Here is a 72,089-nt window from a genome sequence, read left to right as displayed (position 1 = left end):
AATTATATAGTAATATTTTGGCCCAAAAACAGGTTTAGATTTAGTTTTGGGATTTGAAAATTTTGTTTCCGAAATCTGCCAAAACATGGATAAAATATACTATAAATAAACATGTTTTGCCAAAAAAGAAATGAGGAAAAACTTGGCAAAATCTATGGCCAAACGGAAGCTAAGAATATCTCAAAAGTAATCATATTCAAAAAATTATGAATAATATGAATATATTTATATTATCTGTCGGTTAACCCATTTTTTATTTATATTAAATATGGATCGGATAGGATAATTTATAGTCTGTTTGCCACCCCTAATTGACCGTGAATCAAGTAAGGGCACATTTGCTCCCAATTATTAATGGAGTGCAATTTTAGACCTTTTTCCTTAATTTAAATCAATAGCTCAGAAAACACGTGTTGCTATAGATTTTCATACTAAGATCCAACTGGTTATCTTTTAATAAGCAAAAAGAGTCAACTAACTTTGAAAATGGGAGAACACGTATGGACATTGATTTTTTCAATAAAGCTAAAACAATAATTAAAGTGAGAAGAAAACCCAAAAATTATCTTATACTCCTAATTAGAACCCAAAGTACAAATTCCAATTTCTTATAAGCCGGAGCAAGGCAACGCCAATACTTGTTAGTTAATCAGACAATAATTGCAATACAAAATGAGAAACAAATCGAATGCAAACAAGAAGAGAGTCATTGTACCCCCATATCTTTTTCATTGGTTTTTGTTTCCACTGGAAAACCATTTTAATATGTTATAAAATACCATATCTTGGCACCTAAAATCACTAACACGCGCACACATATATGTTATATATTATTGCACTGCCGCAGCATTCACAGAAGAATGCATACATTACTCCGTCTATGGTTTTATCACTCTTTACAAAAATTTGTTTTAGTTTTATGACTCTGTCTTTTTTTTTTACACATAAGAGATTTACTTTTATACGTAAGAGATCTGTATTTTACACATAAAAAATCTAAAAAGGTCATTTTCTTAATTTTAAAATTGTAAAGAGATACGAGGTACAAATAATCTCAATTAAGAAACTATAACTAAAATCGATATATAAAGAAGGGACTTGGTAAGGTGATGTGACACCTTCCAATTACCATCAATTTTATTTATCTCTTCTCTCAATTTTTGGTACTTTTTAATCATTTTCGTAAATTTTTTACTCCACAGTTTCTAACTGATTTGAGGCACCACCTCTTCGTTATCTTTAGTAAGATTGTAACGGCTCATAATTTTTGTAATAGTGCATAATCTCAGTTAATATCAACTCTATCCTTCAATCTGCTACTTACTCTTTGAAAGTTGAAACATCAGTTTTGCTTTAAATAATTGATCCGGTCACGAAATCCCTTCTCTTCCTAGTTCCTACAAAACTAATGGAAAAAATAAGAAAGAAAAGGAGTACAAAGCAGATCCTATTTATATTCTGGTAGTGTTTGTTCTTTTTTTCTCTTTTTATTTTGTTGTTTGAATTTTCTATAGTCTCCCTCAGAATATGCTTATAATTTCCTTTTAATGCACGATATGCTTTATTTTTTCCATACGTTTGACTGATTTGCATTCCTTCAAAGAGGTCAGAAAAGGAAGAACGTTTCAATATGATCTACAAGGTAGTTTGGTGCACTGACGAATCCAGGATTTGAACCTTGTGAGTTTCCATTTCCTAACGATCTGAAATAATATACGATAATAACTGATCGAGACAAAAGATTTCAGCAAGTTTTTTAATTTGGCTAGCTTCTTTTAATTTAACTTTATTTGCAGTGTTTTGTAAGAAGAAAAGAGAAACAACACTGCATGTTGTTTTGTGAGAAAACCAAAGGTGAAGTTAAAAAACTGTCAAAAATGGATTTGAACCCTCGTCAACAACCAACAGCAGTTTTTAGTACTCAGTTCCTAGCTAAAATTACTTATACATTTAATGTATTTCTCAATACAAATACAGGACCCGGACAAAAATTACTGAATTCTCGGAAATTCATACCCAATACTATAGATCCGCCCCGATTTGGTGTACCTAAAATAAGTTTGTCTTACTCAAAACAAATTGGGTGCTTTCTACTTCCTAATCAGGCTTTGAATTTAGAAGTACGCCTGTGATGTTAGTAGATAAGTAACTAATTAGTTCCCGCTTGATATGAGGGTTGGAGTAGAGAGTAACTTTACCAAACCATTGGAGTGAATTACTCTTGCAATAACTTTATTCTACTTATAATAGTTTGAGTTATCTCTATATCAATGACTATAAATGAAGCAAAAAGAATAACTACACTAAGGTACTATATATAAAACAAATACTACTCTCTTTTTTATGTTATTTTCTTGGATGCAAAAAGATCATTTTCACTTTTCGTTGGAGCTGAAACTAGTGTCAATCAATGTTCGAAAGCTGGTGATAGTAGAGGATTAATATTTTTACTTTTTCCATTTTATATAGTTATGAGCTTTGTAGGTGAATATGAATTCAGGAATTGGTGATATAGAGAATTATGCAATTAATCAGAGCAAAATTTTTATTTATCTCTTATATCACGACCAAATTTACTAAAACCTCATATCTTAACTTGACTATATATTTTCTTTGTAATCGTGCAAAGTGCCGATAAATTAACTAGTTATATATAATTAAAGTGATTTTTGTTTTGTTTTAAATTCTAATCATTGTCGGTGTTTTGAGCCAATATAATGTTTCACCTATTAAATACATTAGGATGAGTTTTCACACATTGAACATTTTTGGTGAGTATAATATAGTTATTTGTTGCCGATAGAAAATATTTTTAGCAACAGAAAAAGAAAAGAAAGTAAATGAGTGGAAGAAAGGAACTTTTATTAGACAAAAAAGCTTAAGCTTAAAATTTGACATCTATCTACATGGATTCCACCAACAATTTCCCTCAAAATTAGAGAATATAAAAATAAAATAAAATAAAAATATTTCTTTAATCCTCTTCATTTTCACCGTTCTCCTCAGCTTGGACTCTGCTACTACCGATAGGATTATGTAAATTAGCAGTAGTGGGTAATACCTTCCTGGACGACGTCGTATCAACAAAGGTAGCTGAGCTCATCTCCATTTGACAAACCCTAACCGCCCCAAACAACTTCTCCGGCAACTCCTCCTCCGTCTGCGACTCCACACAAAACCCCATGTCGATCGTCACCGACGTTACGTACCCTAACGCCAAGTGCAAAATCGCGTTCGCAATCGCCGAGCTTCCGATATCCACGTCGATTTCTAAGTAGTTAGGGCCTTTATGATAGTAGCAATTCAACGCTTTTCCGAGTATACAAGCCGAGTAATTGCCGACCGCAGCTTTCACGATCCACGGTCCTTTCACGATCCGGTTCACTATTTTGAACCGGCTGTTACGGTACGCGTCATCGCCGTTGACGAACCGGTAGAGGAGCGAACCCGGTTCGAGCGGCTCATCGTCGTTTGTGGAGAAGTAGAAGACCGCACTGTGGTGATCACGCCCTGGGACTTGGAGATTCACGGCGAGTATGAAGGTTTTGAGAGACTTGCCTTGGGAGTGACATTTCCTCAGCGCGTGCATTACGCGGTTGTCTTGTCGAGCGAGGACGTGGTCGAGCTTGGAGTTGGATCGGAGCCAATCGACGCCGGCAGGCTGTAGGAGCCACGCGCCGGACGGTACTTTCGCTTTCTTCGTTAAGTAGTTTGCACCTCGCAGGTTGAATAGGTCTCCCGGCGGTGATGCCCACCCGTTTTTTCCGGTGTCCAAATCCACATGCTTCAGTGATCCGCCGGCTATGGATTCTTCCCTCCAGTCACCGACGCCGCCGCCAATGGCGGAGGTAGAGACATGCACGGCAGAGCTCTGCTGGTGGAGATTTTGCTTCTGTTTTTGCTTAGTGGAGCACATTTTCCGGTACCGCTACTGTTGCGTATTGCGATTGGAGTGTAGTAGTAGCAGTAAAACTCCGATGAGAAAGGGCAATTGACTTATTTTGGGTGCATATATTGGAAGGTCGCAGAACACATCTGCCCTTGAGTTTCCAAGAAACTACGATAAAGCCACTTTTTTTATTTTTTAATGGGATTGACAGCTTAGGAAAAGGAAATAGCAAACGTTAAACAGTTGTCTATATATTTTCTTCTTTCAGCAAAACTTTGTTTCTATATTGGAATATATTAATGAGAGGTCCCTCTTCTATATGGCGGCCGGACCAGTGGAAAGCAAACTCTGCATGTCAAGTAAACCGGCCGAGCTAAGAGATGGGACCATTGTCCACCAGTCCGAGTTGATGCAGGCTGACGCTGAATGTGATGGTTCACGGGCCGAGTTATTTTAGAACGGAATATTTGCACAAGTAGCCAGTGGGATTACTTCATGTCGTTTGAATTTTATTCCTGTTTGAGGAAGTTTTGCAAAAATAATGTTAGTATCATTTGCATTTTCCTTATATTGTTAAATTGTTCATCAACTTTAGTTAATGTGCAAAACTTCACTTATTCAAAAATTTGCTACACGTAACAGAAATTTGGTACTATCTTTGTATACGGGTGAAACCGGGGCTAACACATACCCCGATTTCCCAGTGGGTAAGACAAAGCAAGGATATGACTACGTGGGATCGGAATCGAAGCTGGAAACTTCTTGTACCGAGGCCCGAATGGAGTGCTCGCCACCGAGCCTGATAAGACAACGTTCCCCGAATCTAGAACGAGCTCCGAGACCTCGGAAAGCATGGCAACGGTTGCACGAAACTAGCGGAGGGCTGTGATATCCGCATCCCACCGGATATCACGATGTAGATCTCGCCCGATGTCGGTAACGGATCGGTAATTGACGAAAAAAGAGGATTTTTACCTTTTTAGAATTGTACTAGGGATGAAACTCTCCTACTATATAAAGGGAAAGCTTTTTTATTCAGTAGGACACATTGTAACACGAAAACCAAGGCAACAAAAATTTATTTTTCTACTCTCTAGCTATTGAAAAGTTCTTATTTTACTGTTGTTCTTTACACACAATTGGCTTCGAATTGAGGGTCCGGTCGAGGGTAGAATCACTGTCCTACTTTAATCTGAACCCGGCCTTAACACCACAATTGGTTTGATTATTCCTTTGTCTTTAACTCGTTTATCTAACATTCTTGATTATTTGTGTTGAATCTATCCACATATTCTTAAAACCGCGTATAAATTCAATTATTTTCCCTTTTTAAGGGTAAATAGTTTGGCACCCACCGTGGGGCTAAGGATAATAGTGGTGGTTTGATACAAATCTCCATAACACGCTCTATTTTACACTTGTTCTATAAGGTCTCAATTTCAGGTCAGCTTAAAAATGGCAAATTCTCAATCTGCTCACTTGAACGTTGAGGTTGAGTCTGGCCATTATGGCGAAAACAACAATCTGGTGCCTAGCAACGAGGTGCCCCCTGCTGATCCCAACGGAGTCCCAGTGGCAAACCCAGTCGATGCTAAATCACAGGTGGCCATCGACGCCAACCGATCTCGAGAACAGCGTTCGCGGAGGAGCCCGACCAACGGCTCAATGAGCGCCCGAAGGCAAAGGCGACGGGGTTAGCCTACGGTTAATCTTCGAAATGTTGTAGGCTCAACAAGCGGCGATAGCACAAATTAAAGTGGAATCAAGTGAAAAGAAAATTGAGGCAAACGACAAGAAGGTGAAGACATATAATTCCGGGGTCGATCAAATTTCGGGAATACTCCCGATATTGAAAGGACCTGATTCCAAGAAATTTGTCCAAAAGCCTTTCCCTCCAAGCGCGACACCAAAGCTAATCCCGAAGCGATTTCGTATGCCCGATATTCTAAAATATAATGGAACCATGGATCCGAATGAGCATGTGACTTCCTACACATGCGCCATCAAAGGCAACGACTTTAAAGATGATGAAATTGAGTCGGTGCTACTAAAAAAGTTGGGGGAAATTCTGTCAAAGGAAGCAATGATATGGTATTACAACTTACCCCCAAATTCCATTGACTCGTTCTCTATGCTCGCAGATGCTTTTGTGAAGGCTCATATCGGGGCCATCAAGGTCGGAACCAGAAAATCGGACCTTTTCAAGGTTAAGCAAAGAGATAACGAGATGCTCAGGGAGTTTGTGTCAAGGTTTCAAATGGAACAAATGGACTTGCCTCCGGTTGCGGATGATTTGGCCGTTCAAGCATTCACTCAAGGACTTAACCCCCGAAGCTCCTTGGCTTTGCAGCAGCTAAAATAAAATTTGGTAGAGTACCCAGCGGTAACTTGGGCCGACATCCACAACAGGTACCAGTAAAAAATCAAAGTCGAGGACGGCCAACTCGGATCCCCTTCTGGGTCTGTTTATCCCATCAGAACCGACGACAGGTCTAAAAGAGTCATCGATCATGAATCAAGGCCAATCCAAGAATGGTATCAACCATACAGCACAGATCGAAGGAGAAACGGGTCCGGGCGTAACTCTACAAGGAACGAAAAGAGAAGTGATCGAGGGCCCAATAGCCGAGGTCTGATGAGCAAAAATAATTTTGACAGGCCGCTCGGGGAAGGGAAGCACCAAGATTAGCAGAGTATAACTTCAATGTTGATACAGCCAGCATCGTATCGGCCATTGGGGGCATCAAGGAAACCAAGTGGCCTTGATCATTGTAGTCCGACCCTTATCAGAGAGATCCTAACTTGATGTATAAGTATCATGGCACTCATGGCCACAGGACCAAGGACTGCCAATAATTGAGAGGGGAAGTTGCCCGGTTGTTTAATAACGGGCACCTCCGAGAATTTCTGAGTGATCGAGCTAAAAACCACTTCAAGAACAGGGACTCCAACAAACAGACCGAACAAGAAGAACCTCAGCACATCATCAACATGATCGTTGGAGGGGTCGACGTCCCCCAAGGTCCAATAATAAAGCGCTCTAAAGTATCCATCATGAGGGAAAAGCGCACACAGGATTACGTCCCGGAGGGAACCATTTCGATCAGCGACGAGGATGCCAAGGGCATTGTACAACCTCATAATGATGCACTGGTAATATCTGTACTTATCAATAAATCTCGAGTTAAATGTATGTTAATTGATCCAGGCAGCTCGGCCAACATCATCAGATCGGGGGTCGTAGAGCAGTTGGGGTTACAAGACCAAATAGTGTCGGCGGTCCGGGTATTGAACCGATTTAACATGGCATGCAAAACTACTAAAGGAGAAATAACCCTGCCACGGAAGACCACCGGGACGATCCAAGAGAAACAATTCTACGTGATCGAAGGGGACATGAGGTACAACGCCCTATTCGTAAGGCCATCTACGGAGATCAGCCGCAAAGGAAATGTTCGCAGTCGACGAGGTGATCCTGGTGCCCGTGGTCTCGACATCAAAGAACACGGAGCCGACCAGGAAGGGAGAAATTAAATAGCAATCATCGATACCGGTCCTGACCAAACCAGAAGAGCGAGGAGTAGACGAGGAGGATGATTACGGAATTCCTAGATCGTTCATAGCTCCTGATGATTCTAATGCCACTAATTCGATGATCGAGGTGCTGGGGCAAGTCATATTGACCGAACACTTACCCGATCGAAAGGTATACTTGGGCACGAGGTTAACCTTCGAGCTCAGGAAAAAACTCATTGAATTTCTTTTAGCTAACATAAATCATTTCACTTGGTCCAATCTTGACATGACAGGGATCCCGCTGGAGGTAACCACTCATAAGCTGAGTTTAGACCCGAAGTTCCATCCAGTTAAGTAGAAAAGGAGACCGCAGTCTGAGGTCAAACATACATTCATCAAGGATGAGGTATCTAAACTCTTTAAAATAGGGTCCATTTGGGAAGTTAAATACCCGGACTGGTTAGCTAACGCAGTGGTAGTACCTAAAAAGGGAAATAAGCTAAGAATGTGTATGGATTATAAAGATCTAAACAAGGCATGCCCTAAGGATTCTTTTCCTTTGCCTAACATCGATCGGATGATCGATGATAAGTGGGGATATTGACTACTTAGTAGCACCTTTTAGCTTTTGTTTTAGTCCGAAAGTATTAAATTGTGTTCCCGAAACTAATGAAATTGTGCAAATTGCAGGAATGCTGGAAGTTTGGTCTCCCATGATGAAATCCGACTCAAAAAGGAGTGTTCTGAAGCACAAGACAATAAAGGGCACATAAGCAAAGATGTGCGGTCCGTATAAGAAATTTTGCGGCCGCAGAAGAAATTGCGGACCGCAAAATTCCATTTGCGGTCGCAACCCAAGCAGTAGAACCCAACAGGCTTTTCAGCAATGTACGGACCGCACATGAATTGTGCGGCCGCAAAACTGGGCTTTCACTAACCAAGATTTAAAGTTAAGAGAATATGCAAGAAGACCAAGTCATGAAGCCTTTGTGAAGTGCGGACCGCACAAGAAATGTGTGGCCGCAGAAGTTGCCTTGCAGCCGCAGTCCAGAAATGTGCGGCCGCAGAATCCTCCTTCCTGCCAAATGAAGAAATCTGCGAACCGCACATAGAATTATGCGATCGCAGAACCTCCCGAGGGGCATTTTTGTCCGTAATTTTTGGCCCTGTATAAATAGACAAGTTTTACATAATTAGGTCAAGTTTGAACATTAAAAGTTGCTCTAGCCGTTTCTTTTTACTACTTTAGGAAGTTTTACACTATTTTGGTGTTTAAACATTAGATTTCATCATTTTAATATTTCATTATGGGTTTAATTAGCTTTTCTTCTTTATTTTCTTCTAATCCCATTATGAGTAGCTAGATTTTACTAGGGTTGTGACCCAACCCTAGTGTGTAAACCTTATGGGTGATTAATTTTATGCTTGTTTATGATTAGGTGCTGATTATTTAGCTTAATTCATGCTTCAATTTTAGAATTAATGATTGCAAACATTGATTCATACCTATTTGACTTAGTATTTACTTGAGAAAGAGAAACCTAGTCTAGGATAACATGGCTAACAAGGAATTAGGTTAATTGAGAGATTGATAATCCTAATTAAAGGGTTCAAACTAGAGATAGTAAGAACCCGACTTGCGCTCATATCAACTATTTTATTTGATAACCATTTGGACTTGAGAAAGCCAAATTGGGCAAAATCACTCTTTGACCGAGAGGTATTGAGTGGGTAACGTAGAGTTGAGAGCTATAATACACCCCAATCAACAAAATAAGTATTAACGTACGTATCCCATTAGGCAAATACCTAGGTTTATGGTCATAGCCCTAGGACTTTAAACTATTTGGAAAAATATCAAAAACATTCATCTCTAGTTTATTTACCTTAGCTTGCAATCATTAGAGTTATAGTAGAAGTAGAAATCAAAACTCTATTGTGGAAGTGCAATTTAGGTAGTCCATTCACTTGCTGCAAATATATACTCCTAACACTTATAACTCCTAGTGGATTTGACCCCGACTCATAGTTGGGTAAATATTATTGAATACTACCGTATCATATCTCTTATTGAGGTATGTTGTGAACGTCATCAATCGACGCGACGGCCGGGCACGATATACTCAGTTTTCTCGATGCCTATTCTGAGTACAACCAAATTCGAATGGGCCCGGGCGATCAAGAAAAGACTTCCTTTATCACTAAATTCGACACCTATTTTTAAAACGTAATGTCATTTGGATTAAAGAACGCCGGTGCCACCTATCAATGCCTAGTAAATCAGATGTTCGAAGAACGGATAGGAAAATCAATGGAAATTTATACTGACGATATGTTAGTCAAGTCTGTGCGAGCAGAGGACCATTTGAAACATTTGTAGGAAATATTTGACATATTGAAGAAATACAATATGAAGCTGAACCCAGAAAAATGCGCATTCGGGGTCAAATCCGGAAAATTCCTCGGAATCATGGTATCCAACCGAGGGTTCGAGATCAATCTCGACAAAATCAAAGCTATAGAAGACATCACCGTGGTGAAAAACGTCAAGGTCGTTCAGAGGCTGGCCCGGCGTATAGCCGCCCTGGGCCGGTTTATATCGAGGTACTCGGACAAAAGCCATCGGTTCTTCTCACTATTAAAGAAGAAGAATAACTTTTTCTGGACCTCGAAATGCCAACAAGCTTTGGAAGAACTCAAATGGTATATTTCGAGTCCGCCCCTGCTCCACACTCCGAAGGCGGATGAACAGTTGTACCTTTACTTGGCGGTTTTCGAGGTGGCGGTAAGTGGAGTCTTAGTCCAGGAAGAGGAAGGTACGCAATTTTCTATTTACTATATCAATAGAACTCTAGGCGAGGCCGAAACAAGGTAGTCTCACCTAGAAAGATTGGTGCTCGCTTTGCTAAGCGCCTCCAGAAAATTAAAACTCTACTTTCAATGCCACCTCATATGTGTCATAACCTCTTAACCACTGAGGAACATCATGCATAAACCCGAGCTCTCAGGTCGGTTGTCTAAATGGGCCGTCGAAATCAACGGGTACGATATCGAGTATTGACCCCGAACCACCATAAGTTTCAATTTTGGCGGACTTTGTGGCTGACTTTACACCGGCCTTAGTGCCCAAAGTTGAAAAAGAATTATTTCTAACCTCGGGGACTGTATCGGGAATTTGGACCCTTTTTACAGATGGTGCCTCGAATGCAAAGGGGTCCGGGCTCGGCATCGTGCAAAAACCACCTACGGAAAATATAGTTAGACAGTCTATTGGAACTGTGAAATTGACTAACAATGAGGCCGAATATGAGGCCATGATTGCAGGTCTCGAATTGGCTAAATGCCTTGGGGCCAAGGTGATCGAAGCTAAGTGCGATTCCCTCCTCATGGTAAATCAAGTCAATGGGACGTTCGAAGTAAAGAGGAACGAATGCGAAGGTATTTAGACAAATTACAGGTAACGCTGCATCAATTCAAGGAATGGACCCTACAGCACATGCCCCAAGATCAGAACAGCGAGGCCGATGCTCTAGCTAACTTGGGGTCATCGGTTGATGATGATGAATTCAGTTCGGGAATAGTAGTACAACTCATGAAGTCGGTGATAGAAGAAGGCCACGCCAAAGTAAACTTAATGAGTTTAACCTGGGATTGGAGGAACAAGTATATAGACTACTTGAAGACTGGAAATTGCCCTCGGATCCCAAAGAATCGAGAGCCCTACGTACCAAGGCTGCCAGATTTAGCTTGGTCAAAGGGACATTGTTCAGGAGAACGTTCGACGGCCCGTTAGCCAGATGCTTGGCGTCGGGATATACCGAGTACACCGTGAGAGAAGTTCATAAATGAACTTGGGGAATCATTCAAGGGAAAAATCTTTGGTCCGAAAATTAATCAGGGCCGACTACTATTGGAACAAAATGGGTACGAAAATGTGACGACTGCCAGAGACACGCACCGATGATCCATTAATCGGGAGAGCTACTCCACTCGGTCCTGTCCCCGTGGCTGTTTATGAAGTGGGGAATGGACATCGTCATTCCCCTACCATGGGCACCCGATAAAGCTCAATTCATACTATTTATGAACTGAATATTTTTCCAAATGGGTCGAGGCATAAGCATTCGAAAAGGTCCTAGAGAAAGAAGTCACTGACTTTATTTGGGACCACATAATATGTCAATTTAGGATACCGGCCGAGGTCGTTTGCGATAATGGGAAATAATTCATCGAGAGTAAGGTAAATAAAATTTTCGAAGATCATAAGATTAAGAAGATACTATCAACACCTTACTACCCTAGTGGGAACGGACATGCAGAATCAACAAACAAGACCATACTTCAAAACCTAAAAAAGAGGTTAACCAATGCCAAAGTGAAAGTCCTGTGGGCATATCGTACGACCTCGAAGTCTAGTACCGGGGCCACTCCATTTTCGTTAGTCTACGGGGCCGAAGCCTTAATACCAGTCAAAATGGGAGAACCGGGCCTCAGGTTCCAATATGCGACAGCAGAATCAAACGACGAGGCCATGATCATGAGCCTAGAACTATTGGATGAAAGGCGGGAGGCCGCCCTAGTCCATTTGGCTGCCTAGAAACAGCGAATAGAAAGATACTACAACCGAAGTGTCAGCCTCCTACACTTCAAGATAGAGGACTTGGTGTTGAGGAAAGTAACATTACACACCCGGAACCCAAATGAGGGGAAGTTGGGCCGAATTAGGAAGGACCATATCGAGTCGTCGGAATTACCAGCAAAGGCTCATACAAACTCGAAGCAGGAAACGGTGTGCAACTACCAAACAACTAGTATGTGACACACTTAAAGCGGTACTACTGCTACGGTACGAATCAACTATTCTTTGATCATGTTATGAATCGAACTAACATTTGCAGGCAACGACCAAGGATGGATGTGGCTATTATGTCTGAAAGCATGCGTTGCACTTCTTTTCCCTTGAACCAGCTTTGTCCCAAAAATGGATTTTTTGGCAAGGTTTTTAACGAGGCAACAGTAAAACGTGCTAACTTAGATTCGAAGACCGGTCTCAAACCGGAGTCAATGATAGTTTACTTCATATCAACAATATCCGATCCCTCTCAAGATCGACCTCGAATACTAAGGGCCATTACCCTTAGATTAAAGTTTTTAGCAAGGAAAAAAGAAAAATCTTGTATGTTTGAAGCTAAGGCTTGGTGGCTAGGATTCGTTGTAAGGGCCAAACGGCCGTATGAACCGTATTCACATAGTCCACACTAGCATAATAAACATTTTATGCGCTTTCGATCATGTACTTTACACACTGAGAAATGAAAGAAAGTCTCGCCTTGCTATTACACATTTTCTCGCTTCTTCAATTCCGGATCATCACAACCCACAGGCAACCCCTACTCCTGGACTATCGAGCCCATAAGATGCCCTTACTCGGGGACTATCGAGACTAAGGGTTGCCCCTACTCGGGGACTGTTTCTCAAAGAAAGTTCGGACAACTCGGGTTACAAAATCCCGGAGGCACCAAACCTATTAGGCGGTGCCCAAATACAAAAGGCTACGACCACCCCAAAAGTGGCTCGGAGACGTCCGAAGCTTGTAATCAGAAAGTAAGGCCTTTATAAAAACTCGAAACCTGCTATAAGGTTACCCTCAGCAAAAACATCGTCTAAAATCACTTAAGCATCTCCGAAAAATGAACGCCTCGTAACTATATTTGATTCTATGCTAAGGCATCAAAACATTACATGAATAGAAATTATAAAAAGATGCTAGAAAATTAAATACATGATATAGCCAGAAAGGAAAAATTTCATAAATATTCCAAAGTATATTTACAATGGCCCAATAAAAACGGCATCAAAATAAACAAAACAAGAAAAATATATACATGAGATAAAAACTAAGAAAGTACTAAGGTATCTACGTCGGGTCTTCACCGGGGCCCAACTCGTTGCTAGAACTGTTGGAGCCCTCGAATCCCTCGGAGCCCTTGAAACCTGCGGAGCCTTCGGCACCTTCAGGATCGTAGAGCTCATTTGCCTCAGCCTCGGCCTCGAGCCTTTTTGCTTCCTCGATCTCAGCTGATAGATCAAAACCTCGGGCATGGTTTCTTCAAGGGTCTATCTCCAGGATAGTCGCTTCACATATTCAACCTTTGTCCTTTAGGCGGGTCTCGACTGCCTCCATATCGACCTTGTATTGGGCCACCATTTCTTTGGCGTCGGCGGAGGTTGTGACCAATTTGGAATTCATTGTCTCATATTCTCTACCGAGGGCATCTCACTCTGCGACAACAGAGCTCAATTGTACTCGGAGATCATCATTCAGTTGAAACCATTTGTCAGCTTTTTCCTTCGCCACCCGGAGTTGGTTCTCAACCGATGCCATCTCCACCTTTGTGGTTTCCTTCTCCAAAGCCAGCAAGGGCCATTCTGCCTTTCCACCCTTCGGCCATGGCCGGACCTTCGTTCATCTCGGCTCGAAGCTGGTCGATCAGGTCGATCTTCTGTTCAACCTGTGAGGTTGTGTTGTTAGTCACCACGACTAACTACTAGTTTTTAGCTTCAAATATCTTTATCATTTCAACCAGGTCGGCATGTTCCCGCTTTAGGGTCAAAGCTTCCTTCTGAGCCCTGTCCAGCTCGGCCTGGAGGTCTTTGACGGCTCCTTCCTATTGCTCATTGAGAAGCATGTACATGTCCTTCTTTTGGACCTGCTCCTTGAGTTCAAACTCGAGCTGATGATTTCTAAACGGTGCCGAAGGAAGCTCTTATAGTGAAGCACCGAGGCCTACAAAAGAGGAAAATAGTAAGAGATATCAAAACTTAAGTGGAATTCACGAGGGAGTGTAAAAGTTTCGATGTCTTACCCGGTTCAGTGCATGTTGCGCCTCATTGAAAAGACTTGACGCGCCCACCTCGTTCATCTTTGCCTAGTCCCCCTCGATCACCAGGCATCAGAGGTAGCTGGCTATGCCCACTGGAGCGGATAGAACCCGAGCATCCTCCAGGACTATAAGAATGATTGTTGTCTTGCGGTCGGGGTCCACGCTCGATGCGGGAAACTGCTTTACAAGTTTTGGGCTCGAGCTCGGCCCGCCAGCTCCGGAGGGAACGTCCTTCTTTAGGATCTCCATGTCGCCCATCACAGAAAACGCTTTCAATATGGACATGTCCATATCGTCGAAGGAGTGGAGAGGGTCCTCTGCACCATGAACTCCTTCGCTTGACTTTTCCTTGCCCGCTTGGGCTTCTTCAAGAATGGACCCGGTATAAGAGGGTGTCTCAATGATATCAATTACACCAGTCGCCTCCTTCAATACAGGAACGGTTTCTTGGGAGGTCACAACATTTGCCTCCACTTCGGCCTCGCAAATCGGAAGAGGATCGGCCTCGTGGCCCCTTTCCTCAGTCGTCGCATGCTTCCCGGCAAGGGTCGATCCATAGGTAACAAAGATGTCGTGTTCTTCGGACTCATCCCTAAGCTGGAGTAGAAAGTCAGGGTTCGGTACCCTGGACCTAGTATTCTTCTTGGGCTTACGAGCCCGGGAAGCTGCCCTTTTTTTGTCTTCGCCTCAAGATCCGGGGAGCCCGAGGACTTTCTTTTCCTCTTCTTCTCCCCCGGCTGTTCCGTAACAGAGGGATCAATGAATAAGGACACATCCTCGTCCCCTTCCTGCAGCCTATGTTCAGTGGTCTTAGGAAAACCTTCGAATGAAAGGGAAAAAAGTCAACATTATGTAAGTTTGGGGTGTAATAATAACTATTTAGGGGAGATCCTTACCATGAGAATGGGCCTCCCATCTGCCCTTCGAAAGTTTGTGCCACGCACGCTCGAAGTATGACATCTGCTTGCAGATTCCTTCAATCCACTCCTTGAGTTGGGGGACCGCATTGGAAACTTGGGCAATAACTGTACGACCATAAATACGGGTGATGATAAAAGAAATAAAGAAAAATTGATATTTAAGGAAAGACTACACTTACGAGATGCATTCCACTTCTCGAGGAATGGAAGGAACTCGGGATGGATCAGATCTTCAGGTTTTACCCGAACAAAATGCCCATGCCATCCTCGATCTCGATCATCATTGATGCTCGAAAAAGAAGCCTTGCTGGCATGGCGAACAAGCTTGATTAGTCTCCCTCAGAAAATTTGAGGACTGTACAGACGGAGTAGGTGGTCAAGGGTAAACCGAGGAGATTCAGTGTTGTTCACAACATGGGGTAGGAGGATCACGATCCTCCAAAGGGTCGAGTGGATTTGCCCGAGGCACACCTCGTACCTCTTACAAAAGGCTAGAACTACTGGGTGTACCGGGCCCAGCATGAAGGGGTAAGTGTAAATACTTAAATACCCCTCCATATGGGTAGTAATATCGTCCTTAGGCCTAGGGACAACCACATCCTTGCCTTCCCATTTACAGTCCTCTTGGACTATGGGAAGGGTATCTTCAGTAATGGAGCATATGTATCTACATGCTCCTTCACCCAGTCTTGTTATGCGGAGGCCTTCTCGACCTTGAGGTCATCCCCGATTGAACAACCCCCGAGTATAAAGATTTTCATGGGGGGATCTAGGGCCGCCTCGGGAGCATCCACCTCGGCATCTATGGCCGAGTGGGAAGATGAAGAGGCAGCTTGCTGAGAATATGATTTGCAAGTTTAGCCATTGTAATCTGGGAAGATATGAAGATTTGGAGAAAAAGTATGAAGATTTGAAGGAAAAGTATGAAGGTTTGAAGAAAAGGGTTTGAAGGTTTGAAGGTGGGATGAAGATCTGGGTTAGAAATGTAAGAACAAATATGAAGATTTGAAGATCAGAGATGAAGATATAAAGGTTTGGAAGAAGTTGAAAGCCGCTAGAAAATTCGAAGGTAAAAGTTAGGATCGGAAAGCGAAAAAAGTACAAAAGGTCGAAGCTTTTATAAGGAAAAATGTAATCAATACGCGACGTTTCACATTCGAAGGCAACCAGTGGGGGATCGACACGTGTCCAAAGTCAGAACGAAGTGACTGATGGGACGTTTCAACTTATTCGTCATCTCAATTGTAACGTACGAAGAAAGGAACCGGGGTTCATCTATCATTTCCCATCGCTTCAGCAAACCTACTCTCTGAGAAACGAGAGGACTATCTGTATACAGGTGAAACCGGGGTTAACGCATACTCCGATTTTCCTGGTGGGTCAGACGAAGCAAGGATATGACTACATGGGATCGAAATCGAAGTTGGGAACTTTTGTACTGAGACCCGAATGGAGTGCTCATCACCAGGCCTGATAAGACAACGTTCCCCGAACCTAGAACGAGCTCCGAGACCTCGGAAAGCATGGCAACGGTTGCATGCAACTAACGGAGGTTCGTGATATCCTCATCCCACCCGATATCACAGCGTAGATCTCGCCCGATGTCGGTAGCGAATCGGTGATTGACAAGAAAGGAGGATCTTTACCTTTTTTAGAATTGTACTAGCAATGAAACTCTCTTACTATATAAAGGGAAAGCTTTTTTATTCAATAGGACACATTGTAACACGAAAATCAAGGCAACACATTTATTTTTCCGCTCTCTTGCTATTGAGAAGTTCTTATTTTACTGTTGTTCTTTACACGGAATTGGTTTCGAATTGAGGATCCAGTCGAGGGCAGAATTACTGTCCAGCTTTAATTCGAGCTCGGCCTTAACGCCATAATTAGTTTGATTATTCCTTTGTCTTTAACTCGTTTATCTAACATTCTTCATTATTTGTGTTGAATCTATCCATATATCCTTAAAACCGCGCATAAATTCAATTGTTATCCATTTTAAGGGTAAACAATCTTCATTCTAATTCTCTTGTTAAATTGTTCACAAGTTTTGCCATCCAACAAAATTTGCTTTTTTATTCAAATGTTCACAAATTTTGCCCTACTAGCAAGATTTGATATTTTTGTCATTCTACCTATCTTGTTAATTATTTACAAGTTTTTGACGAACGGGCTAAACATGCGTTTGTTGTTCAATTATTCACAAGTTTTGTTGAACGAATAAGACTTGGTATTATATTCACTCTATTTATCTTATAAAATTTTCACAAGTTAACTTTTTTAAATTACTACTCCCTTTGAGTCAAACTTCTTAGTTTTGATCATGTATTCGAACATAAAATCTTTAAATATTTTGAAATAAAATTTACCTATTTAAATTTTGAAACTGCGTAAATTAACAATCTAAAATATTTAAAATTATATATAAAAAATATAATTAAAAAACTCATTTAATTCTTGAAAATTCGAACGATATCACAGATACGGGAAATTAATTTGTGCGATCTTAAATTTGTGAAAAAGAAAAATAATTCTTCTCGATCCTTCAAGTCAATAAACGGTGTTTGATCAAATAATAACAAATTTATACGAGCTCTAATAATTTCTCTCTTGTTCTATTCCAGTCACAACCAATAACACACATGATCCTATATATTTCTCAAAAGAAATATTAAAATTTTAAATTTTCCATGAATGTTTATAAAAGTACTCAACTTAGTTTTTTATTAGAGCTCCAAGATTGAAATCAAGTTGTTGTCTAACAAAAATTAAAACATTTATTTAATTCATAAGGATTGGAATACGAAATAGCCTCAGATCAGCTCGAAAAGACGTGTTATTCAGCCAAAAAAAGAAAAAGAAACTTTTGGATATTATTAATGGCACTACGGGTTTTGGCACTAATTTTTCAATTCGTCATTAATATTTCGGCCTTTCATATGAACAAAGGATACAGTCGTAATTTGATGTAACGCACGGAAAGTAAAAGAGAATCCTTGTGACGTAGTTTGAAACTCTTGATGAGTACTCGTTGTTTGACTTCTTCTTTTTCACTTTGTTTATTATAATTTTGATTTGGCATATTTAATAAAAAAAAGGATGACTTATAAAATATTATGATATTATAATATATCATAATATTTGTGTGATCGTAAAACTTTTATTTTATTTTAAACAAGATATAATATTTGTATAGCTATATAAGTTTCTCAATAAGAAAATATAGGAATATGTCAATCATTTTGGATTAAACTAATAAAGAAATGATGCTAAACTAAGAGGAACGGAAGGAGTAATTAACAAGATATATTGTTGATCGATAATGATTTATTATTTCTTTTTTTAGTTTTATGTTAAAATTATCAGGAAATTTTTATTTTTTACACATACGAGATTTGAAAATAAAATATAATAACATTTGCAGGAACTTTTTCTACAACTTAAATTATAAAAAGTTACACTCTCCATCCAAATATGTGGCAGTGACTCGATACGAAATTTAAGAAAGAAATAAAAAAATTTAAAGCTATGGTCTAAAAAAATTATAGATATTTGTGTGGTTGTAACTCAATTCATTAAGAGTAAAGTAGGAATTCTAAAGATAAATTATTTCTAAATAATAGAAAGAAAAGTAATATTCTTTTTAGCAATGACTAAAAAGGAAACATCGCTACGTAAATTGGAACGGTAAAATTGTATGGGTCAAAATCTGTCCTAAAATATTTAAGATAAGATAACACTAAAGAAAGAATTATCGAGTTATCGTTAGTCGAGGTGGACCAGGATGCAACAAGACTCATAGCCGAAGAGTCGACGAGAGCCGTGGTCGAGATGTCAATAATGGTCTAGGTCGAACATCGTTGATGAAGCTGTAACGACTAGTTTTCGAAATAGGATATTAAAGAAAATATTCTAGTAGATATTCTCTGCCTTTGTACTATTAGGATTTACTAGGAATATGTCTCATATTAATAGAAAAAGAGACAATGATATGAGGCATGTGATATTCATTTGTAAGAACACATTTTGACAAAAAGATTCTCTCTCTCTTACTAAGATACAAACGTCACCTTGTCACTAAGATTCTTGTCGATATTATTCCATACTTTTCCATCAGATCCGAGAATAATTCGAATACTCAAGGATTTGTCTGTCACTCATCATTGTTAGGAGAAACAACCATCTAGTTCCTCCTTTATTGGGTAAATCATTCCTTCTATTTACTTAAGTGCCATTTATTGTTATTCATTGCTATTAAATACTACATTATTACTCATATTTTTTAGAATAGTTATTTCATATTGTTATCACAATTCGTCCAGATCTATCTGACGTTTATCACACTCTCGAAAGCTACATCTAGAAATATTATTGTTAACTAAGTTTAACACATAATCACATAAATTTAATTATTCGAACCAAGAGTCATATTTTTTGTCAAAAAATTTGGCGTCGTCTGTGGGTATTTCTTAGTTAAAGCTTTTAGTTTCTTCTAGATCTATAAGTAGCACGGGTCATTAACGTAAAAAAAAAGGCAAGCAAAAACAAAACCTCCTTTCTTTATGTGCACAAATCCCAACATGGCAAGTAACCGAGAAGAAAGGACGAGAATAATAATTGACCTCCTAACCAAACTCATGAACGCCATCAACGAAAGCTGTGAAACGGCTGACGAAGGTGCGACGCCCAATGCCTCCCCTGGGCGAGATGGGTCACCACCCCCTTACTACAGCATCACAAAATCTCTTGGTAAGGGAGCCTCCATATCTGTGGGGGAAGAGACGCCCCCAGCGTAAAAAAGCTCCTTAAACTGTAGCTAACTGACACGCTAACCAGCATCCTCAACAACCCGTTTAGGACACGACTACAGAGAACGCAAGGACATGCACGATACGACAAGCGGACAAGCAATGCAACCAGCCTTTTCCCCCACTAACAGGTATTACTCACAATGTCATTGATAGTGCAGGTGCCAACGCCCTTCCAGCCATTCTGAAAAGGATGGAAGAAATGGAGAATGAGAACAAGACTCTCCTAGATCAAATGAAAGAACACCAGAAAAGGGTCGTTAAATACCGGGCGTCCCCAAGTTGTTGCCGAAGAGGGATGCCGGCCAGTTCATCGAACAGCCGTACAGTGATGACGCAGCCTAACATGCTATACCAAAAACCTTTAAAATACCATCCTACCTCAGGATATATGAAGGCACAACCGACCCTGAAGATCATGCGACTCATTACGTCACCGCCGTAAAAGGCAACGACCTCGACAAAGAACATGTGTCTTCCATCTTGCTGAAGAAGTTTGGCAAAACCCTCACAAGATTGGCATTAACATGGTATTCGTAGCTACCAGCACGCTCCATTGAAACTTTTGAAGAAATAGGCGACAAGTTCGTAACGTTCACGCCGGAGCCAAAAAAGCCAAGGCGAGAGTGAACGACATATTTGTTGTTAAACAATCTCTGGGAGAGGGACTGAGGGACCTCCTCGCCGGGTTTAACCGAGTAAGGATGACTTTGCCAAATGTGTCCGAAGGGATGGCGGTCACAGCTTTTCAGAACGAGCTAAGCAGGGATGGTTCAAGGGCAACGAGGAAACTGTTAAGTCGGTTGATGAAGTACCCCCCAAACCACTTGGGACAAAATCCACAATGCTTATTATGCCGAAATCCGTGCAGGTGAGGACAACCTCAACGGGCCAACCCACTGGTTAACCTCAGTACAAGTGGAATCAAGAAAGGATCGAAGAGACAACGCCGAAAGAGATCATCCAATTCCGCGACCTAACAGAGAACGACACCAACCATATATCAGAATGATCGCCGCCCCCTCCCCCCGCTACGAAGAAGGTCCATCCAGACCAAGGACAGGAACCCATCGGAACGACAGAGGTATTCCCCCCTATTATCTACTAACAATTTTTGTGTGTCACCTACAGAGATAGTCTACGCCCTGGAGAAGCTTAGACCGAAAGTGAAGTGGCCACCAAATATGAGATCGGACCCTAACACCAGAAAATTTGATGCCCTCTATGAGTTCCACCAAGAATGAGGGCACAAGACGGAAGACTGCATCGCCCTAAGGTAAGAAGTCGTAAATATGCTACGAAAAGGACACCTTAAACAGCTGCTAAGCAATAAGGGAAGAACCAACTTCGCCAGAGAACGCGAACATCAAGGATCGCCCAAACCACCCTCACCAGCTCGTACCATCAACATGATCATCGGCGCGACGCCTTTATCAACAGCGTGAAGTTCACCACTACCTACAAACTCAAGCGATCTATCACCCGCGAACGGTACGATGAACTCGAAGAAAGTATCATCTTCGATAAGTCAAGCGCCGACGGTTTGGCTTTTTCTGATAATGATACCCTCATTATTACTCTGTGAATTTTAGATACTGATGTTAAACGTATCATGATAGATGATGGGAGCGGGCCATGCGTTATCCATCCCCGTGTACTTACCCAAATAAAACTCGAGGATAAGATAGTGTCGCGCTGCATTACGCTAACTGGTTTTAACAATGCAGTTGAACGGACATCCGGGGAAATTACTTTCCCCGTTTTGGTCGGGGGCGTAACTCTGGAAACAACATTCCACATCATGGACTAAGACACCATGTACAATGCCATATTTTTGTCAAACAATTTGGCGTCGTCTGTCATTGAAGGCATTAAATATCCTAACATAGTCGAAGCCACAGGGTCAACCATAGAAGACCTCGACCCCGTTCAATTAGATCCCAACGACCATAGCAAGAAGGCCTATATCGGTTGCAAACTTCAGGACCCAGGTAAATTCATTCAATTCTTAAAAGCTAACGCAGATTTGTTTGCTTTCGGCCATGCAGATATGTCAGGCATCCCAAAGGAGATCACCACGCACAAATTAAACATCGATCCATTCCCCCCCCCCCCGGTAAGGCAAGTCAGGCGTAAATTCAACTCCGCAATCAATGATGCAGTGTGCGAGGAAGTGGAAAAACTGTTAGAAAATGGTTCCATCAGGGAATCGAAGTACCCCAAGTGGGTCACCTACATGGTAATGGTTAAAAAGAAGAATAGGAAATGGCAGATGTGCGTAGACTTCAAAGACTTAAACAAAGCATGCCCAAAGGATTTATTCCGGCTACCTCACATCAACCAACTCATTGATGCAACGGTCGTACATGAGCTACTAAGCTTCATGGACGCTTACTCAGGCTATAATCAAATCCTCATGGAAGAAAAAAATCAGGAAAAAACCACTTTCATTACCCACCAAGGAACGTACTGCTACAAGGTCATGCCCTTTCGGACTGAAGAACGCGGGGACAACTTATCAAACGTTGGTGATGAGGATGTTCAAGGATCAGCTCAGAAAGAAATATGGAAGTATACATAGATGACATGCTGGTCAAGTCCAAAAGGGGAAGAATATTACATCGACCATCTGAAAGAAACTTTCGACATACTCAGATGGTACGGAATGAAACTGAACCCGGAGAAATGTGCGTTCGGCGTAGCCTCAGGAAAGTTCCTAGGTTTCCTCGTATCATAGCGAGCGATTGAGATCAACACTGACTAAATCAAATCCATCGAGGGGATACCCGAACTCCTGACCACCAAAAAACAGGTCCAAAGGTTGACTGGCCGTATTGTCGCCCTATCAAGGTTCATCTCGCGGTCATTGGAAAGGTGCCATAAATTCTTTGGCATACTTAAGAAAGATAACGGACTCCAATGGACTTTGGAATGCATCCAGTCTCTCAGGGAACTAAATGCATACCTGTCGTCGCTGCCCTTGCTTTCATAACCAGAGCGGGGGGGGGGCGTCTTCTTGTCTATCTAGTTCTATCCGAGGTAGCTGTAAGTGCAATCCTAATTCGAGAAAACAAAGGTACGTAATCTCCCATCTTTTACATTAGCAAAACACTAGTCGATGCCAAGACGAGGTACCTGCACATCGAGAAACTGGCTTTGGCCTTAGTCGTAGCTTCACGGAAGCTTAGACCATATTTCCAATGTCATCCCATCTCGGTCGTCATAACTTTCCCCCTAAGAAGAATTTTACATAAACCCGAGCTATCGGGAAGGCTGGCCAAATGGGCCATCGAGCTAAGCGAGCACGATGTCATGTACCAGCCACTAACGGAGATAAAGTCAGAAGTGCTCGCTAACTTCGTCATCGACTTCAGCGCAAAATAATGCTTGAAGTCGAAAGGGAAGTCATCCAAACTTCCGCCCAAACACAAGACCTTTGGGTCCTATACACTGACGGCGTATCCAACACATCGGGGTCCAGACTAGGACTCGTATTCGAAGTCCCAACAGGCGAGGTAATTCACCAGTCCGTAAGGTGCCCGGACATGACTAACAACGAGGCCGAGTATGAGCCTGTCATTGTAGGTTTGAGACTAACACTCAAGTATGGGGCCAAACGGTTAAAACTACGCTGTGATTCCCAGCTCGTAGTCAACTAAGTCACAGGGACTTTCCAAATCAAGGAACAAAGATTGCAAAAATACCAGACCGAAATATGCAAGCTGCTGCCCGAGTTCGACGAATGTCAGCTCGACCAAATTCTACGAGCATAGAATGCTGAGGCAGATGGCCTCGCTAAACTAGCCGCAGCCACCAAAAGCATCACAATAGGAGACAAAAACGTGGTCCATCTCCTCAACTCATCGTTAGACCAAGTCGAGGTAATAACCAATAACTTAACTTGGGACTGGCGCAATCGTTTATCGCATACTTGCAGGACGGCACACTCCCACGCCATAAAAAAGAGGCCAGGAAACTAAGAATGCATGCAGCCAGATAGAGTATCCTCCACAATGACCTGTATAAGAGAACCTATGGTGGCCCTTTAGTGAAGTGCCTTGGCCCAAACCAGACTCGGCACGTCCTTGAATAGATCCATGGAGGCCATTGCGCGGCTCATTCTGACAACCAAGCACTGGTCAGATACCTCATACGGGCGGGATATTACTGGCCCACCATGAAAAAGGAGGTTGCAGACTTCGTAAAAATATGCGAGCAATGCCAGAAGTACGCCCCAGTGATTCAACAAGCGGGCGAACACCTCCACTCGGTCACCTTACCTTGTCCATTTATCAAATGGGGAATGGACATCGTATGCCCCCTCCCGGCAAGGCGAGGTAACGTACGATTCCTTTTAGTTTTAACTGCCTATTTCTCTAAGTGGGTGGAAGCAGGAGCATTTGCCCAAATACGGGAACAGGAAGTAATCACTTTTATATGAAGCAATATCATATGTCGGTTCCGCCTTCCCAAAGAAATCAGCTGCGACAACGGACCCCAATTCACGGAAAAGAAAACTGCTAAATTTTTTGAGAAATGGCATATCAAAAGAATACTCTCAACCTCGTACCTCCCTGTGGGCAACGGGCAATCAGAGTCCTCCAATAAATCGATACTAAACATCATGAAGAAGAAGCTTGAGGACGCCAAGGGACTGTGGCTGGAAATACTGCCAGAAGTATTGCGGGCATACCGAACGACTCCGAAAATGAACAGGAGAGACGCCCTACTCTTTCGACTACGGGACCAAGGTGGTAATACCATTCGAGGTCGGAGATCCCAGTCTAAGGTACTCCCACGAGAGCGGAACAAGCAACGACGAGGGCAGAAGGAAGGAACTCCACGAAGTCGACGAACATAGAGATATGGCCTATATAAGAATGATCGCCCAAAAAAAAGCAAGCAGAATGCCATTATAACAAGAAAGCAAAGGTCAAGTCGCTCAAAGTCGGGGACTACGTACTGAAAGCTAAAACTCAAGCGAGCAAAGATCCAGGGAAGGCAAGCTGGGAACAAATCGGGATGGTCTATACAAAATCACAACAAAAGCAAATAAAGGATCATTTCAACTAGAAACAATGGAAGGAAAGCTACTACCAAACAACTGAAATATCAGCCACCTCAAATACTTCAACTTCTAAGAGAAAACGTGTCCCCCAAGTCGTACTCTTTTTTCCCTCGCTTGAGTTTTGTCCCAGCTGGGTTTTCTCAAGGAGGTTTTTAACGAGGCGACGAAGGGAACACTCCAAGTTGAAGTACACGAAGGCAAGGCCCTCGTTACTATTTCATTGTTCGACCTCTCACTACTCTCCAGATCGACCAATGAAAGAACTAGATAGACCGAGACTGGGACTGGAATGCCAGCCAACACCCAAAATTTGTAAATTTCTCCAAGTATGTAACAAATGCAACAATGTCAAGGCAATAAACTTTACACTTACCAGCGCATTTATCTCAAATTCAAGTTATGTTTGACCTCGATCGAACTAACACCTACCAGCCCTCGACTATAATTAAATTCAGGTTATGTTCGACCTCGCTCGAACTAACACCTACCGGCCCTCGGCCATAATTAAATTCAGGTTATGTTCGACCTCGCTCGAACTAACACCTACCGGCCATCGGCCATAATTAAGTTCAGGTTATGTTCGACCTCACTCGAACTAACACCTACCGGCCCTCGGCAATAATTAAATTCAGGTTATGTTCGACCTCACTCGAACTAACACCTACCGGCCCTCGTCCATAACTAAACTCAGGTTATGTTCGACCTCGCTCGAACTAACACCTACCGGCCCTCAGCCACAACTAAGTTCAGGTTATGTTCAACCTCGCTCAAACCAACATCTACCGGCCCTTGGCCATAACTAAGTTCAGATATGTTCGACCTCGCTCGAATAAGAAACAGAAGCAAAAACACACAAGTACAGAAAATAAACCACAGAAAAGGAAACAGATGCAGAAAACAACCTTGGCATTCCATTTCATATTTAAACATTTTTTACAAAGGCTCGTGAAGACGTCGGCAAAAATACACTAGCTTAAAAAAAAAACTACTGGTCGCCACAATCAGGATCTTCTGCACCTCCACCACCCTGACCACTTATGCCTGGGCCATCTCGATCCCTTTCTTCATCATCACCTTCGCCCTCAGGGTATGCAGCATCATACCAGGCGTTCTCTTCAAGCTGGTCCACGCCCCCGTCCCCCTCATCATCACCAGCCTCAGGTGTGGCAGGATCATATCCACAAGCAACCCGAGCCTTGTGGGCCTTAACACGAACATCATCAAGGGCGACCGCAGAAATGGACCCCGCCTTACAAAAATTTCGAAACAAGTCAAACTGAGCTTCAGCATGAATCCATTCCTAATACAGGTCCCGATGAACGTTTGGGAAATCTGAAGTACGAGAGGAAGAAGATGCACAAGCAGTTGAGCCCTTTTAGCCTCTAAAGTGGCCACCCGATCATGGAGGAGGGAGTTGTCTTTCTCCAGCTCTCCGATCCTCTCCTCTAGTCTATCCTCTTTTAACCTTCACCGTAGATTGATTAATCTCCCGCTCGTCCCGGAGAATCCTATTCGCCAACTCTAACATCTTTAATTTTCTCTGAGCCTCCAAACGGGAAGACTCCACCTTCTCAAGCTCGCTCTGCTTCTCGGCGACTTCGCCATGAAGGACCTCCATCTATAGCCGACATTCTTCTAGTTGCCTGCATAACTCAACCACTTGTTCCTGAAGGTCACCGTACTGGGCCTCTACGGCCCTGCTGACCTCAAGCTCCTCCTCCCTACTCCTCAACGTCCCCTTGAGGATGCTACACTTCTCGATGACTCTCACCAGCTCATCGTCCTTCTCCTTCAACTCATCACAAAGGGCCTGCAGATTGACGCCCTCACCAAACCGCCTGCGAAACTCCCGGTACTTGTCGCGATACTCGAAATTTTTGTTTTTCAGCCTTACAAATATTTCCCTACGCTTCTCCTCTCTTCGGACACTTTCAATCTCCAAAATCACAGTCTGCTAACACAAAAAGATGAGTAAGGCAAACATGAAAATGCCCCTGCCAATAAAGGCAAAAAAGAAAAGGACAAAACACTAAGCACTCACCTGGAGAGCGAGACCGGCTATGTTCCTCAACAAGGTGACGTCGTCTACTTCTTTGAGGGTCTTACCCTCAATTTTAGAGCAAAGAAAGCCAAGGGTAGGGACCATATTCTCCTTGTTCTTCAGCAAGTCGCGATCCATAGGGATCGCAATGATCCTCGTAGACCCCTCTAACCTCATCTCAAGCTGGGTAAAACCCTCCTCCATCATTTTCAGGTCGGCCGCATCAACGTCAGACCCCGACTTGCCGCCTTCATCGGTAACATCTTTACCCCTCTCGTCGGTCGGCAAAGAAGCATCAGCGGTCGGATGGGATATCGATTCCTCCTCTCGCCTCTAAGTATCGAAGGGATCATCGGCCTATCTCTCTACCTCGGAAACCACTGAAGGCATACCCACTCCGGCTGCCTCCAACCTCGGGGACTCAGACTCCGGCTTGATGTCATCCTCGATAACTATGGTTGCCTTCTCGTGCATGGATAAATCACCCGCCATTGAATCAATAGCCCGGGTAACCCCATCACCAGCATCTACAGACCTCTTCTTACGGGGAATTAAGTCCCCCTCACTCGGAACATGCTTGTTGTCTTCATCTATAAAATGACATATGGGAGAAACTGAGGTCTCTGCGGTCTCCATGGACGCAGAAGGAACGAGACCAGATGCTGCAACATGAGGGATCGAGGTACGAATAGAATTAGCTGCCGTCGTAGGTGGGGCGGAAGCCAAAGGCTCATCCGCTTTTCTTCCGGAACGAAGGGGCGGGAGCTCTCATCCTCCTCGAAGGCACCCTCGCCCATCTTAGGAAAAGCACAGGAAAAAGGGAAAGTCAGCAAAGTAAACGGAAAAGAAGGGAGTCAAGACTCCAATAAAATAAGTAACTTACCAGTCGAGGGGGGAGCCGGCCCAAACCTCTTAAAGAAACCCGGCCACTCACGAATCCCTTTGATGTGAGGGAGGAGCTGACCGACCTAACCAGAAATGTCCTCGACCAAAGGAGGAGGCGAGGTCTTGGCTACATAACAAAACAACAAGATGTCAGAATCCACGACTAAGCAAATTAAACCAAGTACCTACATGTAAGGGAGTGAGGCGCTTACGAGTGCAATTCCAAGCTTCAGGGAAGCCGTTGACGTTGGCCACCACGTCCTCAGTTCAAACGAAGAAAAAGTTGAGCCACATCTGGCGGTTAGCCTTGTCATCCATCTTCACTACCAGGAACTTGCCTCCTCGGTAGCGAAGCTTCAGCATCGTCCCCCTATAAAAGCTGGGGGTGAACAAGTGCATCAAGTATCAAAGTATGATCTCGACCCCTGCTAGCTCCGCGAACTTGGTAAGCATCCTTATGAGCTTATCGATATACGGTGCGAGCTTAGCCGGGCAAATGCCGTAGAAATGACAAAATTCCTCCGCCAGCGGAAGGAGAGGAAGAGTGTAGCCGACGTGAAAGGGGTTGGCGTAGAATACGCAATACCCAGGATGGTGGTACTGCACCGCATCCTACCCAGCAGGATGAACTCGACGTGATCGGGAAGACCGTATTTAGCCTTAAGCTCTAACAAATCAGCCTCCTTCATCGCCGACTTAAAGATTCCGGGTTCGGCTTCAGGCAATTTCGAGAAATCAAACCTGGAATCGGGGTTACGAGGAACTATCTCTTCCACCGTCGTAAAGCTTCTGTCCTTAACAGTAGTGGGAATGTTCTCCGCATAATGAGGAAAAAGAACCGCTAGAGAGAACATGTCATTTCCCTCGCTGGACTCAGAAGGTACATTTGACATTTTTTCAACGAAAGAGGTGAAGGTATCAAACAACGGAGGATTAAAAATGATAAGAATCGCTGGAACAAAGGGAAAGGATGCACAACAATAGGAAAGGAAGAAGAAGATATAGGACTTCAATGCAGGAAGTCTGTAAAGTTTGGGATTACACCCTCACATCCCTATTTATAGGAATTCAGGCATCAGAACCGAGAAATTGGCTCATCATTAACTGGCATCGAAATCGAAGCGGCATGACCAATCAGGAGCCCCACGTAAAACGAAGCGACGCATCGAAAATATGCATCATGATGACGCACGAGGTCGTGACGTCACCTTTATTCATGGACAGCACAACTCCAAAATTTGCGGCTCACGAAGGGCCACGTTGCCAGCTCGCCCCAATCATTACGACCCGATCAGCTCATCCAATCGTTTCGACCGCAATGAACAGAATCCGCTCATTAAGCACGCCTGAGGCAGGCCTCAATAAGCGGAGGGACTAACTGTATGGGTCAAAATCTGTACTAGAATACTTAAGATAAGATAACACTAAAGAAAGAATTCTCAAGTCGTCGTTAGTCAAGGTGGACCAGTAAGCAGCAAGACTTATAGCCGAAGAGTCGACGAGAGTCGTGGTCGAGATGTCAATAGTGGCCGAGGTCGAGCATCGTTGATAAAGTTGTAACAGCTAGTTTTCAAAATAGGATATTAAAGAGAATATTCTAGTGGATATTCTTTGCACTTGTACTATTAGGGTTTATTAGGAATATGTCTCATATAAATAGAAAAAGAGACAATGATATGAGGCATATGATATTCATTTGTAAGAACACATTTTGACAAAAAGATTATCTCTCTCTTACTAAGATACAAACGTTACATTTTCACTAAGATTCTTGTCGATATTATTTCATACTTTTCCATCAGATCCGAGAATAATTCGAATATTCAAGGATTTGTCTGTCACTCATCATTGTCACGAAAAACAACCATCTAGTTCTTCTTTTATTGGGTGAATCATTCCTCCTATTTACTTCAGTGTCATTTATTGTTATTCATTGCTATTAAATGTTATATTATTACTGTTACGCGGCGTCTTCCTGAAGTTCCTTGGAAGGGCGATGTAAGGCTAAGCAACCAATGTCAGTACGGTTGCTGTCCGCCAACTGAGGTCCCCTCCGTACGCTAGACTAGATTGTCAGTGCTGTACAGAAAAACCAATGTCATGAGCAATTGAAAGAGAGCAGAAAAGAGAATTGAGAATGAAAGAAAGCTTGATTGCATTGAATGAAAGCTATTACAGAAAACAAGACGGTGTCGGGGGGAGAGACACCAGTACAGAGAATTGTTTGCTTGCTTGAAAGTTTTGATTGCTTGGTCCCCCTTAATAATGCTTAAAAAAATAAACCAAAGTTACATGACTAGATCTATGAAAGCTGGAAAATCACACTTAAAGAAAATGCAGCAAAACTACTCTATATTTACAATGAAAAGGACTTAGTCTTCTACAAAGCAACAACAAGTCCGTTGGCAGCAACTTTGTCTTTAGCATCAGGGTCTGCGCGCGCGGCATTATCTACACGCGCGGCACTGTTGGCATCTGCCTGTGGCTGGGCGCTGGCGATGGCTATCGGTGGGGCGACAGAGGCACATGCGCGCTTGTCACTTGGAGCTGCCGAGACCACGGGGCCGACCGTGGCGAAGGGCGTTGGGAGGCTGGCCAGGACGCCACGGGGCACGTCCAAGGGGTCATGGGGCATGGTTGGAAAGCTGCCCATGACATTCTCCCCCACCTGAGTTGGCGACGTCCTCGGCGCCTTCCTTGCAAGGTAATCATCAATCAGGCTCTTGTAGGCTTTGAGGTTTGTTCCCCTCTCCCAAGTATTCTCCTCTGCATCACATCCCTGCCATTTCACCAAGAACTCCTGGTGATCTTTTCTTGAGGCGTGAATCACTCGATCATCAAGAATAGCTTCAGCACGCCTTTTCCCGGTTGAATTGGGGCCTCGAATACTTGGTATTGTGAGTTGTCTTCGTGAAGGATCCTCCATATCTTCCCGAAAAGGTTTCAGGAGACTGACATGGAAAACAGGATGGATTTTCCACCAAGCTGGAGTATCCACCCGGTATGAAACTTTCCCAATGCGTCTTTCAATGGACAAGGGTCCAATATATTTTTGCAATAGGCGAGGGTCATGGACCCCTGCAAACACGTACTGCTTTGGGATTTTGACCATCACTTTGTCTCCCACCTGGTATTCAACAAAGCGGTGACTCTGATCAGCATGCCTCTTCATCCGCTTTTGGGCTTTGACAAGATAGCTCCGTACTATCTCCAAATTTTGCTTCCATTCTTTTGAGAAGCTAGCAGCCCGAGGAGATTTTGACATGTTTGGTGCGTTCACTGTGTGTGGGAGTAGCGGTTGCTGTCCGGTAACAATTTCAAAAGTGCTTTTGTTGGTACTTGAGCTCTTTTGTGAATTGAAACACAGTTGAGCAGCATCCAGAAGCTTCACCCAATTCTTCTGCGATCCGGTCACAAAGTGCCGGAGATATTCCTCTAGCATGCCATTGAATCGCTCCGTCTGGCCATCAGATTGCGGATGAAAACTTGAGCTATGACTCAATTTTGACCCGAGGCACTTAAAGAGTTGGGTCCAAAAATTGCTAGTGAAGCGTGAGTCGCGATCACTAACAATGTCTTTAGGTAAGCCCCAATATTTGACGACATGAGAGAAGAATAGTCGAGCTGTATCTTCTGCTGATATATATTGTGGGGCTGCTATAAAGGTAGCATACTTGGAAAACCGATCCACCACAACCAAGATAGTTGTGAGATCTCCGACCTTGGGCAATCCGGTGATGAAGTCCAGGGAAACGCTTTCCCAAGGTCTTTTTGGTACAGCTAGTGGTTCCAAGAGCCCTGCCTGCGTCAAGCGGTCTGACTTATCTTTTTGGCATACTAGACAAGTCTTCACATACTGAGCGACGTCATCGACCATTTGAGGCCAATAATATGCACGGCGAAGTAATGCCATGGTGCGTTCCTCGCCGGGATGACCGGCCCACAAAGTATCGTGGCATTCTGCAAGAAGAGTCCGTCGCAGATCTCCTCCTTTAGGAACATAAAGTCGGTTCCCTTTCACCTTCAGGAACCCATCTTCGGTGTAGAACTGGCGAGTCTTGCCCTGTCCTACCAAATCAACCAAATACTGTGCAGCAGGATCCTTGATGAGTAGATCCTGTATCTGGTCTTTTATGGTGGTGGTTACTTCGCTTCCCTTTAGGGCGGCGAGTACACACATCGATGCTAGATCAGCTCTCCGACTGAGTGCATCAGCAACATGATTGGTCTTTCCACTTCGGTACTCCAGGTTGAAGTGAAATTCCGCTAGGAGTTCCTGCCACCTAGCCTGTCGTCCGTTCAGCTTTGGCTGGGTCATGAAATGGCTAACGGCTGTGTTGTCTGTCTTGACCACGAATGGGGCTCCCAGTAGATAATGCCTCCAAAGGCGTAAGCAATGAACGACAGCCAATAATTCTTTCTCATGGGCGGCATAGCGCCGCTCTGCATCCTTCAGTTTCCGGCTCTCGTACGCTACGGGATGCCCTTCTTGTAGCAATACTCCACCAAGTGCATAGTCGGAGGCATCCGTTTGCACTTCGAATGGCTTGGCCAAGTCAGGGAGGGCCAAGACTGGGCTACTAGACATAGCCATCTTCAATGCGTCGAAGGCCTCTGCCCGTTTGGGGCCCCAATCCCACAGGGTGGCCTTCTTGAGAAGTTCTGTTAGTGGCACTACAATGAGGGAGTAACTTTTCACAAAACGCCGATAGAAGTTGCATAGACCAAGGAACGACCTCAAGGCATGTATATCCTTAGGAGGCGGCCATTCTGTAATGGCCTGAATATTCTGCTGGTCCATCTTGATCCTCCCTTCCTCGATGACATGTCCGAGGAAGTCAATTTGTTTCTAAGCAAAGGAGCACTTGGATAGCTTCGCATATAATTTGTGCTCCCGCAATCGGGCTAGGACCTTCCGCAAATGCTCCAGGTGTTCTTCCAGTGTCTGGCTATATACCACAATGTCATCCAAATAAACCACGATGAATTCATCAATGTATTCTCGGAAGACTTGGTTCATCAAGGTGCAAAATGTGGCTGGCACGTTAGTCAAGCCAAAGGGCATAACCAGGAAGTCGTACGACCCATATCTTGTCACACAGGTCGTCTTGTGCTCATCACCATCTGCAATCCAAACTTGCCAATAACCTGTCCTCAGGTCTATTTTGGTGAATACCGTCGCACCACCCAGTCTATCAAACAAGTCTGCCATTAGCGAAATAGGATACTTGTTTTTTACGGTGATTTTTTTTAGAGCCCGGTAATCCACACAGAGTCATAAACTACCATCATGTTTCTTTTGGAATAGCACAGGGGACCCGTATGGGGACTTGGAGGGCACGATGATCCCTGTGTCTAGCATTTCCGTCAATTGTCTCCAAAGCTCGGAGAGTTCGGGTTGTGACATTTTGTACGGCGCCCGGGCAGGTGGCTTCGCACCCGGCACCAACTCAATCTCATAGTCCACAGTTCGCCTAGGCGGAAGGTGCTTTGGCATGTCTTGTGGCATGATGTCTTCAAATTCCAGAAGCAGCTCCTTCACGGGTGCAGGAATGGGACCCGAGGAGCGTTCTATATCTTCCATGCAGAGGGTAGCTAGGAACATGGGTTCATGTCTTTTTACCCCCTTCTTCAACTGCAAGGCCGAGATGTTCTCGGCTGCCATCTTCATGGGAATGCACGGAATAATGCAGGGCTTGGCCCTATTTGCTCCCATCATCAGTAGCATGTCTGCATACGGTGCGGGCATGGTATTGGTCTGTCTCAGGAATTCCAACCCCACTATTAACTCAAAGTCATCTATGATCACTACGCGCAGGTTGAACTTTCCTTCATAAGGGCCAAGCTTCACTGGTACTTCTTTGGCTATTCCACCCACTGGTTGAGGTGGTGAGTTGATAGCCTTCACACGACCTTTGCCCTTTCCTACAACTAGTCCAAGACGCTCCACCTGAGTCGAGGCTAAGTAGTTATGGGTGGCACCCGTGTCTATCATTTCCCGAATGGGCTTGCCATTTACCTTCATGTCAATGAACATTAAGGTCCTCTCTTGATGAGGAGGAGTCCTCAAATTCGCCTTCTTATTTCCTTTCCTGGCAATTGGACAGGGGTCCTTCTTCTTGCGGATACCGGCACTGATTCCCGCTAAGGGCTCAGAAATGGAGCCAACAATTGCATTGAATGCACCTACTGGCTCGGTCTGGTCCGCATCATCGGCGTCGTCATCTGTACCATCCTCAAAAGCTTGATGGGCGTTCATCTGTGAATGTGGGCATTCATTATTCCAATGTGGTCCGCCGCAATGGCGACATCCTGAGGGGGGCTTCCTCCCCCGATCATTGTTGTTAGATGCAGCACTAGTACTGCCGGAAGAGGGAGTCTTGGATTTGGGTGCACTCCGGTCTCCTCCACTTCTGCTAGGGCCACTAGTGTTTGGTTGGCCCCCTTTGTATCCTCCTCGGACAGGCTGTTGAGGCCTATCCTTCCGGGCTTCCACTTGGTAATCCCCAAGGCACTCTGCTGCTTGGATTGCCTTAGGCAACGTGTCTACCCTTTGTCTCTGCAACTCCATCCGGGCATAAGGTTTCAACCCTTCCAGGAAGGTGAAGAGTTTGTCTTTGTCCCCCATGTCACGGATGTTCAGCATGAGCGCGGAGAATTCCCGCACGTAATCTCGCACTGATTTGGTCTGGCGGAGCTCCCGCAACTTTCTCCTGGCATTGTACTCAACATTTTCGGGGAAGAACTGTAGGCGTATGGCTGCCTTCAGTTCCGCCCATGTCTCGAGGGCATCTTCACCAGCCTTGATGGCTTCGTACTTCACCCGCCACCAGAGTTTGGCATCACCCTGAAGATACATGGCAGCAGTTGCTACCTTCTTAGCTTCTTCTAGGCCTCCCACGGCATCGAAGTATTGCTCGATGTCGAAAATGAAATTTTCCACTTCTTTGGCATTCTGAGCTCCACTGTATGGCTTTGGCTCAGGAATTTTCAGCTTTTGTGCCATAGGAGCGAGGTTCACACCACCCCCAAATTGGTTTTCGCCTCCTCGAAGTAGGCCTTATAAAGCAGCATTGACAACATTGAGTTGGCCTGTCAAGTTGTCTATAGTTTGTTGCATGGCAGTTACCCTGTCTGCCTCTTGTTCCCTGTTGGCTAAATCCTCGGCACGCTCCTGCTGGAGGACCTCAAATTTACCAAAAATTTCAGTTGCCTCTGTGGCTGTTGTTTACCGGTCTCCTTCAGAGTCGCGACTGATGTTTTCTATGTCAACTTCGGTCTGGATGAGTCTGCGGTCCAGGTCGACCAACCTTTACACTAGGCTGGTCTTTAGATCGGGCACCATTTTCACGATGGGCCGTAATGCGTCAACCGTTCCCTCAAGGGTCGCGATGCGATTACCATAATTCACCATGGTCAGAAATGGTGGTAATTGCAATGTAATCCCTCGTCCGATGTCGAGCCTAGGTTCTGATACCAACTGTTACGCGAAGCCTTCCTGAAGTTCCTTGGAAGGGCGACGTAAGGCTAAGCAACCGATGTCAGTACGGTTGCTATCCACCAACTGAGGTCCCCTCCATACGCTAGACTAGATTGTCAGTGCCGTACGGAAAAACCAATGTCATGAGCAATTGAAAGAGAGCAGAAAAGAGAATTGAGAATGAAAGAAAGCTTGATTGTATTGAATGAAAGCTATTACAGAAAACAAGACGGTGTCGGGGGAGAGACACCAGTACAGAGAATTGTTTGCTTGCTTGAAAGTTTTGATTGCTTGGTCCCCCTTAATAATGCTTAAAAAAAAATAAACCAAAGTTACATGACTAGATCTATGAAAGCTGAAAAATCACACTTAAGAAAATGCAGTAAAACTACTCTATATTTACAATGAAAAGGACTTAGTCTTCTACAAAGCAGCAACAAGTCCGTTGGCAGCAACTTTGTCTTTAGCATCAGGGTCTACGCGCGCGGCATTGTCTACGCGCGCGGCGCTGTTAGCATCTGCCTGTGGTTGGGCGCTGGCGATGGCTATTGGTGGGGCGATAGAGGCACATGCGCGCTTGTCACTTGGAGCTGCCGAGACCACGGGGCCGACCGTGGTGACGGGCGTTGGGAGGCTGGCCAAGATGCCACGGGGCGCGTCCAAGAGGTCATGGGGCATGGTTGAAAAGCCGCCCATGACATTACTCATGCCTTTTGGAATAGTTATTGCATATTATTATCACTATTCGACCAGATCTATCTGACTTTTATCACACTCTAGGAAGCTACATCTAAAAATATTATTGTTAACTAAATTTAACTCATAATCACATAAATTTAATTATTCGAACCAAGAGTCATATTTTTGGTCAAACAAAAATATATTGAATCATGTCCTCCTCTATTCATTGGTCATCTTAATTCAATAGTATAATAAATTATACACGGTCATGTATACGTGGATAAAAGTTAGACTCTTATTTGAAACTCTATTACAACATTGAAAAATTGAAAGTGTACTATAAAATAATAATCTTGAGTCTAATCCCAACTCTTTGGTGAAATCCAAAACAAATCGCGTAATCAGTAGCAACTACTATAGCTTTGGTCCGTTAGAACATTTGACGGATCACATTTAACGATTTTTTTCTTTCTTTACCTTTAAAGAATCCTTATCTCCAGATCAAAAAAAAAAAAAGGTTTCTTTGTTGGTTCATTTTACACCATTCACTCTTACAGTTTATATTATGTAAGGTTTCGTAGAAAGACCATCAAAAGATATAATATAATGTATGAAATTCCTCCACTTTTAATTAGAAGTTTTATACTTGATTCTGGAGAAATTCTTAGTAGGAAATCTCCGGCCTTCCCTTTAATTGAACCCTACATGACGTGAATCTGAATTAATTGAATAAATTGATCTAGAATATCAAATGATTAAGTAAAGCAATTTTGTAGAAGTGATATCCAACTTAAACTTTCTCATAGAATTAATACATAAAATATATATAGAGAGAAAAAATTGATTCAAACTGGACACCACTACAGTGCAGGCTTAAATTTCGGTGAAGCAATACCGAGGAACTTTTTGGACATTTTCTTTGTCGAAAAATATTTTCAAATCATGTTTGATTAGATGAGTTTTAAAACATTTTAAAGATGAATTTTTAAATTTAAAAAAAGTGGGCTTTATCACTTTTTCATGTAAAATTTAGTTTTTCCGAATAAAATTGTTAGTATTTTTTCAAGTAAAATGTATGTTCAAATATAATTTTAAATTTTCAATACCTTTTTAAAAAATTATATTTTTAATGTACCAACGCCTACTTAATATGCCTGTAAATCTTCCAATTACTATTTTATTGTGAATTTATCAAAGAGTCTTTGAATAATGTACATAATTTGTTGTACATGAGTAGAGTTGCAACTTGTGATGGGCCGTGAGGTCCCACTGGAAGGATTTCTTTTATCTTACTAAATTAATTTGTGCATGTTTCTCTACTAAACACGTGAATTACGTGTTAGCACTTTCCCCTAGTTCCACAAAGGATTTAACTTTTTTTTACATGAACAATAAATATATTTTGACGTGTTGTAAAATATGCCCCACTTGTCTTGTTTCTTGAGTTAATTCCTTTCTTTTAGGGACGACTATTATAAATATTTATGTTCTAATAATCAATTTTAGGTGATTAATAATGTAAAACTTAGTATTTTATATTACCAGTGTATACAATTCCATAATAAGTACGTGATCACAGGGACGGATCCACCTTGGCCCAAGCGGTGTTACGTGTCAATTTTGGCTATTGTTTCTCCATCTTCGCGTTGGTCAAACTCTGAATGTTGGAAATTTACGCTTTACATAAGCCCATTTTCATTGACTCTGCAATCTGCATGCATTGGCTCAAACTTTGTTTATTTCTTTGAAACTAGCAACTCTAGTTGTAGTCCATTTGTTAAAAAAGTATACTACTTAATTTACATCTTCTTCTTATTTTGCCATGAAATCATGTAAAAATCTGGATCTTTTAGGTATCTTTCTGCATGTTATATTCCCAATGTGTTTTTTGAGTTTAATTTCTTGTTGGAACACTCAGGAGATTATACATCTAAAGAACAGGAAAAGAGAGAGGTGTGAGACTGTGAGGAATTTATATTACCTGTATTGTCAGTCAAAAGAATCTAAAGGACTTAAGTTATACTCCATCCATTAACATTTAGATGATACATTTCAGTCAATTTAAAATATATTTTTTATCATTTTGATACGAGAAAAATTATAATTTATAGAATTTTTCGTATAGTTTTTTAATATCTATTTCAATTTTAAAATACTGAGTTGAATTAATCTAATTTACTTTTAAAGTTTAGTTAAATTGATTCTCGATATGCGAAATGTGTAATCTAAACTAAAACAGATGGAGTACTAGTTTTAATATACGTGGGTTGCATGTGTAATTTGCGTCAATCAGTATAAAACGTATACCAGAAAACATATTGTTGAAAAATAGCAATTGACATTAAACTAGAGGCAATATTTATTTAAATAATGAAAATAAATGTTATTACATTGAACAATAGTTAAATCTAATATCTTGTGAACATGTAAAAATTGATGAATTTAGTTGAGTTAGTTATATAGTATTTGTTGTTACAAATATCTTATTATATAAGATACAAATATGTTATGTTGTTGCATCTCGCCTAACATCGCTTTATAAAATTATATTTATATGTTTGGTTTTAACATGGTATAAAATTTGTTCTTCGCAACTTAACTATTCTTATGCGTTCATTAAAAGAACATCAAAATAATAGGTTATAAGTTAATTTTCTCGTGAAAGAAAAAATCAACTATATTCATACTGTTTTAAGTCTAAATCCCTTTCTTGGCACGTTCAAGAGTTTCAATGACTACTCTGAAATTTTAAGAATTCACAGTTATAAGGATAATTTTTCAAAATAGGAAAAATAATATTAGTTTATCTAAAGTTCAAAATATTTACAATTTTACATAGTATTAGTGCAGCCTAATTTATTTTTTAAATTAGTATTGACATATTAGTTGAAACTTCTAGAAATTTATACTTAAAAATTAAATCAAACTTTTAAAAAGTTTTTAAAAAATGAACGTGCATCGCTTATGTATCAATGACTACTCTGAAATTTTAAGAATTCACAGTTATAAGGATAATTTTTCAAAATAGGAAAAATAATATTAGTTTATCTAAAGTTCAAAATATTTACAATTTTACATAGTATTAGTGCAGCCTAATTTATTTTTTAAATTAGTATTGGCATATTAGTTGAAACTTCTAGAAATTTATACTTAAAAATTAAATCAAACTTTTAAAAAGTTTTTAAAAAATGAACGTGCATCGCTTATGTATCATGATTTGTAGGTAATCAATTATTGGTAATATTTGGAGAGTAAAATACTAATAATCATATACTTTAGAGGCTAAGAATAAGAAAATTTTAATTGCCACGTAGCACGTATTAAACTCCAAAAGCACTTCTGAAGTTCATAAAAGTTGGTCAAATAAGGAAAAATAATTATATAAAATAAAATTTTAGTTGAATTTGGACTCTTTAACTCCTAAATATTAGGACCTTCTACGTAGTAGTTCAAATAAAAAAAGATTAATTAATGAGTACAATTTTAATTAATTTTTAAATCCTAAATATTAAGAAAATAATTATATGACTATTTTGTCTTGTGTGAAATCTATCTTTAAAGTGTAAAAATCGTGAACGATATTTCGCTAAGGGTTTCGTGTTTTTAATATAATATAAATATAAATATTGAGTGTTTTGGACATGATAGTGTTACTTGTTTTTGGTACATTGAAATATCTTGGGTCTGTAATTCATACTAACGGGAGAGATTGAGGATGATGTTATACATTGTATTGGAGCAGGGTGGATGAAACAGAGGCTAGCATCTAGTATTTCGTATGATAAGAATGTGCTACTAAGATTTAAGGTTAAGTTCTACAAGGTGGAGGTTAGACCGACTATATTATATGTGGGTGAGTGTCACCAGTCAAGAAATCCCATGTCCAGAAGATGAAAGTATCATAAATGAGTATGCGTGAGATGGATGTGTGGGCACACCAAGAAAGATAAGATTAGGATTAAGTTATTCGGGATAATGTGAGAGTGGCCCCTGTTAAGGATAAGATACGGGAATCGAGGCTGAGGTGGTTCGGACAGGTGAAGAGGAGAGGCATAGAGGCTCCGTTTAGGAGGTGTAAGAGGTTGATCATTACGGGTCTGAGAAAGAGTAGAGGTAGGCCAAAGAAGTATTGGGGAGAAATGATTAGACAGGACATGACATTGCTTAAGCTTACCGAGGACATGACCCTCGATAGAAAGGTGTGGAGGTCGAGAATTAGGGTTGAAGGTTAATAAGTAGTTGAGAGTTTCTCCTAGCCTTACCAATAGTATTAGTACTATTCTTTGCATTTTTTTTATTCTTAGATCTTTAGTTCTGGTCGCTTCTATTATTTTATTACCTTGTTATTGTTGTTACTGTGTCGCTTTTGTTATTTTATTACCTTGTTGTTACTTCCTTTTCATTGTCCCTTGAGCCAAGGGTCTATGGAAAATAATTTCTCTACCTTCACAAGATAAGGGTAAGATCTGCGTATACATTACCCTTCAAAGACTCCACTTGTAAGATTATACTGGATTTTTTGTTGTTGTTGTTATAAACTACATGGTTTTAATCAGAAGAAACTTCCCACATTATCAAACTATCTCCACACTTGTGACCTCCATTTGTTAAAAAACCTGCACATTTGTTCGCCTCTCCAGACATATACAATACTAGCCTTATTAATTTCCAATAGAACACTTGCCGTTGATTCAGACACATTAATTGAAAACGAGATAGGGCCCAACTGTCACCGTTGTTTAAAATGAGAATACTCATGTCAAAATTACAGGACCTTCCCCCAATAACACCTATAACCTCATCTGTTGACGAAAGAATTTGAAGTAAAAATGAACTTTCTTTTCTTTGCCTATAGGAATTTCCCTAAAGCACGAGGCTGGTTCTGGATTCAAGCCTTATGGCCATTGCCTGACTAGTGGAAAGCGGAAAGCACTTTAACCCTCATTTCATTATCCAATTACTGTTTAGTTTCAAATGAAATTAATCTTAAATTAGTTCCGCTGGAAACACTTGAGATCAGTCTCTGCTTAAGTGTCATCTCAATTATAGGTTCCCCTAAAGTAAATAACATAAGTAGCACAAGTATCTATCATCTCTCACGTAATTCTGTACGGAAACAACGCCATTCTGACATGAAAAAAGATAGGCTCCGGCAAGAAACCAGATGTTGAAATAAATGAAAAATGTATTATCCACCATTTGTCGACAAAGTTGATACAAACCAGATAGACAAAAATGTTCAGACTCATCACTGAGCTTATCGTCACAAAGCTATAGACTATATAACCAACTCCAACGTGACCTTGGTGGAACTATACAATTATCTTGATTCTAGTAACGTTGATAAGATGAAACTGACCTTTGTAAAATCGCAATAACGCGTTTGCAGACCAGGCTCTCTTTTTGCAGTGTATAGTGTGCTTTCCCCTCTTGATCCTGTTAATGTTTGTAAAATGAAATTGATGTTTGCTGTGGATAGGACGCTCTTCTTTCCGTCCCACCGTCCAGAAAACGAAGCAGATACTCCGTAGGGTCCAAAAGCAATACAACAGGCAGAGTGCTTGAACCCACTTTTGAGGCATAATATTTACAGTTGTTCTATAATCTTGAAGTTGACTTATATTCCCTACTCAAAAGCTCTCACTCAAGCATCCGCTGGGAAAAATAATAACAAGGGCATAACCACGAATACAAAACGAGAGCACCAACCTTGCTACATCACGATACTTCAGCTTCATCCGTATCAACCACCTTATGTAGTAGCCTAGAAATACCCATCCAAAAGCTGACCGGAAGTTGATTCTTGAAGTGACTGGACAATGCTGAACCAATGTCAAAAGCAAATTTCTGGAACTCGGGTTTCACCAGCATGCGAATCAGCATTGCTGACCACAAATCCGGAGCCAATTTCACTGCACGTCCTAGAGAATGAAACCCACTCACCACCCTAACCAGAATACCATGCTCCTGAAGAAAAGGAGTGATGATTCTCAACTTTGTTACCCGTGAAGAGCAAAAGGGGTCAAATAAAGTACCAAACCAAGAAATTAAGATGCAGACTGCGAAGTGGTCAACCAATTAAACAAGAAAACCACAATCCATCTGATGACCATGTAAGAAACTGCCTCCTAATTTGGGAGGGGTTTTAAAAAAAAAAAATTAAACGAGAAAACGACAATCCATCTGCTGACAAAGTAAGAAACTGATTTCCAAGAGATATAGTGAATGTGACATCTCATGCAACCACTTTGCAATCAGTAAAACACAAACAGAATCAGTCAATTGTTTATAATAAAAAGCGAAAATTAAAAAAAACTGTCCATTCAAATTGGAGAGTAGTTTCATGTTGGAGTTTTTAAATTATTTTAAAATAAAAAATTAAAATAAAAAAAATAAAAAACTGCTTTCTTTATTTTTTTTAATAATTTTTGTTTTTCTTTTTAAAAATTAAAAGCTTATTTATTCAGAAAATATTATTGAGAATAATAGAATAAAATATAAAATATAAAAATATATATCTTCTATTATATTATAAAAAGAAAGTCGGATACAAAAATTAAAGTAATATGCTAATAAAAGTTTCTATTAACAATGCAATAATACTAAATATAGGATAATATGATAAAGAAAAATACATAACAAAAAAGTTAAATTCGATGCCTATATAAGTCTCTTTAACTTAATAGAGATTTTATTCATTAAAATTCAGATAACACTAATAGGAACAATAGGATAAAATTTAAAGTAAAAAAATATTTCAAGAGTAATAAAATATATATCTTCTATTATATTACAAAAAGAAAGCAGTAGACAAAAATTTTAAACAAAGTAATATGCTAATAAAAAATTCTATTAACAATGCAATTATATTAAATATTGGATAATATAAAATAAAAAAATACATAACAAAAAAAGTTATTCGATGACTTTATAAGTCCCTTTAATTTAATAGAGATTTTCTTCATTAAAATTCAAATAATATTGACAACAACTTAATAAAATTTAAAATAAAAAATATTTCAAGATTAATAAAATATATATATATATATTCTCTTATATTACAAAAGGAAAGCGAGCAGATAAGGGTGGCAAGTGGGCTGGTCCCGGGCCTAAACGGGCTAAGTGGGCCGGTCCAAACGGTCCCGGTCTCGGGCCGATCCCAAATTAAACGGGCCAAACGGTCCCGGGCTAAACGGTCTTTTTGTAGGGACTGGGACCGTTTGGTCCCGGGCCCAACGAATTTTTTAAAAAAAAAATATTAAATAGATATTAGAGACAAAAGGATGTTAAAAAAAATATCTAAAGCAATACTTTGTAAATTTTATTATAGAATTGTGACCTAAATTTTATTTAATATATATATACAATATACTATATATACATCTTATATCGAATATAACTTTTATATATATATATATATATATATATATATATATATATATATATACACTCTTTTTAGTAGTAACATGAAAGGACCAAAGTATGGTACTTCTTAGCTGGTATAAATATGGAATGATAGAAGATCAAATTTTAGCTCAACTCAGATTATGCTAAGAAGTAACCATACTTTGGTTCTTTCATGTTACTACTAAAAAGTATATATATATTAAGTGTATAGTATATAAGCTATATAAGATGTACATATAGTATAGTATAGTATAATATATATATATATATATATATACTATATATATACATCGATAAGCTATATATACATCTTATATAGCTTATATAAGTTGTATATATAGTATAGTATAGTATATATACTAAATGTATAATATATAAGCTATATATATATATAGAATATAGCTTATATATTATACACTTAGTAACAATAAAGTAAACAATAGTAGCAATTATAGAAGAAAATTAAAGAGAGATTGTGATAGATTGATGATTTTGTAAGAAAAAATGAAAGAATGATGGGGTATTTATAGTTGAAAATAAGGAAAAAGTGTAATTATAAAAAGTTTGGGATTAAAACAAAGTTGAGGGGGTTTTGGGGGTTAAATGGCTATTTTATAAATAGCCAACGGCTATTTTTGACAGCCCAACAGCTATATTTAAAAAAAAAATGCCGTTGGGACCGTTTGGCCCGCCAGGGACCGATCCAGTCCCGGGCCGGTCCCGGTCCCTGGCAGGCTAAATGGTCCCGGGCCTGGCGGGCCCAAATCATAGGACCGGCCCAGGCCCACTAAAACCGGGCCAAACGGTTCTAGCCCGTTTGGCCCGCGGTCCCGGGCCTGGACCGGCCCACTTGTCACCCTTACGAGCAGACAAAATATTAAACAAATTAATATGCTAATAAAAATTTCTATTAATAACAAAAAAATTATTCAATGACTATATAAATCCCTTTAATTTAATAGAAATTTTATTATTGGGTATATCATATTGACAAATAAGATGACAATTGAAATTTATTAAAGCAATACGATCTAATATGTTCAAACAAGCCCGATCACAATCTAATTTAATTTAATATTTTTTAATATTGACCGCGAATCGCGCGGGTACGACTACTAGTTAGGAAAATAAAGTACCAACCCAAGAACTTAAGATGCAAACTAATTAAACAAGAAAACGACAATCCATCCGCTGACAAAGTAAGAAACTGATTTCCAAGAGATATAGTGAATGTGACATCTCATGCAACAACTTACAATCAGTAAAACACAAACAGAATCAGCAAATCTGTGCGTATCACAAAAGGGAAAACAATTTGTTTAGGAAGACAACAAATTTGCTTCTAATTACTTAATTAATAGGATCTCTTCGTTTCTATTAGATTGAATATTTGAAGTTCAGTAATGAAGGTTGGTTAAATTGCTTTGTCGAGTTAATAGTATCAACAACAACAACAATCCAGTATAATCCCACTAGTGGGGTCTGGGGAGGATAGTGTGTACGCAGACCTTACCCCTACCCTGGGATAGAGAGGTTGTTTCCGATAGACTCTCGGCTCCCTCCCTCCAAGAACTCCCCACCTTGCTCTTGAGGTGACTCGAACTCACAACCTCTTGGTTGGAAGTGGAGGGCGCTCACCACTAGAGCAACACACTCTTGTCAAAATCGAGTTAATAGTATCATGTTTGAATATTGAAATCAGATTACAATGTTCACAATAATAAAATGCACCTTATTGTTTTGATAATAAGCATTGTTGCTAAAGATGAGCATAAATAAATAAATCAAATATACCTCATTTCCAAATAAACGTCTCGCTCGAAGCTTCTCATCAAGAAGATTATTTAGAACTTCATCTTGATAGAAAACATCAGCTGCTTTAACTATGTCCCTGACAAGGAATACACGGACCCTTGAACCCTTGTCTGACAAAATAAATTGGAGAAGATCTTCCGTAGCAGAGACTACGGCCCGTATGTCAAATGATCCTAACGGATTTGAATAACTCTCTTGAGTTTCTCCTTCTGTTTCAGAAGCCTGCTGAGATATTGCTGCAATCTGCGGGAAGATACCACATTTTAAACAATTCACATAAAAGAGTGCTCTAATTAACAGGAGTCCTAAACAGCTCATCAACACCTTTATCAGTCTCAACCAAACAGATTACAGAAGTTGAAGTATTAGAAAAGATATCAAGCTTCTGAGGATCATCTTTTAATAGCAAAATGCATCCTACCCAATGATATTTCTATTTGGACACATTAGACAGAAGTGCTTCTTTTACCGATCTAACAAAGAAAAAGAAAAGCTGACAACTTCTACCGAGTACTCATGGCATCATACTATTTACAAGGATCATATAAAAAGAAGACCTAGATAGATCAGACAAGGTTTTCACGTCTCATAATTTTGGAATCCAGCAGAAAAGAATTAAAACTACCTCCTTTTCACGATTTAGTCAAAGGTAGTGCAGGAAAGACATAAGCTTCCATTTTACTACCTGCAATTCCCCACAAAGGGTTCTTAAACCTCAAAGCACAAGCTAGCTACTGTCGATTATTCTACTATACTGACATGCATTACACAATACCTAGCCACCATTACACACTTACACTGGCTAAAGCATATGAATTTCTTTGGAGGAAAATGAGGTACCTATTTTCCGGAATAAAGCTGTGATAAAAAGCTGTGATACGGAAGCACAAAATTCCAGGAAAAGGAGACGAAGTCAACTAAACAAATCTTACAGAAGGAAGCTGTTGTCAATGTTGCACTCGTGTCGGATCCAAAAACACACTACTTTTGAAGGATTGGACACGCTAAGTTGCTCGGACACGGGTACGGATGTCCGACACAGGTGCGGATCTAGAGGTTGGATCCTTCGAGGTGTAAATTCTAAGATTCAGGGATACGAATCCTAGTTCAGATACGAGTGCGGGGATCCGGGTAAAAATAATTCAAAAAAATAAAAGTATCTCTAAATTATGAGAGATTTTGTAGAATACTTACCTATAGCTTGTAAAGTGTGGATTTCATTTTTATTCTCAAGTGGTAGATAAGTAAAGGATTGATTTCCTAGTAAGGGATGCTATTTTCTTCAAATTTACCCTAGTTTTGGTTTTGATTTCGGGAATCAAATTGTATCTCGTCTGGAATTTTTCCGTCCATCGTGGTCAAAGTACACAAAATTGTTTGACCAAATCCAATACAGATCCCATACCCATACCCATACTAGTGTCGCATTGACACGGGTGCGGCACCTAAACTGCCGTGTCGGAGCAACTTAGTCGACACGAACCCGGCAATATTTTCGAAGAGTCCGCGCAACATAGCTGCCCGGTTGTCTATTATTTCAAGTTGGATGACTTGGTTGCCTCTTATAATGAGCATAAATTAGGGAATGTCTTCAAATTTTCACCCTGCTACTATTTTTTCCTTTTGGGAGCATGGAAAAAATTTAGCTTTTGTAAATCAAGTTGCCAATACACTTAGACAGTTTGAGAAGCTCTATCATGTCTAAGCTGATGCTGGCCTTGCTTATTCGGGATTTTTCCTGTCGTGAAAATTACTCATTCTTCCTGCAAACAAGAGCAACAAAATTGAACCTTCCAAACAAAGTAGTGACAGACGAAGAGTATATTGGTAATAACAAGAAAGCTAGGAGCCAAATATAATAGTTTTTGTAAGCAGTTTGGAGAAATTAAAAAAAAAATGAGAAAGCAACAGCTAATAAGTTCTTTGAGAGTCAATTAATTAAGCAAAAGCAAAGCTGTACACGTCATAAAAAGGATCAGCTAATCAAACATGTAGAAAACATACATTTCAATACTGCATACAGAAACAAGTATAACAACAAATAGAAAAATCAATGACCCACCAGTCTCTCTAGCCGATTCCACCTTATAGTGCCATCATTGCGGATGAGAAGCTCTCTCAATATTCTCCTCATATCAGGAGTTGAATCTACCAAGAGTCTTCCGATAACAAAAGGATATGCACTTTCAACAACTTTGAAATCTGGATCCAATGCTTTTGCCGTTCCTTCAAGAGATCCAAGCGCTCGTATCACCAAAGCATAGTCAGGAGGAAGAGAAAAGTTGAACTCATACATCACATCATACAATTGATTCATTATGCCCTGAAATCATTTGAAGTGCCATTTAGTGCTTTCAAGGTCATGAAACAAGCTAATACTCCTATGTCTCGTTGAAGAAGATATCCATGGGGGTAAAATAAGATTGCAATTGGTCGACCAAATTTCGGAGGAAGAATCATCATACAGTACAATGACGGTTCATCCATGACATATTCCTTGGACAAATATTAGGAAGTTCATCACACAACTCAGGACATTCAATCAAGCAGCTAAATCCAATAGACCTGGGATTGGTAGATTGGTAGAGAAATAGAGTATAACCTTATAATGACCCACATAAAAAATGTAACATTTGGTTTGTATCTCACACCAGTTAATATGTGTTTTAACACATTGTACCTCTATCTCACTTATCTCTCAAATGGTATTAGAGCCTCTATGATAGTATGATTTACCAAGTACATAGGCGTTTACACCTACTGGCAATGCCATCAACAACAAGCCTCAATTCCAACCTAGTTGGAGAACTATATAAATCCTCAATATTCACTCCGCTCCGCTGGACTCATTTTATTCCAAGAATAAAATTCTATAACACTAAAAGTTTTCTATTTTCTACGTGCAATACAAATCTCTAAACAGATTACAAAGTGTCTTGGCAAATATCAAGCCTAGTGTAAGTGTACTAATACAACTCAGCCTAAACCCTAATAATTGGTATCACCTATATGAGTTTTTTGCTTCCATTGTGTTCTATTTTACATTAACTCGGCATTGATTCTGAAAGATGGTAGGTCTTTCCAGATAATTGTTGTTTTAAGTCTATCTTGTCCACTTTCATGACTTCCAATCGTTGTGGAGTTGTACGTAAAAACAGATGCATATGGAGGTCTACGGTGAACAAGACAAGACTAGACCATCCTAGCATCCTTCACCAAATTTATCCTCTGTATGTGCTACTTGCACCTTCTGCCAGATGCTATCGTGATACTATCATTTCTGATCTTGTCTAATGTTTGTATAAGCCGACATCCACTTTGGAACAACATTTTTACGAAACTAATATGTGGATATATAACATTGCTAATCTTGCAACATAGGACCTGGCTTTCACTTTGATAGGGATACTTCTATCATATAACACTTCTCACTAACTCCTCCATTTTCAACCGTCCTTCTCTAATCATATGTGTACATCTTCATGTATCACATACTATTCTCTTGTAACATTAAGCCTAGATATCTTAATTTTTGTATCTAAACACTGCAATGTACCATCAATGACAGTCTACTCATCTATGATAACCCCTCCGAACAAGCGCAAACTACTTTTGATGAATAAACATAAATTGTACCAAGTCAAGTTTTGGCAATGTGATCTTTCTCTGTGCTTTGATAAAGAAATATCTCATCTAATCTCAGCTCTACTTTATTCTTCTTATGCTGGCTGACATGGAGTTTATGTATTTTGTCCTACTACTACTAATCCCAAAAATCTTACTCTCAAGAATGCAACTCCAAGGTCCAAACTTTTGGTTGATTCATAGAGATTGTCACCACCATGGCTCGATAAATGATTGAGAAAATGTAAGGAATCCATATAACCCTCCAAAAGTATATATGTGTAAGAAAGCAAAATGAAATCTAACCACCAAAAAAGCACTAGGAAACTACTTCCCAAAGAAGCAAGGTGGATATTCGTAATATATCTTCATTAGGGGGTGCTTGAAACTGATGAAGCTGCTCACCATTTATTGAATTGTATCGGGTTATGAGTATGACTGTTTAGCTGATTGCAACATGGAAGGAGCAAATGGAATGAGAGCAGACAATGGTTGGTAGGCCACACACTTGTATTGACGGCCTAGAGGGAGAAGGAATTTAGGGGTTGTTTGGCTGGTTTCACGAGGAGATTCATCTCCACATAAAATCCAATATTATTAATACAATACTCCATTGCTACTTCTCTTTTTTTGATCAAACTGAAAAAAAATTATTTAAGAGCTCAGTTGACTCTAGAGCTACATCATACAAAAATAACCAAGTCAAAAACAAACTTAAAGATAGAGATTGCATAAGCTATCAGTAGATAAGACCTTAGCATTAGGAAGGGTAAAAGACAAGGACTCTTCATATAGCAGCAATCTATACCTACTAACAAGGAAATCTATTCAGCTGCTCTAGTTCTGCATTGTCTCTGTCCCACAATATGCAACTGCAAGACAATTTCTTCGAGCCTGTCACCACTCTCCCTCCCTATGTGCTTAAATCTTCGACAGTTCCTCTCTACCCAGATATGATACACACAGCTGCAGCAAATAGGAAAACCAGAACCATGAATTTAGGCCTGCTATTGCTTATCTGAGAGGATAACCATCTTACCTCTGTAATTTTTTATTTTTTTTGATAACCTGGTGTCTGGGCCAACTTGCGCGCACCTTGACTTATTCCACGGGATACCTGCCACCTCCCACCAGCAACAGGTACCAGGTACCAGGTAACTCTATCCACCAAGGCTTGGATAGATATAAAGAAATCACTTAGTGTTTCTTTCCTCCACTGGGATTTGAACCTGAGACTTCGTTGACCACTAGGCCACACCCTCGTGTGCAACAATCTTACCTTTGTATTCCCATCACCAATTTGTCTACCTATGCCCATACATGAGAGCAATGTAAGCCAGGTACAGAGTAAAAACACTCAAAAAACAAGTGTCAATGTGTCTCCTCAGCATTGTAAGAACGTAAGACAGAGTCTGTAGGAACTTGAATACCCCATCTCCCGAGTCCATCCACTGTTGACAGTCTATTCTGCAATGCTAACCACAGAACCAAATGATGTCTAGGGAGTAGACCTTTAGCCAAAATCAGTTTCTTCCAGGGAACTTTTGGATACTGTGGAAGGAAAGAACTATAAGCCCCCTTGATGCTGAAGTTACCTGCTATAGTGAAACTGTCCAGCAAATCACTTAAGCTTACACTACCAGCCAACCAATTCCTAGCATCAAAAGATATTTCTAACCAACCAGCTAGCTTGTTTAGGTGGGGAGACAGATGTGAGATCCTTCCCTTTTATATAAAAGATGTGAATCCATTTTATCCAAAGCTTGGTTAAGCAGGAATCTATCTACTATTTCATGTGGGATAGAATGTGGAATAAGTATGCGGGTATTGTAATACACAGACTAAAATAACTAAAATGACAAAACTAACCCTTACAATAGTAAACAAACTCTCATTTTATTCAAAAATGAACACATTTAATACATTATATACAAATTTAAATGCATCAATGCAAACATCTATCAAGGAATAATCCATGTGTTACAATCCTAGCTTACTAATTCCCGGATAACTCGTTTTTAAACCAAACGACTCCGTACTGTTTTAAAGCTTTTTCTTCGTGGTTTTCCCTTTTGGGCGATGGGGGTGAGGGTTGGGGGGGTGGTTTTAAAGCTTTTTCTTCGTGGTTTTCCCTTTTGGGCGATGGGGGTGAGGGTGGGGGGTGGCTCCGCTTTAAACTCGGTTTGCAACCTTTTTTTTCCCTAGATAAACTAGATTGCACTGTTTTAGTCTTTCTCTAGAGCTCTACCATAATACTTACATATATAGATGGAAGGACGAACTTGGTAGGAAGCATTCTCAAGCCAGGAAAGAGAAAAAACATACACACACACACACACACACAGAGAGGGAACAGGTTAAGAACCTGGAAATCTTGGGATTGTTTGGTTCCATCACCAAAGGACGCTTGCAAAGCGTCTGAAACAGATTGAATGTCTACTCCATCAGGTAGAAATCCCAGTGAAAGAAAATCATTTGCTAAACCCATAGAATCTCGATTAACGAAGTGAACAAGCTGCAGTGCACAGCACTTATCAACTATCAAAAATGAATTTATTATGCAACCTTTTGCTTACAGAATAAATATATTAGAAATAGCAAACCTCTTGCATAAAAATAAATAGATAAATAATTGCAAACCTAGTGCAGTCATCTATAGAAACCTGTGTTTTTACCAGTGTTATAAATAGCGCTCGCCTCAGCGCTAATAGCGTGAGGCGAGGCGAGGCGAGACAGTGTCGCCACAGAGCCTCTGTTGCGTTGCGTTTCGAAATAGCGCTCGCCTCTGCCTGCGTGGCGAGAGGCGACAGTGTCGCGAGAAGCGACCATAGCGTCGCCTTTTGTTTTTTTTTTAAAAAAAAAGAAAAAAAGCAAAGACTCAACAAAAGGGTCGTGATTAGGGCTTGACAACATATCTTCTTCAACTTGAACAAAACAACAGAGCTTCTTTGACGTTCTGAACTCGCGAGCCATCGTCTTCTTCTTTCAGAAGCTTGAGGTTCCAGCCATTGAAAGTCCAGGTGTAATAAACGAAATGATATAGCTTGGAATTATGCTATACAAGGCTCATCAAGATCCGCAATTAAATGTGTGTTTTATGAAAAAACATATAATGGTGGGATAACTCGTCACAAGCAACATTTGATAGGTGGATTTAAAAATGTAGTACAATGTCCCCTTTGTCCGCCCGAGGTTAGGGAGGAAGTAAAAGCGTTTGTTGATAAGAAAAATGTGACAAGAACTCAAATGAATTTTGAAGCATCGGTGAATCTAATTGATGAAGATGATGAAATGGATGAAGATGGTGAAATGAGACCTCCCCCCCAAAAAACTCATAAGATATCTTCAAATAGTTCTAGTGGGTCATCCACGACGGCACGTACAGTGACAAAAGGTCCTCTCAATCTTTATTTCTCGGCAAAACAACAAGAAAAGGGAAAAGGTGAAGAAGGTCTAGGTTTAGAAGCCAAGAAGATTTTGAGAGACCGCGCCGTAAGTGCCTTTGCAGCATGGATGTATGATGCAGGGCTTCCTTTCAACTGTGTTAACTACAAAACTTTTGATAAATTCATTGAAGCTGTAGGACAATATGGCCCAGGAATGAAGCCTCCTAGCTATCATGAAGTTAGAGTAACTCATCTTAAAAAAGAGGTGAAGAAAATAGACCAAATTATTGAGGAGCATAAAGTGGAATGGAACAAGTTTGGATGTTCCATTATGATGGATAAATGGACAGCACGGAATGGAAAAATGATCATAAATGTGTTGGTGAACTCTCCAAGAGGAAGTGTTTTTCTTGAATCTCACGATGCTAGCAACTCTTCTACAGATGGAAACAAAATGTACAGCTTGTTTAGAAAGACTATTGATAAAATTGGAAAGGAAAATGTTGTACAAATTGTTACAAATAATGCTAGTGAGAATGTTAGTGCGGGTAGGATGATGGAAGCTATGTATCCACACATTTATTGGACTCCATGTGCTGCCCATTGTATCAACTTGATGTTTGGTGACATATTCAAGGAAAACCCATATGCTTCAGGTAACTTTAATATAGTTATTTATACTTATGTCCTATCCTATTAAGTATTAACTATAAAATTGTTATTGTTACTTTTACAGTTTTCACTAAGGCCGTCAGGGTATATTCTTACATCAGTCAGAGGCCGTTGTTGTTGAATTTGATGAGGAAATTCACAAATGAAAGAAATTTGGTGAGACCGGCCAAGACTAGATTTGCAACGGCTTTCTTAACTTTGCATAGTTTTTACTTGCAAAAGAAAAAATTGAGAAAGCTAGTTCTTTCAAATGAATGGAAAGATAATAGATATGCAAAGGAAGTTGCGGGAAAAGAAACTGCCAAAGTTCTTATTTCTCCATCATTCTGGAATGACGTCGTTCGGGCTCTTAAAGTTGGTGGTCCTTTGATTAAAGTACTTCGTATGGTGGATGGGGAGAGAAAACCACCAATGGGCTATCTTTATGAGGCTATGGATAGAGCCAAAGAGACTATTGCAGCGTCATTTGAGGGAGATGTTAGAAAATATGAGAAAGTTTTTGAGATAATTGATATCAGGTGGGAGAATCAACTCCATCGACCTTTGCATGCAGCAGGCCATCTTCTGAACCCGGGATTATTTTACAAGAACACTAGAGATGAAACTTTGGCTTCAGAGGTGTGGATTGGATACCATGCATGTCTTGAGAAGTTGGTCCCTAATTCAGCGACGATAGATCAAATAGGGGAGGAGTTTGGTAGGTACTCACAAGCAGAGGGCCTATTTGGTTTACAAGCGGCCATTAACATAAGGTCGCCAGGTAACTAACTTTAATATAGATATCCTTATAACTTTAAATTAATTTATTTGATTTATACTTATTAACTTTTAAAATATTTTTCTATAGTTGAATGGTGGAAGCAATTTGGACATCAAACTCCAAACTTGCAAAAGTTTGCCATCAAAGTACTAAGCTTAACTTGTAGTGCATCTGGATGCGAGAGAAATTGGAGCGTATTTGAGCATGTAAGAAGTAGATTTATTATATTAATATATTTTATATTGTATTATTATTAGTATCGATTAATTAATCTAAACAACTTATGCGCAGATTCACTCCAAGAAAAGGAATAGGCTTGAGCTATCGCGTCTCAATGATCTAGTGTATATTAAATACAATAGAACATTGAGGCGACGTTATGAAGCTCGCGATACCATTGATCCAATTTTGTTGGACAACATTGACGAGGCAAATGAATGGTTAACTGGAGCCCCCCAAAATCATGAAGATGAACAAGTGTATGAAGGAGATGATCTTGATTGGGGTACTGTTTCTATGGCGGTTGGAGTTGAGGAGAATATCTATGGTCTTAGAGGGAGTTCTTCAAGTTACAAGGGAAAGGGAGTAGCAAGTTCAAGCCGGTCCCTAATTGATGAAAACTCCGAGGATGGAGAAGATGATAGCCAATATAATGCTAACATTGATGAAGTTGTAGAATTTGAAAATCTTGAAGAAGAATAGACGTTGCTTGTTTTAGACTATTAGACTTTAGTTTATGAATCTACTATGAGTCTATGACTATCTATTGAGTCTTTAATTTTTGAATGATATATTTATTAATATATTATTGTTATTGAGTTTTTAGTTATATGTATATAATATTTTATGTTTTTGTATAAATTGTCGCTTCACATCAAAAAGGCGAGCGCTTCGCTGCGCGCCTCTCGCCTCAGTGAAGCGGGCCCTCGTCGCTATTTGTCGCCGCACGCTATCCAAAACACTGGTTTTTACCGACATTAATTTCTATCATTATATTTGTTTTGGCTTAAACTGGATTTGAGGCAGGCAATGGGACGAGCTTTTTTCTTGTCTGGAAAAGGACAAGTATCCTTGTGGGGGAGGGAAATGAGGGTTTAGAGGGCATCGTTACTGGCAAGAGCACAAAGTTAAGCATGGGAAGAAAATGATGAAAAACAAGTCAAACGAAGGAAGAGAGAAGATACATGAAAGAAAATAAAGGAGCAATGGAATATCAATGCATCAGAGAGAAATCGGGACAAAGAACTAAGTGGGCTGGAAAGAAGGGAGAAAGAAAGAAGCTCGAGAGATAAAAGGGATTAAAAGAAGAGGTTTGGTCACACAGGCAAAAGTTGAGAGGATAAACAAAATTAAAATGCTGTAAGGCCTCTAGACCTGTGATTTATATTTAGAGGCCCAACGCATTTGCTATCACAGCATTCAAGCATAGAGGCAATAAGAGCATATACATGCTTCACCACTACACATTGTCACCTAGCCTTATAGAGTCTACATATCTTTAGTTTAGTCCCATCAATTTCAGCGTTCCAAGGACAACAGATTTAATTAACTCCTTTCCTTCCTTTCTTTTCAAAGAGAAAATCTCAAAGAAGGATGCTCAGGCAGAATAGGAACAAAAACTAGTTCGAAGGAATATCTAAAAAGTACATGCTCGGCCACTCCAACCAAAAAGAAAATAGTCTTTAAGAATCCCAGGTGCCCCGAAGAAAATCCAAATAAATGATTTTGTGAGGACTTTATAGTCTTTAATGTATTGCAAGAAACTGCTTTTTGAAAAAGAAATCTAGTAGAAGAAACAGAACTGAAATAAATAAATAAAAGCCTTCCTTCTCTAACGGCTTAAGCTTTAAGTATCTACAGCAGGTATAAGTTGTCTTTTCTCCACCTTAAAAAAAGTAAAGATTGTTCATTCTCTAACAAATTCAACTTAAATGAAATAGTTGATGGACCACAAGACACGGTGATATACAATAAAACAGGATCTCAAAGACATTCAGAAAATCTAAAGAGCAATGGCTGTCAGTAACTGCAAGCAATTAATGAAGCTGGCCAATATTAATTTGAGCTAAAGGTGATGACATAAACCCGAACAGATAATAAATTCTTTGACCACATGAAATGCATCCTAACTATAGCCCAATACTCCTACTTAACACAAAGTCAACCATGAATGATGAGAATTTATCACGTAGAGCTAACCACTTTAATAAGTCCAACACGATAATGGCGTGGAATGTCCCCCATCATGCCAAAGTCAAAATAGGCAAGAGCTCCGTCCTCAGTAGCAACTAGGTTCCCAGGATGAGGATCAGCATGGAAAAAACCCACCTCCAGCAACTGTCTCAATGAGCAGTATAAACCCTGATAAAACAAAGCCATTTTCACAAAGCTTAAGAATAGCACGGAGAGGAGTAGATACACTCTACTAAGAAAGACAGCTACCATTTTTTTTGGGGTGTTTAAGAAAGATAGCTACTAACCTGGTCAATAAGTCTCTTCCTATTTAGATTTGCCTTCCTCAAACGACTTTCATTTGTCAGCTTAATCCCATCTATCCATTCCATCGTAAGCACCTCCTTACGGGTAAAGTTCCAATATATTTTAGGGACCTTGATACCATCATGTTTCTGACACCCGACATCATCAGTTGCTGCACTTCCTGGGACAGTTTTCTCTTTATGTGAACCGAAAAGCTAAGTTAGCATAAACTAAAGTGAACAACATTAAGGAAGTATTTACAGAGCATTAAAAAGAAATCACACGCATTAAGTTCACTTACTTTATGGTTTAGAAAATATTAATTTTATTTCTTTTTTCTTTTTCTTTTTTTTTAAAACCCTCCAAATTAGGAGGATCTATAGTGTTTTCACACTTCCCCTCCAGCGTGACTCGAACCCAGGACCTAACGGTCGTGGGTGGAGGTGCTTTTACCAACTGAGCAAGCCTCACTTGTCAAGTTGGAGACAGACCCTAGAGTCTAAAATGTTTCAAGTTGAGTATGACCAAGACAGAATACTTGGAGTGCAAGTTCAATGACAGGACCAATAAAGCGGACGTGGACGTGAGGCTTGATATACAACTCATCCCCAAGAGAGATAGATGCAAGTACTTGGGGTTTATAATCCAGGGTGGAGGTGCTTTTACCAACTGAGCAAGCCTCACTTGTCAAGTTGGAGACAGACCCTAGAGTCTAAAATGTTTCAAGTTGAGTAGGACCAAGACAGAATACTTGGAGTGCAAGTTCAGTGACAGGACCAATAAAGCGGACGTGGACGTGAGGCTTGATATACAACTCATCCCCAAGAGAAATAGATGCAAGTACTTGGGGTCTATAATCCAAGGAAATGGGAAGATGACGATTGCACATCGTATTGGAACCGCGGGGGGTTGAAACGGGGGCTTGCATCCGGTATTTTATATGATAAGAATGTGCCACCTAAACTTAAAAGGTAAGGTCTACACAGTGGTAGTTAGACCGACTATGTTCTATGGGGCAGAGTATTGGCCAGTCAAGAACTCCCATGTCCCGAAGATGAAAGTAGCAAAAATAAGGATGTTGAGATGGATGTGCGGGCATACCAGGATTGATAAGATTAGGAATGAAGATATTCGGATCAGGCTGGGAGTGGCCCCCATGAAGGACAAGATGCGGAAGCGAGACTAAGATGGTTTGGGCATGTAAAGAGGAGAAGCACAAAAGCCCCGATAAGGTGTAAGAGGTTGGCCTTGGTGGGTCTTAGGAGAGGTTGATGTAGGCCAAAGTAGTATTAGGGAGAGGTGAAGGCAGGATATGGCATGCTTCAGCTAACCGAGGACATAACCTTTAATAGGAAGATATGAAGGTCGAGAATTAAGGTAGAAGGTTAGTAGACAGTCAAGTGTGTTTCCTTCCCATTCCAGTGATATTAGTGCCAGTCCTGTATTATATTATTGTTAGATTTCTATCACTACATGTTCCTTTTGCCTCGTTTTCTTATTATCTTGTTGTCGTTACTATTTGTTGCTATTGTTTTATTTTAATCTTTCCTTGCGGCGAGGGTCTATTTGAAACTACCTCTCTACATTCACGGTAGGGTTAAGGTCTGCGCAACCCTATCTTCCCAGACCCCACTTATGGGATTATACCGAATTTTTTGTTGTTATTGTTTTTGTTGCTCTACAACTAAGAGCCCATTTGGATTAGCTGAAAAAAGGTAGCTTATTAAGCACTGGTGCTTAAAAGCACTTTTGAAGTGCTGGAGCTGGATTTGTAAATAAGCAGTTACATGTTTGGATAGAAGTACCGAAACTGATTTTCAGGTTGTTGAGCTGTTTGGTAAAATATTCTTTTTATTAAAATGACTAAAATATCCTTAAAGCCGTTATCGCTATAAAAGAGCTGATTATTCCAAGATTGTTAATTCAAATACAAAATAATTTATTTTCAATTCACTTTCTGTTTTATATTGATTACAAGAGATAATTTTTAGGTCAAATACATATATAAATACTCCAAGGTGGTACATATGCTACATAGAAAAATCAAAGCAATTTAAGTAAAATAGTGAACAGTCCCTAAACCCATTTCCTCCTCATCTCTATAAACAACCAGCATAAACACAATGCAGACCCACAATGTGCACCAAAGGAGAGTCTCTGATTTATAGCCAGTTGAGGTCTTCTTTTATTTCCTTTTTTCTCTTTTCCTTTATGCGATCCAATAAACGACATTGTTGACAGCTGTGGTCTTCGTCCCCGTCGATGTGGTTGTATGACTTCATACCTATGACTATGTCTGACTGGAACTATCTAGACATGTTTTCTTCATATCTATGGCTTCAGAGGTGGAGGAAATAAGAGGAAAAGAAACAGGCAAACAGCAGAGATGGGAGAGGAAGAAGAGAAAAGGAAACAATTACCTAGGGAGGGTATTGTTAGAATTAGAAATAAGAGTGAATTCCGAAAAAGAACTAAATTTGTGTATGGGATAATAAGGTAAAATTATTGTTCCAACTAAAATAGCTCTTAGGCCAAAAAGCAATAAGTTGAAGTTACCAGCTTATGGCTTGTTTTAAGCAGCTTGTAACTTGTTTTAAGCACTTTTACTTATTTTTTAAAAAGCTAAAAAGGCTTAAAAGCTGGTTTGATCAGCTTAAAAGCAATCCAAACACCCTCTAAGTGACGCATCATAGGAAGGCAGACGGGAGATGAAATAAAGGGAAAAGAACAACAGAAAAAAAATTAAGGAGAACAAGAGCAAAATAGAGAGAGACCATTCACGAAGTCTTACTCATCAAGTCAAGTAAAGAAGTGCAAAAATCCCCATTAAGATGAAATTATCAAAGAAAAAGTACAAATCTGGAATCAAATTTATCTATACTCGTTTATATGAATTGCCAGTTTCGCTTTATTTTCTCCAATGCTAAACAACATCAGCAATACCCTTAGCATCCATTTTGATTAGTCGTACCATGCTTGCTCAATACTGATATCCATTCATCGTATACCTGTACTCTTGTATATTTGCTTCTGTGTGATATGATTTAGAATGGATGCCTGTGACCGCGCCGGGGGGGGGGGGGGGGTTTTGTTGTTGTTGTTGTGCCTGTGACCATGCCTGGCGGATTGTGAATCCTTGGTATATTTCTTTTTCTTTATTGTTTCATTTCCATTGGAAGATGGACTCCCGAGATGAAATCCAACTCAAAAAGGAGTAATCTAAACTCAAGGCCATAAAAGGCACAGAAGCTCACAAGTGCGGACCGCAGAATATCATCTGCGGCCGCAGATGATGAAGGAAAGGCCAGCATACCTTTGTGCACTTTCCTTAATCTATTCATCCATCTTTTGATAAAGAGATTGATTTCCTTAATTTATTCATCCATAAGCCCATATAAAGAGAATTTAACCAGCATCTATCCTAAAATTAACTGCAAGGTTATCCTTAGGAGGTATTAGCTTCTTTATCATAAGCTTAGTATATATGTGCTACAACTGGAAATTATTCACAGCAAACAAAAATCTTAGCTCATTGCTGTGAGTTCAAATACATCAACAAGGAAACATATTCTGTGTATCAAAAAGTAATATCCTGTTTGACTTTTACATTATGGAATAATTTGTGGAGCTGCTATCTGACTACACATCTTTTTATGACTAGTCAGCACAAATGTAGAGTGATTGATTAGCTCTCTCTCTCTCTTTAGATATTAGGAAGGGTAGAACTATAGCCCATTAAGCTTTTGATGGTAGAAAAATAAGGTCATTAGAATATCCAGTTGGTCTTTAACATTATCCTGTCAAGACCCAACATATATTCCATGACAATCAATCTACATTTGTACCGACTAGTTATAAAAATGGAAGGGAAAAATGTTATTCCATGATATCACCAAAACTACTAAAGCAATGTCTGGAAGAAACTTACGACTGCATGCATAAAGAGATGCAAATCTTTCAGCATTTTGTGCTTCCAGGATGTAGTCAATTTCTTCAAACATGTGTCTCACCTATTCATTCAAGCAAAACCTAAGGGGTTAGCAAGTATATAATAGACAGCTATTTAGATAAAGTGCAACATTGTTCCCATATGTACAGACAAATGGGGAAAATAAGAGGATAATGAACCAATAGGGAAATGAGACATAAAGGTTGAGCAAAAGCAATTACTTAAATACAACTTTGCCAGCTTCTTCGATTTTAATCTCTTGACACAAAAAAAATAGGTTAAGAACTAGTGGTCAAATGATAGTGTCATCGATAGAGTAACTTTGAGATCTTCTCATCTTCATTAAAAGCTATTGGTTGAGTTGTTCAGTTTCTGGTTAGGATATTTTTTTTAACTGTTGCCGCTGCTTCATTGAGCTGTATCAAGTACACTTTGTAAATTTGACTAAAACATGCATTAGCTAGATCAGAATTCATCTCACAATCATCCCAAAGAATCAGCTTTAGACTTGTAATGTACTCTCTGAAATAAAGAGAGTCTTGATGTATAACCCATCACACCCACCGACGCATTGGCTGCCAGATATCATCTTTCGAAGTACAGAAACATAAGATGGAAATTTGGAATCTCACCATCTCATTGACAGCTACTAACAGATCCTTACGAGCTTTTGCAAATCTTTTTAGTTGGCCACCAATCATGTGAAATAACATAGCATCAAGTGTCAGTAAATGTGACATATGCGGCCTCTGGACCTTAACAGCCACAAGCTCTCCAGAATGCAAATGAGCTGCAAAACTTGAAGTCAAGAAGAAACATTAAAAGCTTGTGTACCCCTGAAGCCCGGCACTCACTATTCCAAAACCCGTTACATTCCCCTTGTAGATTTATTTTCGACACAAATTAAGGGGAAAAGGAACGCAGGAAAGGAAGATATGGTAAAAGGTTTGGAGAAATGAAGAAAATGAGAAGTAATGAAACGCCATAGAACTAGTTAGAGAACCACTCATAGAGAGTGGCAGAGAATCACAAAAAATTTCAAGTTCTAACCTTTATATACTTGCCCCAGAGATGCTGCAGCAATTGGCTCCTTGCTAATGTCAGCAAATACTTGTGAAACGCCAACACCCAACTGGGACTCGATAGATCTTCTTGCAACATGAGTTGGAAATGGGGGGATTTGATCCTGGCAAGATGTGAAGACAAATTGAGAATAATACATTCTGTTGAGAAGTCTAATCCAACTTTCAAGGATACAAAAATTCTTCTCCTATTTTGAGTAAGCAATAAGGCTGGACTTTTTAAGGTTTTTACAGAGTACACATGTAAAAAAGAAGGCCAAAAGGTGGAGATAAAGCCAACTTTCTTCTGAATGGAAGTTTGGGACCGGATATCTTTTTTGTAATAAAAAATATTAAAAGATGGACAAACCAGAAAGAAATGTAATAGTAAGTTGAGAGATGATCCCTATCAGTATCATTGAAGCATTAAATTTACCTGTAACTTCGCAAGTTCTTGACAATACACTTTTGGTAATATGTCTGGCCTTGTGCTTAAAGCTTGTCCCAGCTGTTATTCAAACAATTGCAGAATTAACCATAAGACCTTTTTCCCGGCTGGAGACAAGTTACAAGCTCCTGTTGGAACCGAGGGCTGATGCACCATGTAAGCAATCTGAAATTACAAGGGCTCGGCAGCCCATTTAACCACATAGAAATGATATCACACAGGGACTACTCTTTTAAAAGCTTATCAGAGAATCAGATATGTAACCAATAAACAAAAAGAATAACAGAGCAGCAGAAAATTTCATCTATTATGTACTTTCCAGGTTTTGCACCTCTCAAGCACAAAGAAGAGGGAAAAACAAAAGCACCCCGCTAAAGCCTTTCATAAAACTAGCGAAAGTGTTCTTCAAACTCATTAAAAAAAACCTTATCTGCACGTTCCTCAATCCCGCAAGATTGCAAGATGCGTTGAATAGAGGAAGAAGAATGAAATAAAAGATAAATCACGTTTTTGAAGCATGAGCTTAGAAAAACTAATCACCAGTGTTTATTTTCAGCATATTGAGTCCTTTAAATAGGACTTACAATGAGTAAAATGAAAACTAATCCTAATTAAACTAGAATAAAAATAAGGTTAAGAATAACATATACTAACTAAAATAGGAAAAAGAATTCTAGTAGGAATGGAATACCAACTAACAATCCTAGTTGACTAGAACTACAAATGTAATCCTACTAAAACAAGAATCAAATTCCTAGGAAACAGGAAATAAGAACTCCTAATCTTTATGGATAAGATAATCTTGAATGGATTATAGGACTTCTTGATTTCTTGGCCTTCTTGATCTTGCATCAACTATCAACCTCATTCTCCTTATTAGTAGGTGTTGAAGAGGCATCACTGATCCAATACATCCTCTTGCCATTTCATAGATGCAACAAAATAAACCTCAACTCCCCATCATTTGAGCACATCAAGAAACCAGGGGAAGAAAATATAATGTTCAATCCTATCCAATCCTATCCCAAGCAAAACCAATTGTGCCATTGTTTGATTCAGATACCTCACAAAAGCTTCAAATGATCTAATAATTTAATCAAACTACTCCATCTCATTAGGTTCCATCTAATAATTTAATCAAACTACTCCATCTCATTAGGTTCCAAATCTGATACCACTCCAGCCAGCGAAAAGGAAACCAGAGGAAGACAGACTCGTCCTCTCATTTTCCATCTTAAAGTACAGGAATAAAGACTACAAGCTGTAATCCCCTTTTTTCGCTTCATATCACATCACATGCACTTTTCTAGAATTTAATGGCTCCCCCAATGGATATCATCCATTAGTGAGCCAATTTAAAGAATGGAACCTTCTTATAGGTCAATTTAGACGGTAGAATTGATAAGATTCTTTTTGGAAAGGCAAAGCATTAATAAGATGTTACGAATGTTCCTGATTCTTGATAGTGAAATTTTCCACCAGCAATACAAGGGATAACATTTGACATACATAGAAAGTCCAAAGCGAGGAATAGGTTTGTGGAACACATTTGACCTATAAGTCAACAATTTTCCTAGATCAGAAAGACCCTAAATCTTTTATTGGATAGACCTTGTTTTTCAAAACTTCTAGTAGGCAATGTAGGTCATCCAAAATTAATCTAAGTTGCTCGGACTCACTTCTAGTAGGCAATGTAGGTCATCCAAAATTAAATAATTAATAGTAGCTGATTAATTTTGTACTACTCTTTAGGACCAAAAAAACCAACTTCAAGAATGAACTTATCTACATGATAAAACACTATAGTTCTTATGCTGTCATGCCACCAGAGAACTTCCACAATCTCTAGCTCACTCCAACAATTAATTCCTACAGATGCAAGAACTACACGTGATAATTGAGTTATGGAGCATGCAAAGCAATGTGTCCCAACTACATATACTTTAATCATTCTTTTGCCAACAAGGAAGCAATAAATGCACTCTTTGCACAATATATACACGCAGTTAGCGCCACCTACACCTATTTTGCATCATTCCTCTGCCAATGAGGAAGCCCTAAAAGTAGCTTTGCACAAGATGTCCTATAAGGAACCAAGTTTAGCTATTCCCTGAATATGTATTTCATCTTCACCCACTCTTCTCCTAACCCACATGTTTGTGAATAGTATTTCGAGGCAGGCAATTGGACTCTGTGATTAAATCAGAATTTCTGCAAAAAGTGGTAGCGCTAGTTTCTGAATGACTTGTTTTTTGGTCTTCTGTCATGCTTGTAGCCTGAGCTTAAACATCCTTCAATATCTGTATGTCAATGTATGCCACAGTCTGAAATGCAAATTGAGAATGGAACAAAGTGGTGCTTCTGGCTTCCTGGCAGTGTCAGGCTTAAGCCAAGAAGAACCTTAACAAGCAAAATTACTATTCTTCTATTTATGCTCCTTCCATGTAATGACAAGAAATGTCATTGCTCCTATAGCATCAGCTATAAGCATATTGAAGTTGTTGAAGGGACTAAACAACTAAAAATGTGTTCTCTCTAACAGCTTAAGTTTTTTAGATGACATGGCCACTCGATTCAATATGGTATCAGAGCAGGTACAGGTCATGGGTTCGAGTCTCACCACCACCCATTATAAAAGATGAATTTCCACGTGTTTGGCTAGTGAAACTTTGGGTTATCTGATGATGTGTTTTGTGGATTCGAGCCAAGTGGGAGAGTCTACTATCGACGATCAGATCACATGGTCAATAAATGAATGAAGCTTGCACATGAATGGGCGTGTGAAGAGACTACAACAACAACATAAACATACCCAGTAATATCCCACCACACCGTGGCGTCTGGGGAAGGTAGTGTGTACGCAGACCTTACCCCTACCTTGTGAGGATAGAGAGGTTGTTTCCAATGGACCCTCGGCTTAGGAAAGCATAAGCACCACATTAATGAAAATATAGACAAGAAGGAACAGTACCAAGAAGCCATATAAAGCAGAATAAAAACAACCAGATAGTAAAGTGATCAACAATGAAAGAAAACAACGGTTAGTCATAAAAACCTACTACCAATAGAAAGCGAGACTGCGTGCCAATACTACTGTTATGAACACTCTAGACTACCTACTCTACTACCCTAATCCTCGACCACCATACATTCCTATCAAGGGTCGTGTCCTCGGTCAGCTGAAGTTGTGCCATGAGTGGGCATGTGAAGAGACTAAGTAAATAAAAGTATGTTCTTTCTAAAAGCTTAAACTTTTAGATGAGATGGTCACACGCATCAATAAAAGCATTATCCTCACACACACCCCTAAAATCAGAACTAAGGACAGAAGCAATAGTAGACTACACCACAGCAGACTGATATGAACACTTAAACAAGCAAAACTGTTTGTGCACTGACAAGAAGAACATTAGTCAACCACACATCAAGATAATCATAAGCAGAAAGTGTAACTTGCCTTTATGTAGAAAGGTCCCAAGCAGATAAGAGTTTCACGGAACTGCAATAAAAGATAACTAGCTCATTGTTAAGGCCGTGGATAACCAATTAACCACTTGAAATTCAGAAATGATAGAAAGAAGTATAAATAATCAACAGTCATCAGATAACTTTCCCTGAAAAGCATCAAATTTTTCTCTCGTCAAATACTTTGATAAAAAGTGTGTCAATGTGAACCATAAACAACAGTAAAGAACAAATCTACACGGAAACTAGAAAGCCTTTGTCTTAATAAAATCTGACATCCAGTTTAGTGAATTTTATGAAACTACATATCAGATGATATGTGAGAGGACAAAAGATTAAGCTATGAGTAAACCCGCAAAAGTAACTATCAAACCAATACCACCGCCCTCATCTGGCACAAAGTGCAAGGCAATTTAATCCATACTTTTCACAACCAAGCTCTTTAAGGAGCAGCAATTGTATTACTCACAGACCTAGCCCCTAGATGTCAACTAACTGATGATAACGGCATAAGAACTGCAGGAACAGTGATTGTTTGACAAACTCAATGACAATAGTGATTGTTTGACAAAAATGCATGTGGAAATTCCCATTCAAATTACTATAATAAGTAAATACCTAAATGAAGGTGCTCCCAGTTAAGTTGAAAAACATATATAGTATTCAAAGAAGTACATTTGAATACGGTGTCGCCCATTTTTCACAATGAGGTTTCTGGCTAGCCCCAGGAAAGAAAAATTACGAGCGGAAGTTCTTGGGGCAGAGACGAGTCTGTATCTTTCTTTATTTCTTTAGTTTTTTCTGTCCACAGCAATAAGGGAAGGGGCTTTGAGGCACTCGACCTGTTATGTGGGTTAAATAAGTCAAAGCATGTGAAGTTAGTGCCAGTAGCCTTATAAACGAAGTTTTAGAGGTTTTGCTTTCCTCAACTTCTCCATTTTATCATAGAAAGATTGCTAGAAAGCACTGAACAAATAATGGTGGGTCATTTCATAGCTTTCATGCTCTAAAGCTGAAAATTCCACTTTCTGATCCATTCTATGCCGTTGATCGAAAAGAAAGCACAATGTCATCTGTCAAAATGCCTATAGGATGCCTCCCAAGCAATAATCAAACCTTTTAGATAAAACTTCATTGGAGAACTGAATATACCTTAACAGCACGTCTTCTTAAATCATGGACAAATAACCGCCAAATGGTTAACTTCAACACATAGAATGAAATGATTGCTGCTCTGTACAAAGCCAAGAATGGGCCAAAACGATATAATGACGAAAGGCTTTTCGACTTATAAGTAAGTGCATGACCAAATTCGCTTTCTAGTGATTCTTTTCTCAACTTAGCATACTCAGCAGTTGGCCTTTCTCCATGCACACTGGAAAAACCGGTAGAAAAGCTGCACCAAAAGCGTATTAACTCATGAATTAGGGGGTGACAAAGGAAACTCCTTAGGAAGAAAATATTCCACCACAGACTGTATGCACAAATGTTAGACTAGAAAAATAAAAACGAGGGTGGTGAAGCCAATAAACTGATCAATAATGCAAAAGAAAAGTACAATGGCGTTTCCGAGGAGCATTGAACTGGTTCAGAAATCAGCCACATATCAAAAGAGAGGAGAAAAATCACATATTCATTCACTTACTATTTTGGGGTTGACAAATATGATCCCACAAAATTGTCATGCTTTCCAGTTAGAATAACCTCAGGAAAACTACTGGATGAGTATTCGCACAAAGCAGTCTCAACTGAGCAGCCAAAGCGTAGAGCTGCAAAGAAGTCAACGATGGAAGAGTGACCACGTAATTTCTTGTTATTAATTAACAAGTTGAGTGATAGCATATTATCAGAAACTGACTTAAAAGCTATAACTTCATTGAGTAATAGGCAGAGGATAATGACAGCTACTGCTAGAAAATTAGCGAGAAAATATGGGACGCTCAATTTAAAGCTACAACAGTCAAATTTTCACAAGCAAGTGGCTGGTCCTAAGGGAGGAGATACAAATCCAAATAAAGTGAGCGAGTTCAAAAGGGTCCGATATAAAATATATTGAACATGTAAAATTAAACCATGAAGAGGAAATTCCACATGGGATTTCACACTCTCCGTATAGCGCGTACTTTTTACCTTAGTTATGAATGAGCTAACTAACACCATCACATGGTGTATGCTATTTGCTAAGAATGTTGTGTCATTTGACGAAATCAGGGAGAGTGTCAACCCAAAACTTGAACTGTAGAGAAGCACTCTAGAAAGTAAAGGTATTAGGATAAGTAAAAGTGAGATTGAATATATTTACTGCTAGTTTAGACAGCATAAGAAGAGTGAAGGTGAGGTGAGATTGCAGGGATTGCGGTGTCTAAATGCAAACAATTCAGATACCTAAGCTCGATGTTCCAAAGAGAATGGGGCGATAGATGAGAATGTTACAACGGAGAATTAAAATGGGATGATTAGCATTATATAATAGGCAAACAATATTTTGAATGATCACTATAGGATAAAATTACCCAGCCAATTCCGTGAAGAAGATTTCACACCTAAAGGACTACAAACAGCATATGCCTAAGCACGATTAGGGGAATAAAAATGGCAATTACTTGGGGACAGCACTGCAAGATGCCGTCGCTTAAGGCATGAAATGATACTCCTCATTGGCTGCTGATGGGATACAACGATGAAATGAAGAAGACAATTTGAGTGTTCATATAATAACCTTCTCCAGCGGTGTCTCGTAATTCAACTGCATAAGGTGTTTGAGAATATGCCTCTGAAAACGGTAAATTCAGGTGGAGCGATTGAATTGAAGCTGCGGCAACGGTGCTTCGTTTTGCTGCTTTGCCGCTGCACACTGCTTAGACTTGGGGACCTAAGAATGTGCCACGTTTTACATACGTGGCTCCCAAGGACAAAGAGAGAGCCCGTTTGAACATAGAATGAATTTCGAAATCAGTATTCCTTAATAAAATTTTCAATTTTCGCTTCAAGATTCATTTAGAAAATTTTCGAAAAATTATAAAAAACTATTTTTTAAAATTTTAACTTAAATCACTCACAAAATTTCAAAAACAACCAAAAATTATATTCATATCCAAACACAACTCTAAATTTCAAATACCATTTTAACTTGAAATTTTTTTTCTCCTATTTTAAAATTTTACAATTCTTATGTCCAAACGCCCACAAAGAGTGAGAGTGAGCAACAACTCACAATGTTAAAAGAAAAGAAAAACTGACAGTGTAAATTTGCCGTGGCAAATGTACGGGTTGAGTCGGGTTTGAATGGATTGAAAATGGGCATATTTCAGGAGGGGCAAGAATGAGTTAAAGATAAATGGTTGAATGCATATGTGAGAAAATCATCTAATTTTAGGAAAAAATAAATCATCCAAACAAGAAATACAAGAGCAATGGAGAATGTAGAGATATGTCGTTATTGTTATAAAATAAAGACCGTAAAGTAAAGACAAGTATAGAGAAAAACTGATATATTATTCAAACTTCAAATTTATGTACATAATTATCACGCCCCAAATCTGGGGGCGTGGCTGGCACCCGGTGCCTTATTGGCACGGGCGAACCACTCTGTAACTCATGATCGTTCGACCAAAACTAGAACATGCATAGGTCGAGTTGGCTAAACTCATTCTTTCTGTATCCATCATGGGCCAACATAGCCACAAGTCGTAATGTATAACTATAAGTGGAAAACGTTGTATCAATGAACCATTGTTCTTAAAACATGAATACATATGGGTCGTCAAGGCCTCTGACATACTGTACATGATGAACCTATGTCTACAAAGCCTCTAAGAGTATTTGACATCAAAATATGGTCGGGACAAGGACCCGGCCTACCCATAAGTCTATAGCAAAATTCTAACACTATGACTTATAGACTCGGTTGCACTCCGAATGAAGTGGAGTCTAACCGATCCTTCGCTGAATGTTAACCTCATCTACTATGAGGGCTCGTCAAACTGATTATCTATAACTGCAGGCATGAATGCAGCGTCCACAACAAAAGGACGTCAGTACGAATAATGTACCGAGTATGTAAGGCATGTAAATCAGTATATAAAGGACATGAATGAAACATGAAATAAAGGACTCAACCTGTAAGTCTGGATAGCTTTGTAAATCATGAAATATTTATAATGTCTTGCATATGCGTATAAATATCATATAATGCATAGGTCTGTGCGTACATAACATCATCAAGCCTCTGAGGGCATCTCATCATATCATCTCAGTCTCTGTGGGCAAAATCATCAACGTATACCAACTAATCAGGTGGTGGTGCGTATATAATGTCGTAACCTTTTTCCATATCTCATATACATATAATATACGCGTATATAACGCCATCTGGTCATGGATCAATGTACATGTATAAATGAATGCAATTCATAATGAAGTAGGTCAATAAGATTTCTCGGATAAATTTTATCAACTACGTATTTTTCTGAGACCCGTGAACATATGATATAATAATAGGACACATAGGAAATCAAGAATATAGGCACTCCTAGTACTTCTATGAATATAGTAATTTATGAAAGTTGTATGTTTGTTTTGTTTGTATCATATGGATCATGCCAAAAATAAATAAGGGATAACCTTAACATACCCGGTCTTAACCCCACTGGCTCAAGAGCTCAACTCATATCAGCTAAAGAAAACCGACGTGAGTATAATCATTATGTTCTTCGCATTCGCCTTAGTCGTAGGTCTTAGTATCTTTTTGTTGAGAAGAAATGTAATTTACCCTCTAGAAAACGTTGCTGCTCATATTTTCCTAAAGAAAATCTTCTCCACTTTAAGATGTTGAGAAAATATATATAGTGTCTCTATGTATATATAACACTAATATACAACACCTTCAATATATATATAGGAAGTCAACAAAGTAGTAAAATCTATCTTTAAAGGGGCCTTTAACCACTTACACATGTCATTAATAGAATACCCATTTGATTAGTCATCCAACCCCATTTAAACGTGTACACATATAGTACACATATTTCTTATCATCATTTGCACTTGTGTATGTATAGATATTCCACCTAGTTGTGTATGTATAGATATTCCACCTAGTACATAAACTAAAGAGTCACCATTGGCTTAATTAAGAACCCCATGTGCTGCTACTTTGGGAGGTCCATTAAGCTTATCCACAATTTCCTAATAAGCTTGTTAATTTCTCACTAAACTAATAACTCACACAATTAATTTTAGCACACAATTCACTTAAATACTAATATATTTCATATACCTTATTATCATGGTCATGTGATATAGCACTATTCCATAAATATGAGGCGTGACAAAAGTGGTATCAGAGCAGGTCGTTTCCTAGGGAGTTTACAAAGCCATGCTTAGTAGAGTCTCACTTATGAGTGTGTTGCGCGCCACATTTATAATTGAGAGGCTATAGGACATTTAGGAAATGTTACCCTTCTTTTGTTTTCAGATCGTGCCATAGAATTGAGTCGTAAGAAGTCAGTATGAAGTTTCCGTCGGATTTTGTATGCACCAGAGGTGCAAGTATCATAGTAGAGTTTTAAGGCGTGGATGCAATTTTCACCTATGTAGAAGGGAGGTTATGAAATCGATAGAAGATACGATGCGAGATTAAAAGATAAGTAAGGTAAAGGTGAAAAAGATATGAGATACTCAAGTGCAGAAGGTTGTGAATAGTCCAGACTTCATATAAAGGTTGGGTTTTAATTTAGTTTACATAGGAGACTCTAGCAAATGAGTTACAGAGTGGTTCGCTCGGGCCAGCACGGCACCAGGTGCCAACCACGCCTCCCCAGGGTTAGGGCGTGACAATAATGAACTGAAAACTCCTCTATTTATAGAAAAAAGAAAGCTGATGTGTAAGCTACTTGTAAGTTGCTGTGTAAGTTGCTTGTAAGCTACTACTGCAAGCTGTTGTGCAAGCTGTTGTGCAAGCTGTTGTGTAAGCTGCTTGTAAGCTGCTACTGGTACCGGGGGTAATATTTATCCATAACGAAGTACCAAAATAATAAGCTTCTTCAGGAGACTTATTCCCAATAGGGTACTAAATAGATAAGTATATTTACGGCGGAGTCTCATATGGATAAGCTTCTTCAGGAAGCTTATTTACAACAGAGTATAAAATGAACATCCATAATATAATATATTTATAACAGTTATTCATTTTGACTCGTTTTTAACTATTTTATAGCGGATTAAAAATAATTTGGCTCATATTTTTTTATTTATATTTTAAATGGGTGGAACAAAGGCAAGTTTATGAACTAATTGGGCGGTCAAATAAATTGAAAATTTCACATAAAAATAAGAAAATATGACATTGTATAACCGTTGTAAAAATAATAACCGAGAATATATATAAAAATATATTTGTTTATATATATATATACATATGGTATGTTATATACTAAAATTATACAAATTTTATATACTTTTCCGGCTACCATATGTAAATAGTTTCTGGCGCGGTCTAAAAGTGATAATACCCCTAAAAATAACTCAGCACCCTACCTTGTAATTTAATGGCCCATATACAAGTTTACAAACATACAGTCCAAAAATAATAGGCTCATATCCGAAAAGGAGGCATTTTTTGGTTTTTTGAATTCTGAAAATCTGAAGCGGGATTTTCTCTGCTTCTTTCCATTCTTCTTCCCCAAGTTTTTATACCAACCTATTCCACCTACAAAAATGTTATTTAACACCCAATGCAAGTCAAGAAACCTAGAATTTCTTCTTCCTCAAGCTCAAAATAACATAAATCAAATACAAAAAATGAATTGTTTTTACTTCAATTAGAGATTTGCCAGAGAAAATTAAGAAAAT

The 72,089-nt window shown here is 39.7% G+C and overlaps 2 protein-coding genes across 6 annotated transcripts; both read right to left on the bottom strand.

Moving 5' to 3' along the window:
• Positions 1-2,841: 2,841 nt before the first annotated feature.
• On the bottom strand, positions 2,842-4,089 carry LOC104091719 (protein ENHANCED DISEASE RESISTANCE 2-like). Its single transcript, XM_009597124.3, has one exon. It carries the CDS (start codon positions 3,914-3,916, stop codon positions 2,975-2,977), a length of 942 nt encoding a protein of 313 aa, XP_009595419.1. The 5' UTR covers positions 3,917-4,089; the 3' UTR covers positions 2,842-2,974.
• A 37,250-nt stretch (positions 4,090-41,339) lies between these two features.
• On the bottom strand, positions 41,340-68,159 carry LOC104084724 (uncharacterized). Of its 5 annotated transcripts, none has more exons than XM_033653037.2 (14): positions 67,841-68,158; positions 66,883-67,006; positions 66,390-66,633; positions 65,230-65,271; positions 61,761-61,832; positions 61,314-61,449; positions 60,896-61,053; positions 60,243-60,324; positions 56,317-56,495; positions 56,036-56,197; positions 51,354-51,533; positions 47,457-47,717; positions 45,374-45,637; positions 41,340-42,139 (listed from the first exon to the last, which is right to left on the bottom strand). In XM_033653037.2, the coding sequence occupies exons 1-14, from the start codon at positions 67,893-67,895 to the stop codon at positions 41,891-41,893; spliced, it is 2,208 nt and encodes a 735-aa protein (XP_033508928.1). In that variant the 5' UTR covers positions 67,896-68,158; the 3' UTR covers positions 41,340-41,890. The 5 variants fall into 5 exon arrangements, with proteins under 5 accessions (XP_033508928.1, XP_018622372.1, XP_070038558.1 ...); XM_018766856.3 differs by having other exon boundaries at positions 56,317-56,510; positions 67,841-68,157; XM_070182457.1 differs by having other exon boundaries at positions 51,384-51,533; positions 56,317-56,510; positions 67,841-68,155.
• Between the last annotated feature and the right edge of the window lie 3,930 nt (positions 68,160-72,089).

This window comes from Nicotiana tomentosiformis, chromosome 8, assembly GCF_000390325.3.
Source record: "Nicotiana tomentosiformis chromosome 8, ASM39032v3, whole genome shotgun sequence".
Taxonomy (NCBI): Eukaryota; Viridiplantae; Streptophyta; class Magnoliopsida; order Solanales; family Solanaceae; genus Nicotiana; species Nicotiana tomentosiformis.
Note: the sequence above shows the minus strand (reverse complement) of the source record. Positions and strands in the feature narration are given on the sequence as shown.

What these genes read in the sequence shown, in the direction of transcription:
- LOC104091719 (XM_009597124.3), bottom strand. Translation starts at nt 3,916, where the DNA reads ATGTGCTCCACTAAGCAAAAACAGAAGCAAAATCTCCACCAGCAGAGC.
- LOC104084724 (XM_018766856.3), bottom strand. Translation starts at nt 67,895, where the DNA reads ATGAGGAGTATCATTTCATGCCTTAAGCGACGGCATCTTGCAGTGCTG. An exon ending in AAGAACTTGCGAAGTTACAG is followed by an intron (nt 61,450 to 61,760) that starts GTAAATTTAATG and finishes ACATCTTGCCAG; the next exon opens with GATCAAATCCCCCCATTTCC. An exon ending in GGAATCGGCTAGAGAGACTG is followed by an intron (nt 45,638 to 47,456) that starts GTGGGTCATTGA and finishes ATCTTCCCGCAG; the next exon opens with ATTGCAGCAATATCTCAGCA.